Source organism: Ambystoma mexicanum, chromosome 1p (assembly GCF_040938575.1).
Source record: "Ambystoma mexicanum isolate Mex_15411 chromosome 1p, UKY_AmexF1_1, whole genome shotgun sequence".
NCBI lineage: Eukaryota > Metazoa > Chordata > Amphibia > Caudata > Ambystomatidae > Ambystoma > Ambystoma mexicanum.
In genome coordinates this window covers 9,479,133-9,551,221 of record NC_090921.1, presented here as the reverse complement: position 1 = coordinate 9,551,221, position 72,089 = coordinate 9,479,133, and the positions used below count along the sequence as shown (strand labels likewise).

General features: G+C 46.2%; 1 protein-coding gene across 1 annotated transcript; it reads right to left on the bottom strand.

The window, feature by feature from the left end:
- Positions 1–11,607: 11,607 nt before the first annotated feature.
- On the bottom strand, positions 11,608–69,195 carry LOC138571239 (UDP-GlcNAc:betaGal beta-1,3-N-acetylglucosaminyltransferase 9-like). Its single transcript, XM_069649214.1, has 2 exons — positions 68,592–69,195; positions 11,608–13,795 (listed from the first exon to the last, which is right to left on the bottom strand). Exons 1-2 carry the CDS (start codon positions 69,187–69,189, stop codon positions 13,353–13,355), a joined length of 1,041 nt encoding a protein of 346 aa, XP_069505315.1. The 5' UTR covers positions 69,190–69,195; the 3' UTR covers positions 11,608–13,352.
- Between the last annotated feature and the right edge of the window lie 2,894 nt (positions 69,196–72,089).

Sequence of the window (72,089 nt, the reverse complement as noted above, 5' to 3'; positions counted from 1 at the left end):
ATACTTCTTTAAAATCCTTGAGACAGGCTTGGACTTCTTAATTGTGGATGTGTACTTTATTGGTGTCAGGGTCCATTGTGCACTTCAACACAGACACCAGTTCATTACTACCCATAGCCATCGTACAGGGTGAAACCATGTAACTCAGAATATCTGGTTGATCAGATGCTGTCTCACATCACGTCCCTCCTGGCCATCGCCTCTCTCACGACCTGCATCCCCGTCACCTCCGTCTTCATCAAAATCATCATCCTCATCAGGTGGTTGCATTTGAACGTCAGGGGGCAGTGGCACATTCCGTCTGATACACATATTGTGCAGCATGACACATGCCATGGTGATCTTGGCCACCTTCTCATGGCCGTACAGGAGAGTGCCACCCGACCTGCTTATGCACCTAAACCTGTGTCTTCAAAAGGCCAAATGTCTGCTCAATAACGACACGGGTACGGGTATGTGCATGATTGTAGTCCTCTTTGTGCCGGTTCTGTGGGTTCCGTACAGGGGTAAGGAGCCACCTGTACAGGGGATAGCTGGCATCGCCTGTATGAGGGGAAGAATGAAGACCTGTCACTGTTCAACTCTGGACCGGCATGTACATGTCACACAATTATACTTTGCATTCAGATTGAAATCCACGCCTACCAGCATGCATGCAGATGATCTGTGTGACTGCAATGTGCAAAGGTGTGCTAGACCCTGCAATTGGACATGCACCATTCATGCCTTCGACAGCAGTTGACATGTCCTGGGTGAGTCCATGTCTTGGGTGTCCCTGAGCCCAGGCATATTTGGTACCACACTGCTAGTGTCCTGCCATGCTGTGTAGCTTCAATTCCATGGTGCAATAGTTGTGTGGTTCATTGCTATGGCTAGGGGGGATCCCTTTGCATGCATTCAAGGGCACATTTCTGTATTAATGTTGTGCTGCGCTAATACTGTATTACCAACTTGACGCCATGTTGCTGATTTGTGTATTTAGTGGTGTGGCATGATGTGCAATGTGGATGTGGATGGATGTGTGATATCCATAGACTTGGATTGTTCTCAATGTTGTGGAGCTTGTACCTGCATGTCGGTTCTTCTCAAGTACATTGCAGCCTTCCCTGATGGACATTGGTGTACATCTGTATGTCCATTTCTCCTATGGATGACAGCCTACACCCAGTTGGAGTATGTATCTGTCCCCCCCATTCACACTGCCATGTGCTTGCACTGCTACTCACCAAGTAGCCACGAACGTTGTCCGGCTTGTCGCTCCATGTAGCGTGGTACGGTTGAGTTCCGCAAGACCATGGAATCATGGGTTGATCCGGGAAATTGGTCACAACAATGTGTGATTATCTTGTTAGCGTCACATACCATTTGGACATTGATGGAGTGGAATTGCTTCCTGTTTCAGTAGACTACTTCATTATGATGTGGGCCAACCAATTCAACATGGGTACAGTAGAAGACCCCAAAGCAACTTGGATGCCTGCCAGTGAATAGAAGCCAACGTTTGTGTTTGCAATCTTCTGGCCAGTCCCTGGCATGGATATGTGTGCAGGTGCATGCTTCAGGAGGGCATCGAGTACCTGGTTCAGCGTGCATGAGAATACTGGTTGTGATTTGCCATGCATCTGCCCGACTGTATTCTGGTAGGTGCCTGTGGCCAGGAAGTGGGGCACAGTCACCACCTTCAGTAGCGGGGGGATGGCAGTACGGATGTCTATGTGGCTCACTATGTTGTTGTGATTCATGTCAACAATGGTGGGGATGGTATCCCAGTCCAGGCGGTACAGGGTGTGTATCTGCTCAGGGGTTACATTGAATGGACTGGCTCGAATCCTGGGGATTGGTGGCAGACTCTGTGGTGTGCGTAGGTGCCCTGGTGGTACTTGCTGCACCTGTCTTGCCCTCCTCCTCCTCCTCCTGCTGCGTCTCCTCTGTGCTGCCTGTTGTTGTTGGTGCTGCATTGCATTCATGTCCTCCAGCCCATGTAATGCTGCTAGTATTGGAACCATCTAGGTGTGGGAAGGGGTGTGTGAATGGGTGTGGTGTGATCCTTTTGTGCTGCCACAGTCTCCATTTCCTCCACCTGTGCTGAATGTGTCCACCTGTGGCCGGTGGGAACAATGCTCAGTTCTTTTAATGGGTGGTTCGCGATGCCGGTATTAGCGTCATGCCGGTAAGGGGTTTTGGGGGCTTTTCCATGCCGCTGTTAGCACATCCGCATGGCTTGTGATGGTGTGCTATTAGCGGCATGGCGCTATTTACGGGATGGGGGGTCGCGCGCCCGCGGACTAGCCGCTATGAGCGGCACCGTACTTAGCAGTGCCGCTAATAGCGGTAAGCAGGGTAGTAATTAGTACTGGGATTTACCGTTACCGATATTCCCTTACCGGTAACATTATTTCCCTACCGCACAATGTGTAATGAGGCCCAATGACATTCTTACAGGCCATGAACAGTAAGGATGTGAAATTAACGATCGTATTTGGCCTGACGACATTTCAGATATTGCAAGAGCTAAGACATAGATAAGGAAGGGAGGGGGAGAGTGGGAGGGAAATGGAAATGGAAACAGACAGGCAACTACCCTGTTAAGCCTGACAACATTTCTGCTAGTTTTTAAAATGAGCAATTGTTTTTTGTGCTCATAGATTATGAAACTGACTACTGGTTGGATTTCCCCGCCCTCTGCGGCATGCTTTTCGTAACAACAAGGGTTACTACTGGCCTGTCCCTCCCTTTGGACTACCCACTAAATAATTGGGTAGGTTTATTTTAGGACAATTTAATTGAGTGCAGTCAAATTGAATTAAACATGCAGCGTTACTGTGACTGAATGTAAACATTTATTTTCAAACAATTTTCTCATTTCTATCTTTTGTCTGCTTCCCCTTACTAGTAAGTTCGCCCTCAGAAAGGCTACTGACATTAGGCCCAGCAGGTGGTTTGTTTGCCAAAACCTATCTGGCTGGTTCTAGATCTGATTATACACATTTCTAGAACTAAAAACCTCAACTGATTATGATGTCTTTGTATACGTAGGCAGACCTGCTTAGAGCAAAACAAGAAGTTAAATAGACTATTTGGAAGTTTTTTGTGTAAACCCTATGTGCTTCTCTATTGTACATTGTTTGCTTATTTTAAATAATTTTGTTTTACGCTCTTTGAAAAATATTGAAAAGTGTGTCTCTGTTTTGTTTGAAACACACCTCATCCATGTTTTACACATTTTATGTTTTGTAACCAAAACCTCAAAATAAAAATTTCAGGTGTTGAATTACACTGATGTTTATATTCAGACTTCTAATGGGATAACTCTGAAGGGATATCCGCTTTGTGGATACCTACACCTAAAATAAAAAGGATTGGTTTCTATAAATGATACTACTGCAGCTTTTTGGAATTACCTGTATTTGATTTCTATGACCCCCCACCATAGCTGCACCACAATTGGGGCTCCCCTATTATTTGTTAATAGACATTTCTGGTAGAGCCAGAGAAAATAAAAGGTGAGGGAGAGGGGTGCAGAAAGGGAGGGGAGGAACAAAACAAGCGACTATCGTACTAGACCTGACATCATTTCAGATAGTGCTGGAGGGGGGGGGTCAAGTAAGGAGAAGGAGACATATGAGGTTGCTATCATACTAGGTACAGGGCCAATTCTGATAGAGTAAGTGAATCGAAGAAAGTAAGGGGATGAGGGGAGGAGATAGGAAAAGGGAGAAAGGGAGAGGAGGGGAGAACAGAAAGTAAGCAGTCAAAAAGAGTGGAGAAGCAAGAGGGGAGAACAAATACAAATGCAGAAGTCAGTAGTAACATATAATGCAAGCCTGGATACAAGATGAAGATGGGAACAGCATGATTCAGGGCCACCATGAGTACAAGATGCAAAGGAAGTCCAGCATGAGAGTTGAGAAAGGGTGACAAACCGTGAATCAATGAAGTCCATAAAAGTCAAATCCAGCATTGGCCACAAGACAGTGATGGTGAAACCAGAATGTATTAGGACAGACTCCTGCAGAAGTAGGATGGAGGGGATGGGTGGGGGAGCAGGGTAGCAGAATCAAGGTAAACAGGCAACACCTATGTGCAAGAAGGGGTGAGGCAGCACAAGGGAACAGCACGGGAGCAAGAGGGGTGGGGATGGCCTGTGGGGACAGAGGGAGCATGCTTATGTTGGTGCATGCTTATCTGCTGTCTGAGCAGGGGTTCGGGCCCTGGGTCCTCCTGGTCCAAACAGGAATTGCCCTTTTCTTCATCTGCCCTTCACTTCAGATGCCTGGGCAAGAGACAAAGGAAGAGGCAGGGATAAGAAGGTGGGTGGTGCTTAAGCCAGGTGGCCAGGATCCACTTGCACCTACTCCACATCTGCAAAGGAAAAGAGGCTGCAGGGCTCCTTATGTAGGGAAAAAGAGCGGGAACCAGGAAGGCATCAGGTGGGTGGGGCTTAGGTGACCAAGATCCACTTGCACCTGCTCCCCATCGGCAAAGGAAATGAGGCTGGAGCGCTACTTAAGTAGGGAAAAAGAGTGGCAACCAGGAAGGCACCAGGTGGGCTGGGCTTGCTAAGTGGGGAAAAAGTGCAGCAACCAGGAAGGCACCTTTTATTTTTAACTTTCTTTTTCAAGGCAGCTTCTTTGTGTGCTGTTTGTGTTTAGTGCATTGTCTGCTAATCAATGCATTCTCATTGGGTGAATAATACAACCACTAACCAAAGATTAACACATCTGAAGAGCCGATGGAATGCAAGCACCCTTTTGTCATCTTCTTAATCGTATTAACAAAAGGTTTACTGGAGGAGAAAGAGATAGGTCTCTGAAGCAGACCTAAAAAATTGGAGCTGTTGCATAATGCTTTTCTCCAGGACGTTAAAACAGAGGCTATGGGATTTCTCAGGGTTGTCTCATTCCAGTACACCACGCTTCTCCAAAATGTAATTAAATTAAGTAACACTTATTGATATCATATGTAATTGGTGATGCATGATTCCATTTAAAGACATGATTAATCACACATTAACCAAAGCACTGATGAGCTGCTACTTAACCATCAGTTAAACTTGGCAGTGAGCAGTTTAAATACATGCACAATGCAATCATGGGCAATGCCAACAGTTTGGCCTTTTGTGTAGGCATGGGAAAGATACTTGCCAGGCACTGCATATTCTATTAATGGGCAATCAGTGGTAGCAGGTGCAAAATGGTGCGAGTACCTGGGCATCTAATACAAGTGCCTGACAAATGCCTAATACACATAAACCAAAACTATTGGCTTTGCCAATGCTTGGTAAATATTGAAATGAGCACACTTTTGTGGCGGGTTGATGGAATCCTCCTGGTTACAAAGATCACCTCGAATTATGGACATCAGCAAGGGTAGCCGTCAGGAGTCCTGGTGGGACAACAACCGGTTTCTTGCCGCCCCAGGTCTCTCCATGTCATCCCATTGGACAGTCATGCCACTGTACACTGGGGTCAGATGGGCTTGGCTAGTTGATGCCTCCAGCGGTGGCGGAGGCAGTAATTGGTGTGGGAATGACAGCATTCAGCTACCAGGTTCATTTTCACCGTTTCGGGACACTCTGTCCTCACGCAGGGAGCTTGGAAAACATGTTGGGTTTGTTGACTTATGGGAAAGTTTAATATATTCCTTTAGGTAGCATTGTTTATTTATTTATTTGTACATTTGTAAACCGCGCAAAGCCCAAAGACAGCTTATCAATCCAAATCCAACTTGGATTTGTATCGATAAGACCAAAACGAATTGCCAGGTACACATACCTAGCTTTTGTAGTATAGTGTGAAGAGCAATACATGGCCATTTTGGAGTCCCTCTGCCAGTAGTTGAAGGATCCCTCCATAGGTTAGGACAGAGATAATGCTGGATGGTTCGACCGATAGACTATGTCGCTTTTTTCACGTTTTGCATTTTTAATACAGGTTGGGCACAACCATCTAGGAAGTAGCAGATTCGTGGATAGTTTAATCCGAAGAACTGACCTACCAAGAGCATCAAACCCTAGACGCCAGGCATGATTCGGGAGGAACAGTGAGCATCCTGCACCTGCCCCTGTTTCTTTGGGATCTACGACATTAAGGTATGTCGAGACGACTAAAACCTAGAAGCCCGACAAAAGGAGGTATCCTTAGGGAATCCTTTCATATGGGAAAAAGTTCCCCACTTAAGTACCCAAATCAATAACATATAGGTCTTCTATACTCCATGGGCTGAGGACATGGGTTTAAGGGATTGGATACCTGCAACACCTTGCCCTGCAGTACCTTGATGGACAGCTTCATTATTCTGATGTCCTTGTCTTAAGGGTAATTTGAAGAAACCTTCAGGTCTGGTGATGGGTATGCGGTGAGTGAGGTCTAGGGGCCCTGGGGAGGGGTGTTTAGACAACATAGCGATGTAAAACACATATGAGTCCTTCTCAGCTTCTCCCTCTAAATTTTTTTAATGTATTAGCTTTAATATTTTAACATTTATTGGCTCTGGAAGGCTCTGAGAGTGTTCAATCTGGCAAGCCCTTCGGTCCTCGATCGTGTAGCCGCTGTGACTATTTCAGGATCAGGAAGATCATTACCCAACAGACATGGGACATGGATGGAGTCTTTCACTGCTACACCGCGCAGGGTCATTTCCCCTCTTCTGCTGAACTCTACTATCACGAAGGGCACTTACTCTTACCATCAAATCCACTTACGCACAAATCAGGCCCAGCAATATACTGGTCAGGCTGTACCCACTGCCGGGTGACAGTGGTGACGCTAGCCGCGGTGTCTCAGACCGCAGGAGTTTTGTGTCCATTGATATACATGTGCTCTAGATAGAGTTGAGTATTATTGGGAACTAGGGTCTTTTCTGGAGATCTGGTACTGTTCCCTCTCAGTGTAACCAATCCACATTCGGCACTCCCTGGTGTAGTGGGAAATCCTCCTCTGAGAGGCCCATGCTAATGATGGCCTCTTCCACAAGTTCAACATTAACTATGGTTTGCTTGGGTAAGCCCTTAATTGCAAGCAGGATCCCCTTTCCTATGGCCCAGCTGCTTACACACGAAACAACCTTTGGGTGGTGAGAACGTAGGTGTCACAGTGTTAGGGGTGCCTGTGCTCTTCATTTCGGTGTGCACCGATGAACTAGAGTTTGGGGGTTTACCTTTGTTCTTTTGGGGACCTGACTTTGAAGATGATTGGTTTCCTTCTGAGCTCTCTAAAGCTCTTGAGATACTATTCTCGGGTTTTACAGAACTTCCCGAGGAGGGCTGCCTTCATGCTCTCATAAACAGGCCTTTCCTCAGGAGTTAACTGAAGAATCACATCAGTCCCTTGTGTCGGTAAGCGACTCATCAGGGCTGCACCCCACAGTTCCTCTTCCACCTCCTGCATCTAGAATGCCAACTTGAGTGCTTCAAACCGGTCAAAAATATCCTTCCCAACTTCATAATCCTGTATTAAATCTTTGGGGATGTGCTGTCGAGCTTATCCCAGGCACTCTGGTTTGAGCCACTACTTCTGTTCTCGCTAGAGGCAGACCTGTTGGCCTCCTTCTGGTCATCAAGCGCCAGCTTGAGCAGCTCTATGGAGACCTTGTCCTGCTGCTTCTGTTCCTCTAGCGCTAGTCTCTTCTCCTGGAGCAGGAGCTATCTAGCCGATATATGATTAACAGCTGGAGCAATTACTGGGCCAATTAGAGACTGTGCTGAGGCCTGGGACCTGTTGGATGTCGCACTTGCCCCTGTCCTCACTGAAACCCTCGAGTGTTGAGAAAGCACACTTGCCCCTGGTGGGATGACTGGCGAGAAACAATGCTCATGCGGTCATCCTCATAATTTACCCCCTATGGAAGGTCTTGTCCATTCGGGTACACAGGGCCAAAACCGTCCCCTGGGGTCTTCTCACCAACCACCCTCGCTTCTACCCAAGCTTGGAGGCTGGTCAGCAACTCAGGTCTATTAACCTTACCTCTGTGGGGACATCCCTTCTCTTGACATAAGACGTACATGACATCCTTGGTCATGCCTTTTACAGTCTCTGTGTCAAGCTCCATGACTATTACTATTACATAGCAGTGACTAAACGTTGCCTCGAACCGTAGTTTTATTTTTGGGTGACTAAGCTGTGCACAAGGCTCCAACTGATCCACCCGCTTGTCACCACTGTGACGAATCAAATTCCAGGGCACCAGTGGTCCAGGGATGAATATCGGTTTCTAAACCATCAATCAACCCCACACCTCTAGTACACCACTAGGGATCCGAACCGATTGGAATACAAGTGAATTATAATACCTCCTTGTCAAATTTTTGGTAACATGGATGGACCGGCAGGCTTATCTCCGCAAGGTCCTGGATCATTGGTTAGTTGCAACACAGCAAAAATACAATTATTACCCAATGATAAAAGGGACTGTGCAGTCAAGGTTGTATAAAAATATCTACTTTATTATTGGAAATATATATATAGAGGAAAGTTGGGAGCAAATTAATTAACAGAGAGGAAGGATGCGATGGACATTGGCTTGGGAGGTGTGAGCAAAGCTTGTAGGATAGATGAATGTTTGTGCGGGTGACTGCAAAGAGAGAAAATTAGTTTTGTGAAGCAGGAGAACTTGGCAGATCCCAGTGCAGAGGAGAGAGCAGCAAGGGAGTTTTTTTGTAGGCACATATTTGCCCTGAGGGTCTGGATCTCTTAGGTGAGCTAGAGCTGATGACGGGGGTGGAAAGGTGTGACTGTGCATACAGGAAAGTGTTGATAGAAGAAAGTCAAAAGTGCATATGAAAGGTCAGAAAAACGCATTCAATGGAAGAGTCATGAAAAGGGGAGAGAGACTGGAGAGAGGTCCCCACATTGCCAAGGCGAGGGGCAATAGAGTCCTGCATGAAGAAGGAGTAAAGGGTGAGGGGATCAAGACATTAAATAGAACAACGGAGCGATCAGAGTATGGGGCATCAATGGAGAGGCCAGAGGAGAAGAGCAACACATGGTCAACAGAGGTCCCATTGGTGGGCGTAGGCCGGGTGTGGTGGGAGTAGAGAGAGTGGTCCGATAGTTATGGTCAAGACAAGTGGCTGCTTAGAACTTGGGAGGTTAAAATGCCCAAACATGACATTGGGGATACGAGTGGGAAGTAACTCAATGAGAAGGGTCATGCCAAGGAAGATGACGTTGAAAGGGCTTGGAGGTTGACAGAGAGCCAAAACACTAATATAAGTAGGAGGGAACAGTTGAAAAATCTCCTATTCAAAAGAGGAGACAGTGATTTCAGAGGGGGATAAAGGGGCAGTGGTGAGAGCTTCACTAATAAGGAACCTCAATCCACAGCCTTCTCAAAAGGTTTGGGAGACTGGTAAGTGGGAGTAGGAATAGAGACACTAGTGTAGAAGAGACATGAGCGGATATCCAGGTTTCTGTGATAGTAAGAAGTAAAATTTGAGGGTGATGAAGGTCAAAGTGGTCAGTGATGAAAGAAGACTTGTTGCAGAGGGATTGCACATTCCAGAGGACAAGTGAAAAAGTGATAGGAGGTGGGGTGAGAAGCAGGTATTATGCAGTGGGCAAGGGGGATAGATGAGTCTGGAGGTCCTGGGAGAACAGAAGCTTAGTGCCTGAAGGGTGTGCAGGAGGAGGGGCTATGGTGATGGGGAAGAGTGAGGTAGATGTTTGATCAAACTCTGGTGGAAGGATGTGAGTGACTAGTGAGTGCAAGGAAGAACTGAGTGAATTTGACATGGATGATTGATGGTAAAGGGGGAATTGAACACAGTGGAGGAGGGGTGCAACCCGAGAAGGAGAGGGAGTGGGTAGGTGGTTGAGCAGCAGTTTAAGGGAGAAACCTTGGCTTGGAAGAAGTGAGTAAGTATTCGGAGGTGGGCTATAGCAGGGCTTTAAGTGACCAAAAGACAGTTAGCAGACCAAAAGCATGGATGTCCCTTATTTCTTCAAGATAAGAACAGCTTTGCATGAATGGAGAGCCACTGGGTTGAAGGATCTCTATGTGCAGAAGCAGATGAAGGGGCTGGTTCGGCAAAGACCTGGCTTCTCCAGGAGCTCTCGCCTTAGAATATTTTATCCCCTAACAAGTACAAACATGTATGTGTCCTTTTATGTTTTTGGATCTGTAGCTGCAGAAACCAGGGCTGGACACCCAGAGTAGACAAAATAATATGGGAGGCAACATGTCACATGTTCCTCTCAAGCCAACCAGAAGGCTCAAAATGTATCCCATGCTTCCTGGCAGGACGGAGGCAAAGTCCATGTTGTTTCCAGCCCACAGAACTTAGCTTATGCGATAGGCGCTTTAGATGTTGATCAGGGTCCTCTGCAATGTCAGAATGTGGCCAACAAATATTTTCATTGAATTCCAGTTACATGGCGTGGTCACATGACCATCTGGGAGCCACTTAGGATGCTCAATATGGCTGTCAAGCTTCCTGGCAGGATGGACGCAGAGTCCTTGGTGTTGCAAGACCAGGGAGCTTTGAACTAAGGTAGGCTCATCATCTGTTGATCAGGGTCCTCGGGAATGACAGGATGCTTCAAAAAATACATTTACAATTGTATTCCCGTAAAATGATGTGGTCACATGACCCTCTGGATGGGAACTAGAAAGCTTAAGATAGCTAACAGGCTACCTGGCAGAATGAAGTGAAAGTCATTGCTGCAGACCTAGGGAACCTCGTTTTTGTTGCAGGACCCTCCGATGCTGATATGGGTCCTCTGTAAGGGTCTTGTGTAATGATTGCAAGAATTGGAATTCGGGGTGGGCAGGGAGAGGAGGGTTTGGCATGCTACCCATTTGTTCTAATCTATGAGATGGAAGCATTTTCTTTGAGACTTAGAGCTTTGGGCCAATCAATGAGGCTTTCGCTCTTCACTGGTGCTGCATTAACTCATTCCATAATAAAGAGTCTAACTTACACTGCTTCCTGAGTCACTCTTTACACCTTTCTGATAGACATAAGATTTGAAATCCTTTCAACGTGCCTTCAGTCTATTGACAATTGCTTCCCGGGCACTCCCCAGCTGTGAAAAATGAACCCCCCACAACCCATCCCCTACCTGCCTGAAGATGCCACATCAAATGAATGAATGAATGAAGAAGGTGTTGAAAGGCCAGAATCAGAGCACAGACCAAAATCTGCACGTTCAAATCCTGGTAATGTAGCTCAGTTGGTTAAGGCATATGCTGTAACTTGCAATTTACATGCCTGAATACGGCTGGACCAGCTCAGCCTTTCATTCTTCTAATGTTCATGGAGCCAGTGCTTTAGGTTCACTCCTATCACCTAGTGATTCATTAAGTGCCAATTCATATTTGTGTTTGATAATTTTAACATTATGAATATTTTCACCCGGGGCAGGTGAAGCAGCCAATCAGGTTCCTTGGATCGCGAGCCGAACCTGCTGATCTCAGTGTGCATTCCATGGACCCTGATGGCTGCTTCCCCTACCCTTTTTTGTTTTTAAGATCCTACAGAAATCATACCTTTATTAGACTAACTCATAGGTTTGTCTTTATCTTTCAATACCACAAGCATTTACTGTCTGAGGAAGCGACCACTGTAAACACGTGGCAAATACAAATATGAGTTACCTTAATGACAAGATCATGTGTTCTTTATTTCTTTAAACAACGTTCTGCCGGTTATTGTAGGAAGCCCAAAAGATCCTGTTCTGAGCAGCATGGGAAGATACAAGAATACATAGTTTGAATTCCCGGTGAGAGGGGTGTGTGTGTGTGTGTGTGTGTGTGTGCGCGCGCGTGTGTGTGGCGGGTAGGGGGGGTATCATGACCTTGTAATTGATAAGAAGTCACCTTCAACGATGCCAGTGTTGCTGATGCTGTCATGTCACTGTAATTGATAGGCAGTCATTACTAATCGATGTGAGTGTTGCTGATGATGTCATGTCACTGTAATTGATGGGCAGTCACCACCAATCGATGCAAGTGTTGCTGATGCTGTCATGACACTGTAATTGATAGGTGGTCACCACCAATCGATGCAAGTGTTGCTGATGCTGTCATGACACTGTAATTTATGGCCGGTCACCACCAATTGTTGCCTGTGTTGCTGATGCTGTCATGGCACTGTAATTGATAGGCAGTCATCACCAATCGATGTGAGTGTTGCTGACTCTATCGTGACATTGTAATTGATAGGCAGTCATCACCAATCGATGCGAGTGTTGCTGATGCTGTCATGACACTGTAATTGATAGGTGGTCATCACCAATCGATGCACATGTTGCTGACTCTATCGTGACATTGTAATTGATGGGCGGTTACCACCAATCGATGCGAGTGTTAGTGACGCTGTCATGACACTGTAATTGATGGGCGGTTACCACCAATTGATGCCTGTGTTGCTGATGCTGTCATGTCACTGTAATTGATAGGCAGTCATCACCAATTGTTGCCTGTGTTGCTGATGCTGTCATGTCACTGTAATTGATGGGCAGTCATCACCAATCGATGCAAGTGTTGCTGGTGCTGTTATGACACTGTAATTGATAGGTGGTCACCACCAATCGATGCAAGTGTTGCTGATGCTGTCATGACACTGTAATTGATGGGCGGTCACCACCAATTGTTGCCTGTGTTGCTGATGCTGTCATGTCACTGTAATTGATAGGCAGTCATCACCAATCGATACGAGTGTTGCTGATGCTGTCATGGCACTTTAATTGATAGGCGGTCACCACCAATCGATGCACATGTTGCTGACTCTATCGTGACATTGTAATTGATGGGCGGCTATCACCAATCCATGCGAGTGTTGCTGATGCTGTCATGGCACTGTACCATGTTCATCTTGATCTGTTGCTAATGGACAGGGGGACATTTCTGTGTGCCCAAAACACACTGATTATGTTGCAGATGACATGTTTTTGAAACTGAAAATGCATCAAATCAGCTCGCTTATATAATGGATATGTATAAATACATATTTGAAGACACACGCAAACACACATATACATGTACAAGAGTGTCAATATAAATGCATATATATGTACATTTTCTTTTAATTAAACACACTAGGTGTTTATGTCTGTGCATAACATGTTCATGTTTGCACATCTAACTATACATATAAACACTCACCCTGCACTCTTTTATTTTCCATGTAGGGTGAACATCTTGGTGGAATCCATCATTTTTAACAGAATAATGCAAACCATTGGTAGCTGTTCAGAACATAGCATAAAACCGGAGGCCTATTGCAGTAATGGTCAAAGGCGGGGCGAGTATGGAAAGTGAGGTAGGACTAGGCAAAACGAGGATGTGGAAGTGTAGGGGGGGACGGAATGAAGACCACAGAGCAGGCCACTGATCTCATGGTCACCATGTTACTACCGGTCACACTTTGCATCCTGCAGTTCCCGCCAGATTTCAATGAGACGTTCTGATGTGAACTGATGGACCACCAGAGCCTGCCTGTACTGGCAGATGCTATATTTTAACACATTCATGTAAAAGCGGGTGTTATGCACCATGGTCACATTGGCGGCCACTCCCAGAAGCCCCAGGTACACATCGTCCAGCGGGAAGACGGGCAGCTCCATGGAGACCTGATATAGGTGGGGGATGGCATCCCTAGGGAGGATGAAGCCTCCCCCCGAGAGGAAGACTGGATAATGCGGCTGTGGGTAGAGGGTGTGTGTGATTGCATACTTTCCTCCCCTCATTACCCCAGGTCGGTGAAGCAGGTTTCCATGAAGAGTGCAGGAAATGTTGACGATTGTTCCAAGGTATTCCACGAGAGCTTTGGGATTCACCAACACGTCGTCATCGCCTGCAATGGACAATAAAAGGGCTGTTTAAGTGAAGACACTTGTGTTAAATATCCAGTACTAATGACTATGAAACATGTCCCAGTGCAGAGTCTCGAATTCTTTCCTAGTCCTATGTTTCATTCTGAGTTGCCCTCAGCACTTTCCAACCCTGGATACGCCCAATTCCAGGGGCAAAGGTCTGAGTGTTGCATGCCTCAAACTCCTGTTGACAAGTACTGTATATTGTTAATAATAATAAGCTACACTCCACTGTTATAGTATTATCACAATGTTCATTAAATCAGTGATACAATAATGTATTTATGCACTGCATTCATATTCCAGCCGCTAGCACCGGTCTCTCCCTCTAGTCTTTCCACAATCTGCAATGATCACGATTCACAATTGTTATGTATATTTATTCAAAAAAACAATGTCTTTTGCATCGTTCAGTACACATGAGCATTTGTTTTGCTATTGATTGCCTACTAGATCCATGATTTCATCTGTGGACAGTTTCCTGTTGTTGGCTAAATGAACACTGACAAAGCCAATCGTTTTGGCATTTGCAGTTTATTGCATTTTACATGTATAGGTAAGAATGCTGTAAATACTCGGCTACACCAAACCAGTAATTCAAAAAATGTCCGCAAACGAGTACTTTCAGACACATAACATGAGTAATAGATGTAGTAGAAAGACTTCTCTTCACTTCAGTGTACAGAAGTCGTTTTGACATGCCTATAACTAATGTTATATGGCAGCAAAAAAAACCCTTTAGACAGCTTTGGAACTTTTAAGGTAAGCAAGGTGATTTTAAGGGTGAGCTAGGGTGTTAGCGTAAGGGTGAGCTAGGGTGAAAGGGAAAAGGTGTGAGCTAAGGTGAGAGGCATTAGGTAGGGCTGTGCATGGTTGGCATTCATGAGGTAGGATGAGTGTGGGTAGACAGAGGTGAGCTAGGGCTGCTGGGCTGGTGGGGATAGGCAGGGGGAGGTATTCGTATATTTATATTTATTTGGATGTATTTGGCGCTTTTGCCAAAGCACGGCATAGCTTAGAAATAAACTGTACAAAATCACAGGAAGGATGCAAATGATTGAGTCAAGCCATGCCATGGGAGAAATTAGCCACAGAAAGAAGATGAAATGAAATGAAATGGTATTTTATTTATATCGCGCTTGTACACAAGTGTTTCATACACAAGATAGGAGTTGGGGTTTAACCCAAGCACAGAAAGGTGTTTAGAGGCTAGAAGTGAGAAAGAATGAAAAAAAGAAGGCGCTCAAGGAGGGGCAGGAGAAGAAAGCAAGAATTGGGCGTGAGAGCGCAATAGGTTAGAAGGAATATCGCGAGATACGAGGGAGGAGAGATAAAGACGAGCACGCACATGGATACTTATGAAGATAACAGTAAGAAAGTGGACAAGTAGACAAGATTCAAAAGGAAGGAGAGAAGAAGAAAGGAAAGAGGAAGTAATAGATGTGCCAGGAGGAAGAGAACAGAGAATCTGAACGGCAGAATTATAGACAGAAGGTGAAGGGGAGAGATAGGAGGACCGAAAAGCAGACCGGAACAGTAGTCAAGACGAGAACACATAAGAGAGTTTAGTGGCAGAGAAAGATAGAAAGGATCGGGCAAGCCAAATATTATAAAGATGAAAGTGACAGATGCGAGTGGTGTTCAAGATATGAGAAAGATAGAGAGAGCGCAAAGATTACACCCAGGTTTTTTGCATAAGATGTGAAGGGAAGTGAGGAGGGAGGAAAAGAGAGGGGAGGTGGAGAGAGAGGAGAAGGTGGGGTATTTGCAGGAAAGAAGAGTATCTTGGTTCGGGCAAGGTTATGATGAAGAAAGTGAGATGCCATCCAGGACTGGATGGCAGAGAGACAGCTAGAGACATTCCTGCGGCGAGAATCAGAACAGGAAGAAAATGAGAAGGCGATTTGTGTATCATCCGCAAAGAAATGACACGATAAATTGTATTAAGACATACATTCAGGTATAGGGATAGTATACAATGATAACAATAGAGACAAATAGCAGTTGTAAGTGATTTCAATCCAGCACTCCAACGAAGTCAATGAGCCTCATTACGACCATGGCGCTAAGTGGTTAACGGCGCCGTAAAAGGCTGCGGCGCCGTTAACCACTTAGCGCCTTACTACGAGGTCCCTTTGTGGGACCCGACCTGAACGGCTGGTCTAGACCAGCCGTTAAAGTAGGGACCCGCAAAGGGACTCTCGAGGTAAGTATGGTACCGCAATTTGCCGTACCGTGCTTACCACTTCCCCAGTCCCATTGAGCCCTATGGGGCAAAAATGGGAATGGGGAAGGGCCAATGTTCGATGGGGAATTACCGCCCCGCCAACCTTGGAATGGGGTGGTAATTCCCCATTAAACATTGACGGACTCGTTACGATACCGGCACCAACCATGGTGCTAATAGCGCCATGGTTTAGCGCCAATATCGTAATGAGGGCCAATGCCTAGGATGGGATGCCCAAAGGAAACCCTTATTTATATATTTTTATGTCAAAAGTTCTTTTAATTCTGGATGATGTACCATTATATAACGCCCCTCTCTTTGAATCCCCCCGGCCTCACTGAACCAAGAAGTAGGTTTGTTTTGCAAATTAAAAGATGTATTTGAAGAATTGAACAATATATCGATTATAGTTTTATGAATATGAATAATATCTGAATATCACACTTATGAATATGAACAATGATCAGCAATGGGTAATATTACAATATCAACAATCTCGTTAATCAGTTAGGAGTAGAAATAGGAAGAATAATGTAGCAGAGAATAACTTTGTATGGTTCAAGGGAATGCAATGATACGAAAGAATGCAACACAGAAATAAGACTTGATATGACTTCAATCAAAAGACAATATGATCCCTCTTTCCCTCTATTACTACTCACTCCCCCCTAATATGCAATATAGAGATATGGAATGAGGGCACACAGGTTTCAGAAATAACAATCAACAATGCAGTTCAATCCCAATTCCCCCAGCAAGCTTAGAGAGAACAGGAATGATTTTAAACAGGCCAATTGCTTTTAAATGTGTTTTGAATTGAATGGGAAAAATGCTAAAAATGATTTTAATTCGCTAAATTGAATTCAGAACAAGTGAGGGTTGCTTTGGATAAGTTCAGGGAAACACTAGCAATGATTGTTGAATGGTTAGCAGATGGAAAATGAAATTCAGAAGTTGAAAACAAGAAATAGCTGTTTTTTATATGGAGTGAATTTTAGCCAAATGCAAATTCACAGCAACTTTTACGCGTGCGAGAAACGCGATTATGGAAAAAAACTATAAGGAATTTCGTTCCTAGCACATACGGTTCAAAAGTTACAGAGGTTTTAGTAGAGGTTGATTTTTCTCACAAGGAGTCAAGATTTCTAATGAAATTGCACTTTGAATTACAAACAGGTTGGCTTACACTAACAATAATCACAGGATTAGATGGATGAGAAAGGATTCAGAATGGACAAAAGAGATTCTACAATGCAGTCTGGATATGTTGGAATGGGTTGGATGGATTACTTTAAACTAAGAGATGACTATGGACAGTTCTACACTAAATACTCACAAATCTGGTTTACAATGGACCCATCAAAGATCTGGTCAAAGGTTTGGACTGGACTTCGCTCGCCACCGGACAGGTCTCAGGCGCTTGGTTCTGCTCTCAGCACTCTGGTCTCTGCGCGGCCTCTTGGACTGGATCTGACGGGTTCTGGGTTACAGCTCTGCTGGACTGATCTGGATCTTGGGTTCTAGCACGGTTCTTGGCCAGTAGCAGCAAAACAGGTCAGCCAGGCTGTTGGATCAGTTAGGTTAGGCCCCGTGGAAGTTAGGGGTTAAATCAGGTTTGCAAGATTTTTAAAGGCCTGCTGAAAAGGGTTCAGCTCTTTGGGTTAGGCCTCTGCATCAGAGTTCTGGAGTCTGGATCTATGTTCTAGAGTCCGGATCTAGGTTCTGGAGTTTGGATCTTCCTTCAGAGTGCTTTGCCAGCAGATCAGTTGATGAGTGAAAGTGTGTCCTTCTGGGTCCTCAACTGTCCCTATTTATCCATTTTCCAAAGTGGGTGTGGAGGCTGATACACAATGCCCAACCCTCTAAGGATCGGGTAGGCCAGAGAATTCCCCCTCTCCTGATAGGAGAAAGGAACAGTGTGTCATGAGCTGTCATCACGTGTCAGAGTGACACTGTGTTTAGGGTCCAGAAAAAATCCTTCCCCTTTGCTTTTACTCAGAAAATCAATTTTTTCCCAAAAACATATCTTCAATATGTACAACTTGTTAATAATACATATGCACATCACATTTTGACTAAGGTACGTTCCTGTCAAAGTCTCATGTTCCTGCATGTTTTGGTTCATAAATGAAAACATTTCGCACTTTTGGTTGGTTACACATTTTCGGATCTGTACAATTTTTTTTATACATACATGCACATACCGTCTGGGCATATTCCTGGAATTTTTCATGTTCCTAACATAATCACAATTGCTAGAATATGAACTTTTTCGTGGTTCAGTCTCTGAATGTCTCACAGATTCCAGATTAGTTTTAAACTGTGAGCGAATGTTTCATTTTAATAATCTCTAAGTTTCATATTTTTGTCAGTTCAGTACAATATTTTATAAGTCTTTTCCTTAAACATATATTTAGTCCAATTTCAAATCTACATTTTCAGTCTGGCCCGCCTCCAATGCTTGGCTGAGTCAGAGAGTCACATGGCTTGTCTTCCTGCCAGGACAGTTGATGTCAGTCACACCCAAATTAGCATTTCCATTCAGTTCAAGGACTCCATTGTCTCTTTCCCAGAGCCACATGTCAGAGTGCCCCTCCCATTTCCTTTCACACTTGCCTGTCAGATTCTCAGCAGAGCACAGGTGAAAAGATTCCTTTGTTTAGGGAGCAGGTGTGGCATGTGTTTGAAGCCCAGTGTAGGAAACCTCTTGGAAGTTTAGCTGAATCAGGTTACCTTATAGTCCATTTTAACATTGTCCCTTATGTTACAAATTTAAAATAAGCAAACATATCTTCAATTCGAGTCTTTTTCAACATGAAAATCAATGTGTGGCACCCTATATTGCATTTGATGGAAATCCCTTCTTTGGCATATTTAGCTTTTTTAGACACAAGTTTCTCCTGTCAGATTTAGAGATCGCCAGCGTCTGACAGAGGCGAGTAACGGTATTTCACCTATTTTTGACAGATTTCTTTCCTGCAACCATCTTCAAAAGTGGACTTTGTTCAGATGACATATACTTCTGCTGACATTATATTTATGTGGATTCTTGAAGTAGAAGGAGGTTGGATCTTTTGGGTGGTTTGTGAGCCATGATTGTTGCAAATTTGACAACCAAGAGAAAATGGATTTTCACACAGCTCTGTGTTTCTTTTGCAATCAGCCTTGCTCTGTGGGCAGCCAAATGATGGGTTTTGGCAGTGGTCTCCTGTGTTACCACCGACATAGGCAAAAGAGGATGGCGGCCTATTTTTCAGATTTTTACTGAACACTTTTGGGTGATTTTTAGCGAGCAGCATGCCTTCCGGTGGCCATTTTGATGTTCCTGATGCAAGCAGCACACAGGAATGTTGCAGGGCCTGGACTAGTGGGTTGAAACATCCCACAAGCCCCCACTCTTGCGATTTGGCATTGATCTTCCATCAATGGGAATTCGCAAGACTGGGATGTCAGTTTCATCTCTTCTGATTCCACCAATGGCAAAGATCCTCATCTTTTCCTCCATCAGGGGTGGATCAATCGGTTCTCTTTGCCAGTCCTGATGTGAGTATTGAGCGATACTCCGGGCCCCTCGGATCTTTGCTCCCGGTCCCTGGGTAGTCCTCCTTGGGTTCTGTCTCCATGGTTTATCATTCCTAGGATGACAAAGCAAAAACATATTCATAGACATTTCCCCACCACTATTAATGTAGTGGGGCGGACACATACATTTTGATAAATCAGGACACATTTTTATTATTGTATTTTATAGGCTATATATGGAATATTTTAGAGTTGGAATTTTATGGATCTGGAGTGACCCCCTCTGGGGTTCCAGAAGACTCCTCCAGTTGCTGCAGATTGTGCCTAGGATGGCAGCACTTTAGTTGGTTAATATGGACCCTTTTATCTTCCCCCCCTGCCAAACTGCCTTTGGGGATGTGGATTTTGTAGGCGATTGGTGAGATTTTGTCTACAATTTCAAAAGGACCCCTCCAGGTAGGCAAACATTTTCGCTGTTTGGCCTGGTTCCTTTGGAAATTGTATAAGTAGACCCTGTCTCCTACATTGTATTCATTTCTGGTAGTCTTCAAGTCATATTGGGTCTTCATGCTGTCGGCTGATCTTTCTAGATTTCCCTGAGCATAGGCAAAAGCATGTTGAAGGTGTTTTCTTAGATTTTCAACATACTCATGAGTTGTGAAGGCATTGATCAATGTCTGCTCCTGGGTCCTGTAGAGCAGATGCTGGGGAAGCACCATCCTGCGTCCAGTCATCAGCTAAACAGTGACATTTTGGTTGCAGATTACGGGGTAGATCTGTTGGCCATTAGGACAAGAGGTAATCGAATATCCCAACTTGGCCCAGAATCTGCCACAAACTTTTTTAATATGCTAACAATGGTTTTGTTGTATCTCTCCAATACACCACTAGAGGCTAGCCGGTAAGCAATGTGTAGCTTCCTTTTAACCCCAAGTATCTCCCACATCTTTGTCATTATTCACTGGTGAAATGGCTACCTCTGTCTGACTCGATCCTTTGGGGTAGTCCAAAATGCGAAAAGATGTGGTTGATCATCAGGGCAGCTGCTGTTTCTGCCTTGCAGTTTGGGGCCGGTAGACATTCCACCTATTTAGTAAACAAGCATGTCACGGTCAACATGTACTTGTTTCCCCCAGAGAAGCGAATCACGGGCCTGATAAAGTCGGGTTTGTAGTGATAATTTCGAAAACACCAATGTCGAAAGTCATTATTTCGAAAAAATATGCCGAAAAAAAAAAGTCGCATTTTTTTTTCAATACGTTTTTTTGAAAATGGGGGGATTCCCTCCCAGCCCCCCTTTTTTAATGAACTCGTGGACATCTAAGGCTGATTTATCCAATGACCTAGTGTTGAGGAGGGCAACTCTAAAAGTGGACTTGTTAAGCAGTATAGGCTGCACACAACCATTAGTCCATTTTGGAGCGTAAGTATTGACAGGTGGGAGTAAAATGTGATCAAATGTGAGCTCAGAAAAATTAACCAAGTTTATAGCTGGTTCATTTGCCTCAATGGGAGTACACCCAATGTTAATTGTAAATATCTTCTATTGGACATGTAATGTAGGGGATGTAGGGGATGAACATTTCGAGAGTCCCACATCTCTCTTCGAGGGTGTGATTCTGGAGGAGATATTATCATTTTCCTTCACACCCGGCGGCAACAGAGAGTTTTCCCTCATAGATGGTGCGTGACTTACACAACCCAAACCAGCAGATGATAGTGCAGGTATATATGAGTTCATACCTGTGTAGAAAGCGTATTTTGAAGAAGCTCCAGCAGAACAGGTCGGCCAGCACCAGCAACGTCAGCACGGACTAGCACAGACTGAACGCGCCTGAAAATTCAAAAATGCGCACGCAGACTAAAATTTCACGGAGAATTGTAGTTCACAGCATGACAACATTCCTGGGACCGCGCTAGCAATAATACCAGCAGGCTGCACTGGGTGAAAATATTAAAAGCAGACAACAAATTGCATACACAGAAAGGCAGTAACTGCAATCAGCTAAAACAAGAAATCTATATAAATTAACATCCAGGTGTTATAATATTTTTAAAACCCTACAATGATTAACTCTTCATATAAGTGCAGATAAGGCACTGGGTGCAAAAAAGCTATTTTGGAATGTTTTGGAATGTTACCGAGCGCGAATAGCGTTTAAATACTAGCAGAGCACCGACTGGCTAGACCCTGGCACACAGACGTGTCTGAAAATCCAAAAATAGGCGCACAGACTGCAATTTCCCTGTACAGGCACCGGCGTGGTATGCTGCCTGTGCTGAGACAGCAGTCCCCGAACCTGGACAAACAGGTAATTCCATCTCTTCCTGAAGTCTTCCCCATCCCAGGGGACGCGCCGACTGCTGTACCCTTCTGGCTCAACCTCTGCCAGATTTGGGTGCGGTGCTGGGAGGAGGTTTTGTGCTCCCTTGCACCGTAGACCTCATCATGGTGGGCCCCAACCTCATTGACCAGCACAACCATTTCACCCTCTGAAATGGTGGCTTTCTGATCTAATCTCGGGCTGCCTTACCGCTTACCCTCTCATGGGATTCTTTTTGGTACTTGGCGAGTGTGGATGTCTGCCAGGAACTCTGATTTTGAATGGATTGAGATTTCCAAAATGGCCACAGCAGTGCTTCCCGTTCCGGAGGTGAAGTGTTCAGCAGGCACTAATAACGCTGATGGCGGTAGCACTAAATGCACTGGATCTTTGGGCGAAAGCCCAACTTCCAGTGCTGTTTCCACCGGACACAATTGGCCTTAACACCAGGGCCGAATGAGCATGTTCGCACACTTCTGATACAGCAATATTAGCACCACTAGTCTCGGCGTTAACGCTAATTCCACTCAGTGGAAATAGAGTCCGCTTACCACCCAACTCATGATGAGACCCAATGTACTTTAAAATGCACCATTACAAGACGTAGTACTACACATAAGCAGCATACTGCCCCCTTTTAGTCCCTAAAACACCCCAATACTTGAAGGAGTAAAAATACTCTAACAAAAAAATAGGAAAAAAAACCTACCTAAAATTCATTGTACTCCCAACTCCAAGAAAGTAAGGAATAAATCAATCCCACTTCCAAATCTAATCTGCAGCTCGGAGCAAAACCTTCACAAATCCTTGTTGGACAACCACCAAAACCCACAATAAAATGATCCTTACATTCTATCAAGGTTTGACCAATGTTAGTGGCACCATCAGCCATTTATGGATCTCATAATGTACTTTCCTTGACTGACACTTTTGTTTTGGTCCCAAGTGCTATTTTCTGTCCTGGTCCTACCCTTGCACAACCCAAACCTAAGCCAACAGAAACAGAGCTAGAAACCCTTGGCAAGAGTCGTTGTCACAGTGATGGCCTGTACGAAAATGCTAAAACCTTAATGAAGTGCTGTGCACTGATTTGTAGGGTCTATGATGCACGTTTCAAGTGTGTTGCATTGGTGCAGCAACATACACAACTACAAATACCTGCAATACATGGGACCCAAAATGTTCCACCGTATAGTTCTTAGCAATCTCATAAATAAATCTAAGAGGTCACGTTCCACGCTTAAAAACTACTGCAAAAACCTAATCTTGGAAGATCTGATTGACAGCGCACTTCTAATAAAGAAAACGTTCTTTATATTGGTTTTAAACAGAAGAAAACCACCACGAACTAAATTAATAATACATTGCAAAAAAGTACTTCTAAGCATGTGCAATGTCAATATAGATACCTTTTCAAACTTCTGTGAAGGTGAATGGTTTCACACAAGCAGCACAGAATCATATTTCAAGGAAGTGACTCATAAACAAGAACAAATAAACCCAATTGCCATAGACAATAATGGGCAAGGGTAGAGGGTATGAAGTGGAAGTAAAACACCATTAGGGCAAAAGAAACCCTTATAGAAAAAACGTCCCCAACAAACATTTTCAAGCAAATGTTCCGTTTGTCTAAAGGAGCTGTCCAAAGTACAAATGGACCTGCAGCTCAATATGAAACTTTCGTCAACATTCAGTCAAATGTTTAGGACAATTCCTCAATCACTATGTGAAACTAAAAGACACAAGGGGAATCAAAACTTTATAAACCATGGACTCCTGCCCAGTACGCATCCACACTGGACTGCAAGGACATTTGTTAGCCTGCATTTCAGAAACTGCTTGCAAAAGCACCTTCCATCACATCAAAAGGTTAGCAACACACTATTCCGCTATGCAAAACCATGTCCATATATTGTATTCTGCAAAAGGTCCTGCTCTAGAAATGAAAACATTAAATAATATTCTCCTACATTCAAAAGCAGAAGAACTCCTTCAAGAAATAGAACACAAGTAAATATTTTGGAACTGAAGTTGACTTAGAAAATTCAGTAACTTTAGAAAACATTAGCCAAAACCTCATAAACACCAAACTCCTTACAAACACATACAAAAAGAAATAGCAAAGTTTCAAAACGCATCTGCTGAAATACCAGACAAAGTATGTGTCTGTTGTTGCAGAACTTTTAATAGAAATAGCACACAAATAATAGAAATGGCCTACAAAATATCGGACAGTGAGAAATCCCAATGGTTCCAATTAGCTTTATAACTGACAGTAGAAAATAAATACAAAATAACTGACCCCTCAATAGTTTGCACATACTGCAATACAAAGCTCGTCAATAACCAAATGCCATCACGGGCAATCTTCCCACTTCCAAAAGCTCTCCAATGACTTAACTTGTATGAGAGCATCATAATCCAAACAGTACACCCATTTCAAGATATAATACACCTGCAACCCGAAACTGCCAAATTGCCTCCATTTGAGTTACTCAAAGGCATGTGTGGCAAAGTAGTATATTTTCCATTAGATCTTAAAGAAAATGTAGAAACTCTACGAGTACAACGGCCAATAGAACAATCGTTGATTGTTCTCGTTAATGGTGTACTGACAAAGTTAGAGAAGCACCACAATATTGTAAAGAAAACAATGAATACTACTGAGATATAAACATAGAAGAAAACTTACGAGAAAACACCCAAATAATTGACAATTCACCACAAAATAGCCAATTTGAACGTGTGAATCCTGTTACTGCAGCCAACATTTTAGAACAGTATACAAGCCACCCACCACATTACAGAGACATCATAGAAGATGGATTAGAAAAATATCAAATGCATCAAGCCAAAGAATCTCCAACGAACATATGGGAGAAAAGTGTAGAGGCACATTATTTTCCTCTAATCTTTCCTACAGGAAAAGGAGGAAAATATGAAAGACCCACGCAAATTAGTGCATCTGAATATCGCTCTCTTTGAATGTATTTTGAAGACCTAAGATTCAGACAAAATATAGAATACGTTTTCCACATCCATTTCGAAAGCAAACTAGAAGCTCTATGTTATGGAGTTGCACATGCATTAAAAAAAGGGTCTAATTTCTTAAACATGCCAGCTATCTAATTGCTTCAAAATATAAAAAACAAAGTTGATGTTTTCCAGTCAAGTATCACAAATCTCTTGGCAGACATGCGTGCTAGAAAATAATACTGGTTCCAACGTCATGCTGATGTACATTGTAAACTAAGGAACCAAGGCTCACCCACATGGTTTGTTACTTTAAATTGTGCAGAATATGCATGGGATGACTTGCATGACTTCTTTCATACTGCAAACCAAATTAAGGAGGAAAAGACATTTAAAAACCAGGAGAACTCTGTTCTTTTGACTATGGGCCTCATTACACGGTAGGCGCTAAGGGATTACCAGCACCGGTAAGGTCACCGAGGTCCCTCACCGGGTCCCGTCCTTAACGCCTGGTCTGACCAGGCATTAAGGACGGGACCCGCTGAGAGACTTCAGAGCTAATAACGGTACTGCAAATTGCGGTACCGTTATTTGCTCCTTCCCCATTCCCATTGAGCCCTATGGGGGCTCAAATGCGAATGGGGAATGGTATTTGGAATGGGGACTTACCGGGTCCTCCAGGGTCGGAATGACCCAGTAAGTCCCCATACCGCCAACCCGGACCCGTTATGCGGTAAGGGAGTAGCCACCTCCTACCGTGTAATGAGGCCCAATGTCAAAGTTTCAAGATACTTTCACCATCGCTTCATTGCCATTCTACACTTCATCTGCAATAAAACTACCCATCCGCTTGGAGAGGCAGTTCACTTCTTTTGGAGAAAATCCAGAGGAGCACCACACATCCACATGCTTTTGTGGATAAAAGATGCTCGCAAATGTGGCCATGAGAGTGATGCCTCTGTTTTACATTTTATTCAAAAATACATTGGCCCTCATTACGACCCTGGCGTTAAGGGATTACTGGTACCGGTAAGGTACCAGTCTGTACCAGCCGTTAAGGTAGGGACCCGCAAACGGACCTTGATGGTGATTACAGTACCGCAAATTGCGGTACCGTACTTAGCACCAAGGTCCCTTTGCGGGTCCCTACTTTAACGGCTGGTGTAAACACTTAGCGTCAGGGTCCTAATGAGGCCCAATGCCTCCAAGTACATCAATGATCATAATGTGATCATTGCACTCTTATGGAATGCAAATATAGACATACAATACATTGCAGACAATTCAACTGCAGGTGCAAGATATGTCACAGACTATCTCACCAAAGCTGTGAAGCTAGAGCTAAAAGACCTTTGGGATGACATATCAACTGACAAAACCCTGTCGCAAAAATTGTACAGCCTTGGTATCAAAATGGTGTCACATAGAGAATGCAGGTACGAAACTGCAGACCGTTTAACAGGTACACCCTTACATGGGAAATTTGAAAATATTGGGCTTTATCATGACCTTATGATATGATATGATATTTTATTTATATTGCACTCGTACACAAGTGTTTCAGAGCGCGACCAAGCAAAGGGAGGGGAACAAGGGAGAACAAAAAATAAAAACAAGATCTTACTAGGCCCAGTGACATTAAGAACGCGCAAGTGCATGGAGAAGGGAAAAGGGGGAAAGTGCGTGGAATGCGGTGAAGTGGAAAGTGCAGAACAAAGGAGAGACAAGGATAAGTTAAATAAATGAATAAATACAGGTAATGAAATGGAGGTAGTGCATCCATCAAGTGGCAAGTGCAAGATTAGTCAGATAGGGTATATCTGATAAGTGCAGGGGAAGAGTGGGGGACTGTATGGGTACAGATACAGAACCCAGTGCATTGGGGGGCCCGAAGGCAGTGCAGAAGGGAGGCAGGGTGAGCAGGTAGCTGGGCCCGAAGGACAGAGGGTGCCCAGGTGCACAGTGCCAAGAGAGAAAAACAGGCCAGCAAGGAAGAAGAGGGGCAAAGGCGCAAGCGAAGAGGAAGGTCTTGAGGTGCTTCCGGAACCGGAGATGGTTCTCCTCAAGTTTCAAGGTGACCGGTAGGCTGTTCCAAAGGGAGGCCCCAGCCGAAGACGGAGATCTGCCCCCAGCTCGTTTCTTTGAAAAACAAACTGACCCTGAGGGAGTTAGAGGTAGAGGAGGGAAGGGATCGAGAGGGGAGGTATTTGCGGAGGGATAGTTGAAGGTATTTTGGACCCATGGCCCAGAAAGCCTTGTGGACAATGCAGAGGGTTTTAAATGTAATTCTTGCATCCACTGGGAGATAATGAAGGGATTTCAGAGCTGGAGAGATACGATCCCAGGGCATGAGGCCAACGGTAATTCTCGCAGTCCTGTTGACCTTGAAGTTACCCCGGTGGTAATCATTAGGTGGAACCTTAAATGCATCACGAATAGCGTCACTGCCGCATTTAAGGGCTACCACCCAACTCCTGATGAGGCCTATTGTCTGGCTATAACTTGGTCCTGTTTCATCAAGAACAAGGTACTAAAATCCTACCAAGAGATAGAAACGATAGCCACAAATTATCCCAACAGCCAGGATATTTATAATAAAAACAAGTAATTGATACATAGGGCCTCATTACACGGACGGCGGTAAGGGATTACTGGTAGCGGTAAGGGTACCCATGCCGGTAAACCCTTACTGCCTTACTACGAGGTCCCTTTGTGGGACCCTACCTTAACGGCTGGTTTTACCAGCCGTTAAGGACAGGACCCGCAAAGGTACCTAGGAGGTAATTACAGTACCGCAATTTGCGGTACCGTAATTACTGCCTTCCCCATTCCCATTCAGCCCTATAGGGGCAAAAATGGGAATGGAGAAGGGCCATGGTGAATGGGGATTTACCGCCCCCACACACCTAGGAATAGGGCGGTAATTCCACCATTCACCATGGTGGACTAAGTAAAATAGCCGCGGCAACCATGGCGCTAATAGAGCCATAGTTACCGCCATCCGTGTAATGAGGCCCATAGTATACAAACAGAAGTACTGCTTTGGAAAACACGTGTCTGTATGACATAGCCCAAAACTACTACTACAAAAACAATGTTATGCCAGATGAGACAACTGACAAATATTCAGTCTCAACTTGTGAAGGAAGCCTAGTAAATCTTACCAAGCCCAGCCGAATTAATCATATAAAGTTATTGTTTAAATCTCCACAACATAGATAACTATATTACATCACCAAACTGAACCTTTTCAAACCTTGGAGAAATGCAGACATATCATTAGGTGACCATGACACCTTTGAAGCTGCATTCAAAGCAAATTGAAGCAGTATAAAAAAATGTCAATTTCAAACAATACAAAGAAATGTTGGAAAATGAATGCCAACAAAAGGAAGACATTGACACTCTGTTATAAAAAGACACTCCTGAAGGAAGTCAACCTTCTCTTACAGGAAGCCAAGAACCACTTGGTGAACTACTCATTCTAAATGAGGCAGAAATAGTTACAACTGAGGTACAAAACACCATGGACCTCATTACAAGGTTGGAGGTAAGGGATTTCCGGCACCGGTAACGGTGCCGGTAATCCCTTACCTCCATATTCCGAGGTCCCTTAGCGGGTCCCTTCCTTAATGCCTGGTCTGACCAGGTGTTAAGGACGGGACCCGCTAAGGGACTTCAGAGCTAATAACGGTACCGCAAATAGCGGTACCGTTATTAGCTACTTACCCATTCCCATTGAGCCCTATGGGGGCTCAAATGGGAATGGGGAATGGTTCTCAGAATGGGGACTTACCGGGTCCTCCAAGGTTGGAATGACCCGGTAAGTACCCATTCCGAGAACCCGGACCCGGTATGCGGTAAGGGGGTAGCCATGGTGCTAATAGCACCATGGGTACCTCCTACCTCGTAATGAGGCACCATGTATGAATCTAAACAATCTGAAGATTTGTCAGTGCTGAAATCACAGCTAAATAATGAACAACTCCCCATTTATCTAGAAGTCACTGAATAAATTGAACATGGACTTAAATGTGAACTAAAACTTAGCTGTAAGAATTAGAAACCTCTGCTCATGTATCTAAGTGGGGAAGCTGATTCTGTAAAAATCTGTTTAATTGAAATAATCAGGAAATGTCTACGAGACTTAACAAACAACAACCTTTCAGCTGTTGTAACAGCCCCCAAGTCTAGATGCCTACAACATAAGAGGTTTAACTTTACACCGACTACCTCTCCTCCCAGTTATATACCAAAACAAATTAGAATACTACATATTATCAGCAGAAACTGCTACTGAAGTATGTAGAATTCTGCAACAAATTCACTCCTCGTTGTTGATGAAGTAAGCATGGATTCAAACTTCAGGCTACCTTTAATTCCTATCAGAATGCAGGAAGTCCTAAAAACCAACTACAGATATCTTCTACAGTCACCACCAATAAAAGGTCAACCCATTTTCAAAACATTACGACATAAACTATGCTGTGATATACTCTGCAGCATTGGGAATGTAAATCTCTGGCAACATTTTCACTACAGAGAACTACCTCAAAACTTGTGTTGGTCTGCAGATCTAAACTATGTTAACATTTAAAAATGCATTAGAACTGGTCTGCTTACTAAAGATACAAAATCCATCTTAAAAACTAGAATGATCCATGAGCTGTATGGATAAAAGACATCTGTTCCTGATGTCATGGAACAATTAACTCAACAAAATTTAAAATGCATGTGCTTAATGCCAACACTTGCAAGCTGTAGCCAATTCAATGATACAATGTTAAAAAAAGAAATACAACTCATAGGGCCTCATTACACGTAGTGCGGTAAGGGTTTACCGGTACCGGTAAGGGCACCGGTACCGGTAAACCCTTACCGCCTTACTACGAGGTCCCTTTGCGGGTTGGTACTTTAACGCCTGCTTTTTAGCAGGCGTTAAAAACCAACCCGCAAAGAGACCAGGGTGCTAATTATGGTACCGCAATTTGCGGCACCGTAATTAGCGCCTTCCCATTCCCATAGAGCCCTATGGGGCAAAAATGGGAATGGGGAAGGGCAATGGGGGAAGGGGGAATTACCGCCCTGCGAACCTTGGAATAGGGTGGTAATTCCCCTTTCCTCCAAGGCGGTGCCGGTATTTTACCAGCATGGACCAAGGTTGGTCCACCGCCTACCGTGTAGTGAGGCCCATAGTCCATATCAGCTCCAGAGACAAACTAGAAGTGCATGGCACTCCCTATGTGTCAACAAACAACAGCACAACTAAATAGCTTAGAAAAATGTATCTCCAACACAGCTGGATTAGAAACACTATTAACTATGTGTCTAAACTGCAGAGCAATTCTAAAACGTAATCTTGACATTGAACAAGGTTTAGTCAATGGAGCAATTGTTACAGTTGTTAGTTTTCAAACATATCCACATGAAATCAACTTTCTGTTTGGCAACATCTACTTTAACAAACTTTCAGAAGTTTAAAGAATAGGCTGCACAGCATGTTTCCTTCTTTTCAAATACATGCATGTACGCAGAGAACAATTCCCTCTATCTCTTACATATGCGGTCACTATTCACAAGTCGCAACGTCTAACTCTAAACCACACACTGATCGACATTGCCAGCACAGTCTTTAAATAAGGTATGAGTTACGAAGTACGAAGTACTTTCACATCATTGTACACTTGATGGTCTATTCTTTGTTAACGCTGATGCAAACAAAGTCAACACTGACATTCTTTGAATCCTAGAATACAACAGACTACGTGCACTGTATGCCTCCCATCTATAAATGTAGCCTATACCTCAAAAAACAAAACCTTTAAAAAGAAAATGAATGAAAACAGAAGCTATATCAGATGTCCCTGCAATGCCACTAAACAAACAAAGAGCAACTGCTGCTCCACCAAAAAATACAAGCACAACATTCTCTAGTTCAAAAACAAGAGCACGTTCATGAAAACATGCAGAGGTACTCGTAAAATCCAATAGAGTTATAATACGCCAATGGGTGTCTTATTACTTTAAACATACCCTTCATTACAATACACTTCAAACATGCTATCACACCTATACTTACATAATATATCCATAGTACCACACACAAATTCTTTAACAAGTATATACTTTAAAACCATGTAAATGACATAAACTGTATGTAAATACAGTGGGGCATTTTAAATCTATCATGGGTTTATTTACCAATGACCTAATGATTACTACAAGAGTGTACCACACACAAATGTACCAAACAATGTACTATTTATGATGATCAAAAAAGTACATTTATATATACAACTGTATGTCATTAACAGGGTAATTCATAGAATTTCGCACAAAATTGGCGCACACGGCTGGCGCACAGTGTGCGCGTGCGAATGTCTGCGCCAGCCGCGTGCGCTAAATTCGATATCCGTGCACAGTGTATTCATGGATTTTAGCTTCCAAAACCAGCCGTGATGCAGAATGGCGCAGCAACCCTGCAGCAGCGCCAGTTACGCCCCCAAGTACGCCCTCGTGCAAGGAAAAGCCATCAAAATTCCGAATTTAGCGCAAAGGGCTGCGCTAACCCTGAACCAGTATACAGGGCTGCCAAACAGCAAACGCCGAGCGGGGAACGTGTATTACTGGGGTGCGCGGGAAGTGCCACACGCAATTTCAGCAGGGTACGTGTATTTCTGGGGTGCGGGGAAGTTTAACACGCGATTTCAGCAGGGTACGTGTATTACTGGGGTGCGCGGGAAGTGTCACATGCGATTTCAGCAGGGTGCGTGTATTACTGGGGTGCGTGGGAAGTTCCACACGGGATTTCAGCAGGGTACATGTATTTCTGGGGTGCGGGAAAGTTTAACACGCAATTTCAGCAGGGTATGTGTATTACTGGGGTGCGCGGAAAGTTCCACACGCGATTTCAGCAGGGTACGTGTATTTCTGGGGTGCGGGGAAGTTTAACCCACGATTTCAGCAGGGTACATGTATTTCTGGGGTGCGGGGAAGTTTAACACGCGATTTCAGCAGGGTACGTGTATTACTGGGTGCGCGGGAAGTTCCACACGCGATTTCAGCAGGGTACGTGTATTTCTGGGGTGCGGGGAAGTTTAACATGCGATTTCAGCAGGGTACGTGTATTACTGGGGTGCGCGGGAAGTTCCACACGCGAAAGGCCCTGTGCGAGTGGGGTACGTGTATTCCGGGGGTGCAGGAGAGTCCTACATGTGAATTGGCAGTGTGGGTCCTCCCAGGTATTCCCTCTACACCCTCCACAGCCCTTGCAGGCAGACCACACCACAGGGGACTACCCTGCACCCCTGGTCATGTCCCGCAGGCAGCCCATCCACCATGGGCATGCCCCCCCACCCAAGCCACATGTCACCTTGCACTAGTGATCACCAACGCATTACCCCCTTCCACCCCCACCCCCCAGCAGGACACCTGCCAGCAGGCCCCCACTCATGTCCCCCAGCACCGCACCCCCCAAACAGTGCAGGGCACCTGCCAGCAGGCCCCTACTCATTTCCCCTTGCACCCCCACCCCCCAAGCAGTGCAGGGCACCTGTCATCAGGCCCCCACTCATGTCCCCCAGCACCCCCACTCCCCAGCAGTGCAGGGCACCTGCCTGCAGGCCCCCACTCATGTCCCCCAGCGCTCCCACCCCCCAGCAGTCAGGGGTACCTGCCAGCAGGCCCCCACTCATGTCCCCCAGCACCCCACCCCCCAAACAGTGCAGGGCACCTGCCAGCAGGCCCCCACTCATGTCCCCTTGCACCCCCACCCCCAGCAGTGCAGGGCACCTGCCAGCAGGCCCCCACTCATGTCCCTTTGCACCCCCACCCCCCAGCAGTGCAGGGCACCTGCCAGCAGGCCCCCACTCATGTCCCCTTGCACACCCACCCCCCAGGCAGTGCAGGGCATCTGCCAGCAGGCCCCCACTCATGTCCCCCAGCACCCCCACCCCCCAGCAGTCCAGGGCACCTGCCAGCAGGCCCCCACTCATGCCCCCTTGCACACCCACCCCCCAAGCAGTGCAGGGCACCTGCCAGCAGGCCCCCACTCATGTCCCCCAGCACCCCCACCCCCCCAGCAGTGCAGGGCACCTGCCTGCAGGCCCCCACTCATGTCCCACTCATGTCCCCTTGCACCCCCACCCCCCAGCAGTGCAGGGCACCGGCCAGCAGGCCCCCACACATGTCCCCTGCACCCCCAACCCCCAGCAGTGTGGGGCACCTGCCAGCAGGCCCCCACTCATGTCCCCCTGCACCCCCACCCCCCAGCAGTGCGGGGCACCTGCCAGCAGGCCCCCACTCATGTCCCCCAGCCAACACGTTATCACAATCTAGATCCCTGGCCCTTATGGCCAGCCTCCACATGCCAAAGACCCACCCAAGTATTGCATCCACCCACATAGAAATGCCAATTACATGATACAACCCCAATGGCAAGTATGTAAATGAACACATGTCCGTCACACACACACAATGGGTGCAACTGAATGTCAAAACCCATATCATGACATGCATGAAACCAATGAGATGATACCACAGATGGAAGTATAAAAAAATATATATTAAAGATAACATGAACGTAAATCAAATTAAACGCACAACAATGGGAATAACAAAAAAATGGTCCATGTGCGATAAATTATGAAAATCAAGAAAACCTAAGCAAAAGAAATCCAAAAAGAAATGTTGTCCAAAGTCACAGTTCAAAAAATCAAATCCAAGGGAAAATAAAATACCATTGCTCCATGGTGAACACAAAAGAAATATTAAAAAAGATGAATCCAATGTAGAACTATGTACAATTGAAGAATCCAGGGTCCATGAGCCCAATTTAAGAAATGAAACCTACCAAAAACTACTACCTAATAAAAAAACTATGTACAAAAATGTGGTGCATTGTCCAAGCGGTCCAAAATAAAGAAAAAATGAAAGGAAACCTAATACTAACTAACTAACTATTTACAAGGGCAGCTGGCAAGTCCAACGGCACACTTGTTGATGTCCCGGGCCAGGGCATTATCGAACTCCTGCTCGATGTCCCAGAGACGGTCCTCTTCCATGGCCCCGAGGGTTTGCAGGGACGATGACATCTCGAACTCCAGGTCCCTGTGAATGGCCTCGAGGCACTCGGCCAGCCTCAGGGCCCTACGCATGGAGGTCTCCACCCTGACCATCGTGAGCCGATCCTCTTCCGCCCGCTGCCGCTCCGCATCTATCGCATGGCCCAACCGCTGCCACACGGAAGACACTTCCCATCCGGGGTCCTCCTGCCCTCCGGCCGATGCCTGCCCCTCCGATGATGAAGGCCCCGAGCAATCATGGCTCCCACCTTGTTGCTGCTGCTGCTGCTGTGCCGCTGCCTGTGCCCTGGCTCCTGCTGCCTGCACATCCTCCTCCAGCTGGGGTGCAGCTGTTGAGGTGGCCACCCCTGCTGGACGTCCAGCTCCCGACTGTGGCAGGGATGTGTCCTCCACCAGCCTGGCCGCAGGGTCAGAGGCAGCTCCACAGGGCACCCAGGTGACACATGGGTGGGAAGATGGCACAGAGGACGACTGGTGCATAGGGGGTTCAGTTGAGGAGGGGGTCAGAACAAGGTCCAGAAAACGGAGGAATCCGGCCCTGGTGAGCTGTCCCAGTGGGTCAACGCGGTCAACGAGCCATGCGAGAAGACGTGCAGTCTCCTCATGAAAAGACTGCAGGTCAGCTCGCATGGCACGTTGACGCAACGCCACCCCACCCAGGACAGGCTCAACCCAGTGCCGGATAGCCACATCCGCAGGGAGAGGAAGGCCAGTTGGTGTAAGCCAATCCCCTCCCTGAGAACGGGTCTGGACGTAGGTATCCCTGCTGGTGCAAGATGATGCAGTCACAGGATCGGGGATAGGATTACACACAGGCACCTCCGCGGCATCCTGTGCTGCCTCCTGTCCCTGCCCCTGCACTGCACCACTAGCACCAGTGGAATACCCACCTCCAGACCCCGTCTCTGTCCCTTGCACGGCCTCCTCCTCCACCAAACCCCCCACCAACCTGGATGACTCCGTGCCATCTTCCTCCATCGGGCCCTGTGGGGTCTCAGCTGCCCCTTCGGCTGCCGAGGAGTCCAACTCCACCCTCCGCCTCTTGGACCTCCCCTCGGCAGCTGCGACCTGAGACGTGGCACCGGACTCCTCACTCCCCGACGAGATGACAACCTGGGAGGGGAGCCGGCCCTTGCGTCTCCGGCTGGCGGTGCGATCCCTGCCGCTGTGCTCCACAGCACCTTCTCCGCCCTCTTCATCAGTTGACGCTGCAGACAGGGAGAGATAGGAGACAGGCATCAGGGCACTGTACAATGGACTCATACACACATGACAGTTGTACATGAGTGGCATTGTCAAACTTCAGACATGGCATCACAATCCCCAACACACATGTCATTGCAACTCACACACATTAGCTATTCCACAGCCATATTGCAACAGTCAGCACCATCCATACACATACAACAGCATGAGCAGCCAAAGGTGAGCCAGACATCACATGAAACACAGGGAGTGCACTAGACATGCACACACGCCACCACACTTACATGCATGTGTACACCTCCGCCAACTGTTGCAGTGATGAGATTGGCATCCATGTCACATCTGGCAATCAGTCTTCTACATATCAGTCTCACATGCATCCATGTTGCATCACTGTTGCACCCTTGTCAAATACACACACATGCACATTTACACGGTGCAGATACATGCAGCTGGAACCATCATCCATGTGTGACACCACAACCATGCCAATTTACATACACAGTAATCCAAACATGTGTGCTCACACATCTGCATTTGGCCTGCATGCTTACCCACACATACACCATCCATGTGTCTCACACATGAAAGGACTTGCATGTGTCAGCCTCACAGCCCTATACATACACATCCATACATGGCCCTACAAAACCACATGTACAACCTGCACACTACTGGCACACCACCATACGCACAGCTTCCAATCAGTATGCATGTACACTTACCGCTCGACTCCAAACGGGTCTGCCTCTCAAGGACCTGGATGTGGAGTGATGGGCATATGCATTCCAGGACCCTCATCTGATGTTCCGACAGGTGGCCCCGGCGCCCCTTAGCATCCGCTGCCTTCAAGAGGCACCGGGCCTTGTTGAGGGTCCTGGAACTGAAGTCCTCCCAGCGCTTCGTGACATGTTGGAAGTCACGGACTACCACCCCCGCCGCCTTGATGGCAGTCACGATGTCCGTCCAGATCGGAGTCCGTCCTTCCTTGTCGGCGCGCAAACTTCCGAAGAGGGCATCATACTGCCCCAGGACTTGCTCCACCAGGACACCAAGTTCGGTGGCAGTGAAGCTGGTGCCCCTCTGCCTCTCTGGCTGGGGGTTGCCAGTGGTGCCAGATGGTGTAGTGCCCGACAGGGCAACCCCAGAGGCAGATGTGGGTGGACAACTGGGTCCTGGGGCTGGGCTGTGGAGCGATGGAATAGCAGTCGGGAATCTTCGGGTCCAGCAGGGGTGGTCACAGCAACAGTACCCCTGGCTGACGTGCAGGCAGCAAATGGCAGGGCACATGGGCAGCAGGCAATCAGGCAGCAGCAGATGGCAGGTGGGAGCATGCTCGGGGCTCTGGGGGGCAGTAATTCGGCCTTCTGGGCAGGAGTGTGGTCTTCCGTGTGTGAATGCGTGGCCAGCTTGATACGGAGTGATTTGGCACGTGAAAATCTTGCATGTCAGCGTGTAATTCGAGGAAAGGCCCTTAGCACATAAGCGCGTCAGCGCACGTATGCAATTTCATTAGACCAAAGGCCCTTAGTGCGTAAGCGTGTCTGTGATGTGAAACGCGTGGGTGTTTCCCTCATAGCACGCGATGACAGAGCACACGTGGAAAAGCTGCACGCCCGAGTGTCAGCGCGTGTAATTGGAGGAAAGGACGCGTACACGCGTAAGTGACGTGTACGTGTGGGCCGGTTTAAAAGGTACGTGTCGAATGCCATTTTCTTGTATTTGCTTTTCGTGGAGAGCGAGTGGCTGAATTCTGTACTTCTTGTCGGTTCACACGCGATTACTTCACAGCGTTTCAAGTTCGTACTCCCTGTTACCTCTGACAGCTTTCATTTTTCTACTTTTTTTGGGCCTGTTTCCTCAAACAGTGTTCACTTCTCCTTATGTCCTGTCTCCTCAGACAGCGTACAATTCTTCTTTTGGCGGGGGTGTTGCCAACACGCACACGCGCGTATTTTTCACGTTCTTATTCCAGGCAGACGGTGAGTTCTGCACGTACTTAGCACCTGTGCTTGCCCCGTGTGTCGCACTCCCCTTCAGAGGTCATTGTAGGGTGCGTGTATTACGCGTACGCTTATTTTTGTGTTTCTGGGTGCCACAGCGTAGTGGGGGTTCATTTTTCCATGCACGTGGTCTACGAGGGGTTGCGTGCACGTTTATTTTTGTTTTTGGGCTGCCTGTGCGTTGCGTGACCCGTCATCTTCCCCCAGGGGTCACAGACAGCCTTGTTAGAGCACTAGGGTATGAATTCCATCTAGTACCCTACCCCTTTGACCCCCAATTGCCCAGGACAATAGTTTACTGCTCCTCCCATACGCACAACAACATCAGTGCCATGGTTGGGAGGTGACCAAGCGGTAAGGGAGGCAAAGGTGGCCGACCTTCAAAAGGTGGACGTGGTGGGCACGGTAGGGGACATAGCCAGGATTTGCAGGGTGCCCCTAGACCCCTATGTGTGGACGACCAATCAGGGACACCCATGCTCCCCCCCCATGGTTGAGGGAAACGTGGCTGAGACCATCCCAGCTCAGCCCCTGTTGGACCAGCCCATTGTGGCACCTGGCCTGGCACAGGATGACTCCCTGGCTGACTTCCAGGTCAGCAAGTCTAGGTCACGTGTGGTGGTGCAAGTTGTCACCAAGGCACGTAGATCTGGGGCAGCTATGTCATCTGCTGCCCCAAGTATGCAGGGTGGTGAGGCTGCAGGGGCAGCTGCAGCTTCATCCGCCCCAGCTCTGACTCTCCCAGCCAGGACAGTGTCGGTCCTGGTCCATCATACTGATGTTCCCCCTGCCAACATCACACTTCAGACAATGCCTGCACCAAGTCCTATGGTCAATGTGCATTCGCACACTCCAACAACCCAGTCCACCGGTGATTCTGCCCCTACTGACCAGAGCGGCGTTAGACACTCTGGCTCCGCTCCACCTTCTAAAAAGAGGAAGAAGGGTGCTCTGGCACTACAGGCTGAGACCCCAAGCATGGCTACACACTCCGACATGTCAAGGAAGCCTTGCTTTAATGACACAGAGCTTAATGCACTTGTGAGCTATGTGTCACAACATAGCCACGAAATGGCGGTGACTGCAGGGTCCAAGACCACACCTGGTCAACGTAAGGCACACTGGCAGACCATCGCCAACAACATAAGTGCCATTGGATTTGTGAGGCGCTCAGCTGATGATTGCTACAAGCGGTGGAACGACCTGAAACGCAGAGCAAAGGACAAGCTGGCATCAAATCATGCCGCTACTCTGATGACTGGCGGTGGGTCTCCACAAGAGGACAACAAACTCACTGAACATGAGTCTGTTGCTGGGACCTTCATCACAGAGGAACAGATCCGAGGTGTGGGAGAACTACCTGATTATGACACATTGTCCGGTGAGTGCCCATGCGTGTGTAGTGCATGTGTATGTATTTTGGGTGACGGGTTCTGATTGAGTGCCAGGTGAGGGTGTGTACTCCAGAGTGTTATGGGTCACCCATTTCCTTCCTCACATGGGATCACGTGCCTTGTATTTGGCTATGACTGCATCCCTTCTGCCCAATTGTGGACCTAATAGTATCCTATTAGGTCCACAATTGTGCAGTTGACCTTGTACTGCCATCTTGCAACTACATTGGTCAGCATTTGTAGGTGTGCCTTCAGGATAATATTTTCCACTCTCCCCTTTTTTGCTAGACATTTCTCAACCATATTATGACATATGTGATATGCTTCGGTCATCGTTTACTGGCCACACTGGGGCAATGTTTTACCTGGTTATGTACACAATGAGACCATTCAGGCTGATGGAGTATTGGCCAGTACAAATGTTTAGATGAGTGACTGTTTGCATGTGGAAAATGACAGATGTTTCCTGTGATGTCAATGTGACGAAAAATAGATCAGCCAACTATTACTGTATTCTTGTACCTTGCATGTGTTGCAGTGAGTGGCACATGTGTACTTAGTCACAGTATGCGGCATTTCTCATGTCATCATGTCCATCTCACATGGATGGGTGACAGTACTCAATCACTGACATATGGCTGTACTTGTCAAATGTACCATGGCTATGCTAAATGCCATCTGTGTGCTGCCATGTGTCATGTATGTGTATTGGACATGCCACTCACAGGCCAATGTGTGATGGCAGTGCTACCCAGCATGCAGCAAATGTGTTGCTCTCCCATATTGGTGTCATCAGTGTCTGCATTTTGCCTCCCCTTACTACTCAGTGACAGTGCAGACATGTGAGGGTTATAGTCATGTGGGACGTGTGTGAATAATGTAGTAATAATGTAGTAATAATGTAGTATAATGTGGTGCAGACCCAGGAGGAATCCCAGGCACGACAGGGCACCAGCGAGGGACGTGGTGTGGTGGTAGGTGAGAACCTAATCCTCCTGCAGACCATACTTTCCAGGGGTGTCATGTATGTGTATTGGACATGCCACTCACAGGCCAATGTGTGATGGCAGTGCTATCCAGCATGCAGCAAATGTGTTGCTCTCCCATATTGGTGTCATCAGTGTCTGCATTTTGCCTCCCCTTACTACTCAGTGACAGTGCAGACATGTGAGGGTTATAGTCATGTGGGACATGTGTGAATAATGTAGTAATAATGTAGTAATAATGTAGTATAATGTGGTGCAGACCCAGGAGGAATCCCAGGCACGACAGGGCACCAGCGAGGGACGTGGTGTGGTGGTAGGTGAGAACCCAATCCTCCTGCAGACCATACTTTCCAGGGGTGTCTCTGGGTGCACCTCCCCAGACCTCTATTCAGGTGCTGATTTGGATGATGAGACCTATGTGCCGTCACAGGTAAGTGTTTCTGGCAGGGATTCTGTTCTGTCCAACCCACCTGCACCAGGGGTAGATCCCTCTATGGGGATGTCAGTGTTGGTAGAGGCGCCTTTGGCGGTTACGGATGCAGGGTCACACTCCACAGCATCTGATCCTGTTCCTGGGCCAGCAGATCAGAGGGGGAATGCAGTCCTGCAGCCTCAGGTGGTGCCAGCACAGCAAGGTGCACATCGCCTTTCCCCAAACAGGTGTGGTGCCCGTCGACGCGGTGGCCGTACGCCACCAGGCAATAGCGTATGGGAGAACTCCATGTACGCTATGGCAACCCAACAGGCAGCATCAGTTGAAATGATGGCTCAGGCAATGGAGAGGGTGGCCACTTCCATTATCCCCCCTGAAAGGCAGATGGAGCAACTACAGCAGGCAACAGACTCCATTTGCCAATCACACAGGGAAGACATGTTGGCGTCCAACAGGGACCGATGGGCGGCACTGGAGACTCTGCGCCAATCCATCTCAATAGAGTCCCAGGCCCACAGGGAAGCCCTGAGTGAAGAACTTCATAACCTCAGGCAGACTCTTCTTGAGCTTCAGACTTCCGCTAATTTTAGGGCAGAACAGCGGCTGGAGCACCTCACAAGTATGCTCTCAGCTGAGATGCGGGCAACTCGGGAGGAGATCCGGGCATCACGTCAGGTGTTGCATGGGGATCTCCGCACTATAATCCTCCAGAACGAGACCTTGCTGCCATGGAGGACCATACCAGCGCTTTGCGTGGGCTGCCTCCCATAGCACCACCACCTCCTGATGCAGCAGCAGAGGGTCATGAGAGCGACGGCAGCAGTTCTCCCACATTTTCATAGCCGTGCAGGCCATGAGCCCATGGAGGTGTTTTTTTTTCCCAACATCCACACAGGTGGCTGTTGGTGCGCACCCTGTCCTCGGACCTCCTGGGTGGCCTCCCCCCCAACCCCCACATGGCCATTTTTGATTTTTGATTTTAGATTTTTGATTTTTGATTTTTGATTTTTGATTTTTGAATTTTGAATTTTGATTTTTTTTTTAAATGTTGACAGTGTGTTGCCTTTTGTGGCTCCCGTGGGCATCCACTGTATTCCAGCTGGGCACATGCAGGCTTGTCCTGAGTTTGGGTTAGATGCTTGGGTTCATGAGACACACACCCCTCCTGCTTCCCGTTTCCATGGGCTTGCAAAGGGTGTGACCAAGTGACAGTGATGTACACAGTGACGTTGGGCTCCCATGAGCTGTGTGGGCAGTCTGTAGTCAATACTGTGTAGACATTCCTTGTGTATATTGTTGTTGTATTGTACACTGCATGGTGTATTAATGTATGATTTTGCTTCCATGTCTCCCTCTGAATTTGCAGGTTCATTCCTCATGTCATCACAAGGCCGTCTACTTTGGAGATGGAGTTCATGTTGTATGCAGTACACAGACCAGTTCTGAAGGCTCCAAGACTACAGTTTGAAGGGGGTGATGTGGTGGCATATTCAGGTTGTATGACTACGATAACTTTAACTTAGTACTCTCATGTTTTAGAAATGTTCGAACTTGTCTAGATGCATTGTTTAGTTGGGAAGTATTTGGTCATGTGTGTTGTTAGTTCAACATTACTAGGAGCATATTGTGTGTGGCCAGTTTCCATTAGGGACACTATACTTTGTGACACTTGTGTCAGGTTTTTGGGATTGCTTTGTTTGCTCTCACATAGCATGACATGCCATGGTGTGTTGGGTGGCAGTGCTGGGGGGGTGGGTGACATGGCACTGTTCTCATGTTGTATTTTGCAAAGGGGTCATGTATTTAGCAGCATATGTGTCTTTTGATGACACAGCATTGGTGGTGTTTGTGTGGGTAGGGATGCACACATTGTGACACTTCCAGGTGACCAATCTCAGGATGGTATGGTTGTGACAGTTGACTGTCCCTCATGTCATCATCATTGATTGTCAGCTGGTATGTGGCAGGGCTGTGTGCACTCCACAGGGGTGTGATTCTAAGTGAAGTAATTAGCCACCAGCTGTGTTCGGGCTGTCTCACCCCGTGCCCTTTCCCCTCCCATGCGCAGCGGGCGTGCATGTGGTTGGGGATGTGGGGGCACCACCATGTCCACCGGCAGGCCCCGGCGTGTTGCAACGTTGTGCAGGACACATGCTGCCACTATGATCCTGCACACTACTGGGGGAGCGTATAACAGCTGCCCACTAGAACGGTCAAGGGAGCGAAAGCGTGACTTGAGCACTCCGAATGTGCGCTCCACTATGCCCCGGGTTGCAATATGGGCTGTGTTGTATCTTACCTCGGGTGGCGTGGTGGGGTTCCGAATTGGCATCATCATGTGGGTGCTCAGAGGGTAGGCACTGTCCCCTGGGGAGGTGGTGATGGGTATCATTAGTGGGGTTGTCACATTACTCAGTATCTGGCATGCATGCATGTGCTGTGGCATTTATACTCACCAAGCAGCCATGTATCGCCATGCCACCCAGCTTCTAGGTCCCGGTTTAGGGTTGACATTCTGTAAATTAAACTGTCGTGGGTGGACCCTGGATAGTTAGCATATACTGAGATTATGATTCCCTTGGCATCACATACTACCTGCACGTTGATGGAATGCCAGTGCTTGCGGTTTCTATAGATGTGCTCTGATGCCGTGGCGGGACGTAGGGCCACATGGGTGCAATCAATGACACCTAGGACTTTGGGAATTGTGCCACCCCGTAGAAATCCTGGACGACAGCCTGCCTTTCTGCAGGTGTTCTGGGCAGGTATATGTGCCTGCGCACTGATGGGCGTGCAGTCATGATGGCCAAGACCTGGTGTAGGCAGCGTGACTGTGTAGCTTGTGACACCCCCACCCACTATGGCACTTGTGCGCTGAAATGATCCGGTGGCCAAAAAGTGCAGTACATTGAGGACCTTCTCCAGGGGGCTGAGTGCCTGGGAGCAGAGGGTGGGTGATGTGAGGTCATCCTCCCACTCACTGACCAGGTCGAGTATAATGTGAGGTGGAAACCTGTACCTCCCATACACCTGGTCATCAGGCATGCCAAAAAGGCTGGTTCTGGGTGTGAAAATTCTGTGCCTGACTATCCTCCTCCTCCTTCTGCGGTATCCCACGACCACTGCTGCTAGGAACGGTATGTTCATCCTGGCGTCTGAGCTTGCTTGTTGTTTGCGCGCACTTTTATGCTGCGCAGGTCAATGTACACCTGCTTCCTGCTGGCGTATGTGTTCCTGGATTAGCATGTCTTTTTTGGGCGCGTGCATGTGGGCGTTCCGCGCATTTGCCTCCTGTACTTCCCCGCCCACCCCAGATTTACACGTACCCCGCTCGCACAGGCCCAATCACGTGTAAAACTTCCCGCAAGCCCAACTTCCCGCGAGCCCAACTTCCTGCGAGCCCCTGAAGTACACGTACCCCGTTCGCCCAGGCACAATCGTGTGTGAGACTTCCAGCGCACCCACGAAATACACGCTATTGTTGACACAGCGGTGTCCATGTTTGTCGCGTACCCCTTTGCACGTCATTTGTCCTAGAGGGCCACAGTATGGGAAATTCATCAGAGCTGTATATACATGCTTTTTGATAGCGTACATTTTTTTAATGCACAGGGACGCTACCGCCTGCCTTCGTGTGGCGGACATGTGTTGATGTACATAGTTGACTTTTGGTTTGTGTCATGGAATCGCCATTTCACTGCAGGGGGACATGAGTGGGGGCCTGCTGGCAGGCGCCCCTGACTGCTGGGGGGTGGGGGTGCAGGGGGACATGAGTGGGACATGAGTGGGGGCCTGCTGCCAGGTGCCCCTGACTGCTGGGGGGTGGGCGTGCAGGGGGACATGAGTGGGACATGAGTGGGACATGAGTGGGGGCCTGCTGGCAGGGGCCCCTGACTGCTGGGGGGTGGGGGTGCAAGGGAACATTAGTGGGGGCCTGCTGGCAGGTGCCCCTGACTGCTGGGGGGTGGGGTGCAGGGGGATATGAGTGGGACATGAGTGGGGGCCTGCTGCCAGGTGCCCCTGACTGCTGGGGGGTGGGGGTGCAGGGGGACATGAGTGGGACATGGGTGGGGGTCTGCTGGCAGGGGCCCCTGACTGCTGGGGGGTGGGGGTGCAAGGGGACATGTGTGGGGGCCTGCAGGCAGGGGCCCCTGACTGCTGGGGGGTGGGGGTGCAAGGGGACATGAGTGCGGGCCTGCTGGCAGGTGCCCCTGACTGCTGGGGGGTGGGGGTGGAGGGGGACATGAGTGGGACATGAGTGGGGGCCTGCTGGCAGGGGCCCCTGACTGCTGGGAGGTGGGGGTGCAAGGGGACATGAGTGGGGGCCTGCTGGCAGGGGCCCCTGACTGCTGGGGGGTGGGGGTGCAAGGGGACATGAGTGGGGGCCTGCTGGCAGGAGCCCCTGACTGCTGGGGGGTGGGGGTGCAAGGGGACATGAGGGGGGCCTGCTGGCAGGGCCCCTGACTGCTGGGGGGTGGGGGTGCAAGGGGACATGAGTGGGGGCCTGCTGGCAGGGGCCCCTGACTGCTGGGGGGTGGGGGTGCAGGGGGACATGAGTGGGGGCCTGCTGGCAGGTGCCACTGACTGCTGCGGGGTGGGGGTGCAGGGGGACATGAGTGGGACATGAGTGGGGGCCTGCTGGCAGGTGCCCCTGACTGCTGGGGGGTGGGGGTGCAGGGGGACATGAGTGGGGGCCTTCTGCCAGGTGCCCCTGACTGCTGGGGGGTGGGGGTGCAGGGGGACATGAGTGGGACATGAGTGGGGGCCTGCTGGCAGGTGCCCCTGACTGCTGGGGGGTGGGGGTGCAGGGGGACATGAGTGGGACATGAGTGGGGGCCTGCTGCCAGGTGCCCCTGACTGCTGGGGGTGGGGGAGCAGGGGGACATGAAAGGGACATGAGTGGGGGCCTGCTGGCAGGTGCCACTGACTGCTGCGGGGTGGGGGTGCAGGGGGACATGAGTGGGACATGAGTGGGGGCCTGCTGGCAGGTGCCCCTGACTGCTGGGGGGTGGGGGTGCAAGGGGACATGAGTGGGGGCCTTCTGGCAGGGGCCCCTGACTGCTGGGGGGTGGGGGTGCAAGGGGACATGAGTGGGAGCCTGCTGGCAGGTGCCCCTGACTGCTGGGGGGTGGGGTGCAGGGGGGCATGAGTGGGACATGAGTGGGGGGCTGCTGCCAGGTGCCCCTGACTGCTGGGGGGTGGGGGTGCAGGAGGACATGAGTGGGACATGAGTGGGGGCCTGCTGGCAGGGGCCCCTGACTGCTGGGGTGTAGGGGTGCAAGGGGACATGAGTGGGGGCCTGCAGGCAGGGGCCCCTGACTGCTGGGGGGTGGGGGTGCAAGGGGACATGAGTGCGGGCCTGCTGGCAGGTGCCCCTGACTGCTGGGGGGTGGAGGGTGCAGGGGGACATGAGTGGGACATGAGTGGGGGCCTGCTGCCAGGTTCCCCTGACTGCTGGGGGGTGGGGGTGCAAGGGGACATGAGTGGGGGCCTGCAGGCAGGGGCACCTGACTGCTGGGGGGTGGGGGTGCAAGGGGACATGAGTGCAGGCCAACTGGCAGGTGCCCCTGACTGCTGGGGGTGCAGGGGGACATGAGTGGGACATGCGTGGGGGCCTGCTGCCAGGGGCCCCTGACTGCTGGGGGGTAGGGGTGCAGGGGGACATGAGTGGGACATGAGTGGGGGCCTGCTGGCAGGGGCCCCTGACTGCTGGGGGGTGGGGGTGCAAAGGGACGTGAGTGGGGGCCTGCTGGCAGGGGCCCCTGACTGCTGGGGGGGGTGCAAGGGGACATGAGTGGGGGCCTGCTGGCAGGGGCCCCTGACTGCTGGGGGGTGGGGGTGCAGGGGGACATGAGTGGGACATGAGTGGGGGCCTGCTGCCAGGTGCCCCTGACTGCTGGGGGGTGGGGGTGCAGGGGGACATGAGTGGGACATGAGTGGGGGCCTTTTTTTCTTCACAGAGAAACAACCACAGATTACAGCCGTAATTCAAGTATTCAAATAACTTTCCACACCCAGCATCAATTACTCTCGGCATATTACAATAGACATAATTACTAAGGACAAAGTATTATAATTTTCACCAGCATCTACAATTCTACATTACGGCCTTCAAGAAAGCATCCATCCCCATTATCAAGATAATACTGTAGCAAAATCACTAAGAACAAAATATTTTAAACATACGCAGTGTCCACAATTGTGATAGGATTATAAATACCATATACACTTCAATAATATCCTTCCCCCATATTACAGATACTGTATACTCCCCTGGAGTAGCTATAAGTACTATACACATATTACTCTGACCATGGCCAGTGTCCAGATTCTTGGGTGCATGGCCGGACACTGGCCACGTCCACATTAATAGAATTCAACCTTATCATAAATACACACAATACACCTTCAAATAATATGACTCACCCAGAACCACTCACAATGATGCCTGCAGATATATGTTTGTGTCCATAGCCCAGAATATGGCTACCGACAGTGAAATTGAACAGTACCTGCACAACCTTTTTAACCTATATTACAGCTCTATCCTAACTTTTTTTTCACTCCCCCGCCCCTCCCAGATACTCTTTCAGCCACAAAATATCCCAAAATTTATTTTTCAGAGTTTTTCCTCACCACTCTGTCCGCGGACAAAGGCTGCGGTCTGCGGATCCAATATGGCAACCAATCAGCATGCGCGTTTAATGTCTGTGAACACCATGCCACCCCCTTGATTGGCCAAGAGATGACCACAGACACCAAACCAGGAAATTAGTCTGCAGACGGGATGCAGATATAACTAATGTTTTGTACCAAATTTTTGCCCATTTAAAAAAAAAAAAATGGACTGGTCGTATTTACACCAAAGTTGCAAAAGCACACTTTCTGGGTCAAGCCGCTACTCCTTCCTCAAGTTTGGTACAAATCCATCCAGCACTTTGGACTGTACGCGTGAGAAAACTATTTGTTCATTATGTCTTTGAAGATTTCAAAAATGTTTGGGACCCCCCCATTAACCGTCCTTCACGAAACCGTCACGAAACCGCACCAAACTTTGTAAAATCATTGCGAGGTGGCCATGTACTTTTCTTTGCAAAGTTTGGTGAGGATGCATTGAACGGTGCCAAAGTTATAAAACTGCTCTACCCATAGGTTGAGATATATATATATATATATATATATATATATATATATATATATATATATATATATATATATATACATATATATATATAATAAGATGCACATTATCTAGTGAAAAAAACATTTTACAAAAAAGATAAGATTACTGTAACAAAACCTAAAGTTTACTGAGTAAATAAAATGATGGTACAAACAATTAGCACATACCACTACAGTTACAACATACCACTACAACTGTAACTACCAAACAACAACCACTCACTTGATACTTCTACAAATGACTACATACCACAACAAATTTAACCAAAACACTACAACTATAAACACTCATACCATGGATTTGTAGTGGTGTATAGGAGATGTGCATGTATTGTGCGTACAGTGTATCACTTTCTGTTGTTTTTATTTGGTGTATGGGTGTGCTATGTTGTGAGGTACCAGATAGTGGTGTAATAATGTGTGGCATGACAGTACATGGCATGGGACAGTATACCATATCAGTGTTGCATATTGCACATGTACATATTAATTTTGTATTTTTTCATGCCATTTTCCAGTTTGTTTGAGATGTTATGAGATGCACTTATGTTCAGGGCATGTGTGAAATGTAAACAAAGGAGAAGATCATAAGAAATGGGAGGTTTTTGCAAGTCAATTTGTGGTAATATATATTGAGGGGAAGTGTTATGAAGACATTTAAAAACTAAAGTGGCCTCCACAGATAGCCAACATAATTAGGAAAAAATTAGTTAAGCATGGTCCCTTCAAGGTTTCCCAGTAACTATTTTCACTACAATGTTTTGTGCAGGCTCTAGATGTGTAAGCAAATATTTCAGGGCTCCCATGTGAATGGAATTGCCATAATCAGGTTTGGTGACAACAATGGCTCTAGCTCTCGCAATGATACTGAGATGGTCATCAGAGTGATATGGGCGGGTATGGCATGCAAGCTGAACATAGTTGTTGGAGCTACTAATCACTGAGTTCATCTGAAGATCCATAGAAAGTGAAAGATGAAATACCGACCCAGTTATGTTAGAATCCAAAGATATAAGTTGAGAATCTACCATAAAAGTGTACGAGGGCAGGGAAGGAACTGGCTTGAGGTTTTCTTTTCTTCAGTAATGAATCTCCCTTCAACAACTCATTGCTTCTACAGTTTAGGCTCTATGCAACATAGTCAAACAAAATCCCTCTAAAATTAATTGATGTTATCCTGATGTTGTTACACTCCTAAAAAGCTCTGGACCTGCACTCAGCAGACACTTGCTAGTCAACAGAAGACCTTATATGTCATAAAAGGTCCTTTTTCCATATTTCTCCAAGTTTATTTTCCAAGTAGCTATTCCTCTGAAATTCATACTCTGGTATTAAAGGCAGATAGTTTGGTGGGGCTATCTGTTTCTGTCATCTACTAGTTCCTGTAACTGTGCTCTTCTGGGGTGACTGTTGGTAAAAATGGTCATACTAGGCTCTAATCTAAAGCTACTGATAAAACATGCCGCCTTATTATAAGGAAGATCATTTGCAGGTGAGTAGCCAACTCATATTTATTTGTGTAGCTACAAAGCAAAGTGCATGGGTAACATGGCCCCCAGCCACACTCACTTCTGAGCTCCCTCCACTGCCTGCCCTTCTGATACCCTTCCACCATCTCAACTCTCAATAGTTCCAAATTGGAACATACTTGCCTCATGACTCCAAAAACATGAATCTATATACAAGAACAGGGTCAATGCAAGATATAACAAACCTCCCTACTCCCATAGAACAATTTTATTTATTTATGTATATATTTATAACGAGCCGAAGCTCGCAAGCATCAGGGCGCGACAAGCACACAAGGACAGAGAATCACGGGACTATACAAGAAGAAGAAGGAAGGACTCAAGAGAGTGTCGGAAGTTGGGAGTCAGTTTACCTGAAGAGGATGGTTTTCAGCTGTTTTTTGAATGAGTGGAGGTTGCTTTCTAACCTGAGATTGGATGTTAGCTCATTCCAGAGAGAGATAGCCTTAGTGGGAAAGGCCCCCCCCAGGCCAGTGGCTTTTGTTCTGGCATGGCCAGATTCAAGTAGGCCTTGTTTAGCCGATCTTAAGCTGTGGCTTGGTTTTAAGGTAAGCTGGAGCAGTGCCATATAGGCAGCAATGGACCATTGTCAGGGATTTGAAACTAACATGCTCCTTTAAGGCAAGCCAGTGGAGGTCAATTCTGTCTTTTGTTATGTGTTCTCGTTTAGATTTCCCTGGATTGGATCTAACTGCATTATTTTTGATTATTTGACATTGCTTGATGCAGCCATTGCTGTGTCCTAATAGCAGTGTGTTGACATAATCCAATCATGACAGAATAGTGGCTCTGGCAATGGAGGTACTGTTTTTGGTGTTCAGGAAGGGCCTAATACGGCATAGTAGCCTCTGGTAATACTGGCAGTTCTTTTTCATGTATGCGACCTGTGCCTCCGCTCCTAATGAGGATTGCAGATAAATGCTGAGTGTTTTGGCCTTGTTTGTGACAGTGATGTTGGAGTCTTTTATATTAAAAGATGAGCAACTTTTATTGAGCCAACCTATTATTACGACATTCCCACATTCAGAGACCCAAGCCTACTACACCAACTCACATTCTCCCTTCCAGCCAGCCTCCCTTTGTTCCACACACGACCATTCTCCAACTCCACAGCATTGTCAAATTATGTTGACCTCTTCTGTGGGCTGCAGTACCTCGGTTCACATTTCGGCACCTTTCCCAGCTTCCGTATAAACACTCTAATCCCATCACTCCACTAGGCATGCCTCACTTGATTAAGCTTATCATACCTCTTCTTCATATGTACCCACTGGCACCTACTTTCTTTCTCAACTCCCTGTTGTTCCACTCCACAAAATCTGATCCGCCCTACTATGGGTGATTAGTTGCAGTATGCAGCTTCCTCCTCCTCAGAACCTGAGGACTTCAGAACAAGAAGTCAATCTGTGGGATGTAGAGCCAACCTGTAAGCACACACCCTCTTCTTCACCAAATCCTCCCAGTTCTGTCCAGCACTGGTAGCCATTCTAATCCCCTGCATAATGGTGTGATTAAATCACTCCACTGCACTGTTTGTCTCAGGGTGGTACAACGAGGCTCAATGATGTGCCATCTAAGTGCACTCAAGGACTACTACATTATGCCTACATAACTACTGACCAACAAGACAAACTCTGCATACATCTGGATACAACTGTATATATAATGTATAATATCGTGTACAATGTATATTTTCCTCACTGTCCTGTATTATGTAACTATTATATGCGAGTAATTGCTATCTGTAAACATGTGTAACCTGTAAAGCTTAAAGTATTCTTGAACAACGCGCCCGGTTACCCTCGGGTCTGGCGCGCGCTACAAATAATAAACAAACAAACAAACAAACAAGGAATGACTCCATGAAACCTGAAGTCAACTGAACCCTATTGTCTGTCAAAGGTTTCCTGGGAAATGGATTGTCTAAAATCTCAATCACTACTCTGGAATCCACCAAGCACACAATCTTTGCTTCAACCCGATTTGAAAACAAATCCCTCAACACAATAATATACTTCCTCACTCCCCTTTTCCTCATAATGTCTAACATGTCCAAGACCTCAACATCAATTCAATGGGACTCAAAGGCTGTTCCTCAGCATCTTATCTGCATCTCGAGAAACTCCACACTTGTTTACCAGCCCCTCAACCTGGGCATCCATCCAGGCCACCAACAATCTCCCCTCAACCTCCCTTTTGTCATGCCCCCTATGAGCTACCTCCAAAATTCTCCTGCTCACGTCTAACAACATTACTAACCACCCAGCTTTGCACAAGTACGCTGCGCTACACTCAACTCATCCTTAACCTTATGATAACACACCAACCCATCAGTCAGTGACCACTCCATCCAGACAGCCTCAAAAGAATTCATGACCCGCCGAATATCCACATCCTGTCCCACCACCTCTGCCCAATCTCTTTCCATGATGAACTCTTTACATATAAAAAGCACTTGATACTGGACAATATCACTGCTGTGCTCCTCCAGTTCCTTTGAAACGCTATAGGCCAGCAACAACATTGTCTTTCCCTGGCATGCTTCACCACAAATCTGTGCCCTTGCATTGAAGTGACACACCTCATTATTCTTATCGACACCGCTTCAAGACCTTTTTTAAAACACTCCCACCAATGGCTTGTGCTCTGAAAAGATTGTAAACACCCTTCCCTACAGGAAAGCCTTGAATCTCCTCACCGACCACACCACACTAAGCACTTCCTTCTCAATGACTGAATATATTATCTCGGCGCCTCTCAGTATTCTCAAGGCAAACACTATGACTCTTTCAACTCTGTTCTGGGTTAGAATCAGAACAGACCCCAAACTTGAGTCACTGGCATCAGTCCTAAGAAATGTCTCAAACACAGTATCAAATCTTCCCAACGCTGGTGCCAGGGCAATGCCATGCTTGATGTCCTCGAATTCCCTCTGGCAAGCTTTGCTCCAATAAACCAACATTCCTTTTTACACAATTCCCTGATGGTCTTATATCTATCTGCAAAATGCCTAATAAACTTGGAGTAATATTCAACAAGTCCAAGGAATGACAAAACAAACTCCTTATCTTTAGGTGGCTCCAATAGCTGAAACCAATTCCTTCTTGTGACCTACCCCCGCTCACTCAGCTTATACCCCAAAAAATCTATTGAGGGCAACACAAATCAACATTTCTCCATCCTTAGGGTAAGACCTGCATCAGACAGTATCCTGAACACCACCTTCAACCGCTGATCATGTTCCGGCAGATCCTTACCAGTAACCAGCACATCATCCTGGAATTACACAAATCCCTTGACATCTTTCCACAAAGCATGTCTTACCCTCTGGAGAAATGAAGCTGCTGACATGAGTCCGAAAAGCATTCTCTTGAACCTAAACGTCCCTTCATGTGTAACAAAGGTGGTATAATCTTGAGGTCCACACATAGTTGAACTTGCCTATTGCTCTTCCGGACCACCACCACAGGCTAAACCCACTCTGAGGCTTCTGCCACCTCAATGACACCATCATTCAAGAATTTGTTTATCTCCTTTTTTACCTCCTCCCTAAAGGAAATAGGAATATTCCTCACCCATGCAACTACTGGTACTGCCTTATTCTTTATTTTAATCTGGTATCCTTTGAGACATCCCAATTCTTGCCTGAAAATGTCCCTCCCTGACCTTTCAGGCTCGTCCTGTCGACTTACCACATGACTAGGCACACCAGGATCAATTTGCATCCCTATCTCACTTTGCTCGTTCCATCCAAGGAAATTCTCACCCATTTCCGAACCAAACACATTTGCCATAATTTATTTTCCTTCATTCCAGACAAGCTCTAAACACACCCAGAATTGTCAAGTGAACTCCACCATAACCATTTGCCTTCACTTTTGGTGCGTTCAATCGCTGGCCTTGAAATGTCTCTTGCCACAAGTCTCTTTCAGTGATGGTATTATCTGACCCTGTGCCCACTAGCACTGGTATTTCAGCCCCATCAACTTTTACAACAGCATGAGGCTTTTCTCCCTTTCTGGGTCTAGAACAAACTTGGCTGACTGACCAACTAACACCCTCTCCACCCAAGTATTGTCCATCATCTCGCTCATCCTTCTCATCCTGAAACTTGCCAATTTTCCTCACTGTCCCATGGGAAAAGTGTTTGCAGTGCCAGGCAAAGTGTCCTTTCCTCCTGTGCGGTACATTTAAGGCCATCAGCAGAAATCCCCTTCAAACCAAAAACTACATTGAAATAATGCCACAAAAACAGCTGTGCGTTTCTTTTCCTGGCACATGTGTGGCGAGATTTGAACACTGCCACCCAAAGAATAGCTCTGCATTTGTTTTACTTCAAATTAAATCATCGGAAAATGACCTGCATTCAGAACGGCACCACATTTGCTGTTCTGTCCTCTGAAATACTAAAGTTGTGCACAGCATTCAAGACGGCTTAGCAATTGTTCTTTATTTAATTTAAACCACCACCAAATTGTGCGCTTCATTGAAACACACCCCTGCATGCTTTATTTCATCTGACTGCCAAAATGTTAGGCAATACCTCCCAAGAATGGCATTGTCTACTAAGAAAGAGGGGCAGAGGGTTCTGCTTTTCACTCAACACAGCTTTTGTTTCCTTTTGCTGTGAACCACTGTGCTCAAATTGCAGTAAATGAATGAAATAACGTGGCATTACTTTTTTCATGTCAATATCAAAGAAATCCTGCGCATCATCCTTTGTGTCCGTGAACCAACAGTATATGCAAAACCCCCAGAAGATTAATTGAAAGACAATCCTGTAGTTACAGAAACCACATTTCCAAACTTGAAATGAAAGGAAATGAACACACATGTGAATCTGCTCTTTTGAAAATAAGGAAAATGCTGTTTAAAAGCTAATGTCAAATGACATATTTTTCTCGCACAGAAATGTGATTGAATATGTGGGTGGGAGTTTGGTTAGATAATATACATTATATTTGTTCCCAAAAGACTTGGTTACTTAGAAAAGACCCTGAAACTAGTAAAACTGGGTTTTTGGCCCGGCCCTACCTCCCACTGCAAAGTCACATCCGTAAGTGAACTGGCCCGCCATGACATATGAAAAGGCCGAGAGTGTGAGGACTCACAGCCCTGCTATATGATGCCTGCAGCCCCCAAAGAAGGAACAATGGAAGCCAATAGGGCTTGTGCATGACTAAGAGGTACAATTTTCTCCGGGACACACTTTGAAGGGGGAACTGTGAAACTTCGAAGGGCATCATAAAAGTCCTATGTTGTAAGCCGTGCCTGGCAGAGACAGTTTGGTGTGGGAGTTTGCAGCACGGCCCACACACGAGACCAATCAACTCCATTGACATTAAAGGACTTCAGTATTTTAAGACATTTCTCCCAGCACCCTGAATAAGCAATAATTTTGTATCATGCCAGTTTTCGATTTGATTTTTGGACAAGTGTAAAAAGACCAAGTACATGTTTCTAGCATTTGGGGGTGTATTATAAATGGGATAAATATGAAACTAGGTGGGATGATGCGAATTGTTATTGGGAATATGTGTAGTCATTAGAAGAATTTTAAATATTATGCATTTCATTAAAATGGTGAAAATGTTCCAAAGGCCGATGCAACCTCGTATAGAGTCAGCGATCGGATTGGCTAATTCCGTGTGACCTAGGGAATCTGCATATCTACTTCGCATGGCAGTGGCTAGTATACGTTTGAAGTTTTGATCTATAACTCATTTTTGATAAAAAGTAGACCGGAGAGACAAAGATAGACCATAAATGCAAACACATAAATTATGTCAATCGGCCCATGGGGAGGGAAGAGGACTGGTAGGTGGTCCTATCCCAGGAGAGGAATAATTCCAGAGTATTTCCCCACAGGTTGTAAATTCAATGATGTAATTTTGGCTATATAAGGGGGAGACAGAGAGACTCTCAAGAATCTCACTCACTCAAGAATCAAAATCCATTGAAGATCCAGGAAATTAGATACCTCCATCCAGGCAGATCCATCCATTCATCCAGATCCAGGTACACCCAAGATACAGGGAGAAAGGAGAGGAGGCAGCTGATCCCATCCTAGAGAGTGCAGTGACCAGACCTTGCCTAGCTGTCCAGCATCCCATCCAGGAGAGCCCAGCGACCAGATCCCTTGGTCCAGCTGTCCCAGTGACCAGATCCCTTGGCCCAGCTGTACAGAGTGACCCGATCCCTTGTCCTAGCTGTCCAGAGACCTCGCTGGCATTGCAGAATCCCAAACTCAAGCTTACATGGTAAGTAGCACATAACCCCAGTTACCCAAACTGCATATCCCGCTCTTTTTGACCCTTGCACCCCATTCAAATCCCATTCAAATCCAAAATTGCCAGTATAATCTGTTCACCTTTCTATAGAAGAATCTGTGTTAGCCTGTGTCTGTAGCGTATTCCTTTCATAGTTCTTTCTGTTATCTGTTTAAGTCCTTAGTACCATTTTGAAGTAAATTAAGTAATTCCCCTATAAGGAAATTCATGGTGCGAGCTGGTTAAAATTCGAAATTAACCCTCTTGCGTTCAGTGTCTTTCTTTAAATAACTACAGTCATTAATATATAGCCTAAATAGAACTAGCTGTTGTCTAACAAAAAATTAATTTGCCCGTGTTTTGTGTGCTTTCTCACCAATTCCGATTTTCTACTGTACATTTGTCCCATAGAACAACCCAAACTCTAGTCCCATTAAGAGTAACCCGTCTCTGTCAGAATCCTATCTGTTATGTGCTCTGTTCCTTGTCCTGAAAACCGAGTTTCGATTTTGACATCCAAGCCCTTTCCGTGGCTGCCTGTCATCCCAAATGCCATGTAGAAACGAATTTCCATTCTGCCGCATGAGTTTTCTTTTGCATTTGTTTTCTTTTCCCAAAATCAACTTTCTTACCATGTGTTCATGTTGCCTTGGTGGCCTGCTAGTAGTCTGTAAGCTTCCTTATCATTCAAGTGTAGCAACAAGAATTTCTGTCCTAGCTATCCCACCGGGGTTGTAAATTGCAGTGCGAGTAACAAGTGAAATCCAATTATGCTGTTTTGCTCCTAAATAAAGTTATTCATTTTCATTTCTGGCATCCCATCCTGGGGGGGTGGGCTGAATTTTCTCTCTTCATTCTGACTTCTTGCCACTGCCTTTGATCCACAAAGAATTTAGATAGCAGAAATTTAGGGGTGAGTGTGCAGGGGGAGAGTTTAACTTGAACGCTATCTGGTCCTTTTAAAATCGATTTCTCTTTTGCTTGCTATTAAAGGTTTCTGTATATTATGTTAGGAGTGCTGAGGGGATTTGTGCATTTGTATTGCCACAACATCAACTGTATGACTTATGAACTCCCCACAGATAACAGCTTTCATCGCATACCGGTCCAGCTCACTAGTTATATCTTCACCCAAGTTTGACTCAAAATGATTCATAATAGCCTGCACCATCTTCTGGGACAGCACTATTTCTATCAATACTGGGTCATAGAGTCTCCAAGTTCGATGAGCCGGAGGTTGAAAGCCTGTTACAGTCGTAATAGCACAAGAGCATGATCTGAAAGAATTCTAGATCAAATGCTAACTTCTGGGATACAGGGAACCAGTGAAGACACCACCAATATGGCATCTTTCCCTGTTAAACTACTATAAACATGGGAAACGTGTGTGTAGTCCTTGCAAGTGCCATTTCTAAAAGGTCAGACGTTAATTTCAAGGAGGAGGATCTTACCATCAAGCCAGCTTACAAGGGGGGAGCCATTGTAGTTATGGACACCAAAAATTACACTAAGAAGTGCCTTGAACTACCGGATGATGAAACTACCTATATTAAACTGGATAGTGACCCGATCCACAGGATAAAAGCACTCATAGAGAGGACTGTTGAAAAGGCTTGTGATAATAATGACATGCAAAAATAAGTGCATTTTTGATCAACCAACATCCTATTACTCCAGTCTTTTATGGTCTTCCAAAGATACATAAGAACCAGACTAATCCACCACTGAGACCTATAGTGGCAGGGTCAGATAGCATTTTTGACTCATTAGCCATATATGTCGATCGGTCACTACAACCATTGGTTCAGGAGATCCCGACGTATGTTAGAGATAAAACAGGTTTTTTGAACTGTATCAAAGACATCACAGTTTTGAGCACAGAGTGCATCTTGTTCGGCAGGACATGTGCAGCCTGTACACGTCCATTCTACACAATGAAGGCATTGAAGCAGTAGAATGGCTTCTACTTAAATCATCAGCAACAAGAGGGAATTCACACTTCATCCTGAAACTCCTTAACATGATACTATATAACTACTACTTCAGATTTCAAGGCAAATACTATTTACAAGCTACAGGTACGTCTATGGGTTCATCGATGGCCCCAGTCTATGCAAATACGTTTATGTACAGATTTTAACACCAGCTTGTACTGGACCATCCAGAATGGTCATGCAGGATATTGATTTGGAAACGCTTCATAGATGACAATTTTAGCATCTGGTGTGGCATTTCAGAAGAACTCACTTCTTTCTTCAATTACCTCAATTCGGTACATCATAGCTTCAAGTTTACCATGGAGACTGGAACAATGTCCTTACACTTTCTGGATGTGAGTTTGGAAATCCCAGATTGTCAGATAGTAACTACTGTTTACCATAAAGCGACTGACGTTAATAATCTTTTACATTTTACAAGCTTCCATCCAAAATCCATGCTGAAAAGTCTACCCTTTAGTCAGATCCTAAGACTGAAAATAATGATCTCGAAGCAGGATTGGGCATGGAATGCTCCAGATTGATGGAAAAGTTTGAAACAAGGGGTTATCGGGAGTCAGTTCTTAATGAGGCTAAACAAAGATCTTAGCTAGTCAGTAAAGACATCTCCTCACCACCAGAGAAAAGAACAAGGACACCCCGCTACTGTAGATATCCAAGTACTCACGACAGAGCTTTCAAGTCAGTAAAACCATCAGAAAACATTGGGGGATACTACAGAATGATCCGTTCTCCACAAGTTATTTCCAAAGGCAACGATGATGGCTTTCAAACGTGGCCGGAATGTAGGAGACAAATTGGTAAGAGCAGAGAGACATCCTAAGGAAAAACAACTTCTTTTAAAGACAAGAAAAAAGGGAACATTTCCATGTTTGAGTTGTACTCACTGTAACAACGTGGTAAAAGCTGATACAATATCACATCCCCATACTGGCAAGAAAATACAACTGAGAGACTTTTCAACTTGTCTCACAACAGGAGTCATTTACTCAATTAAATGCCCTTGTGGTAAGTTATACGTGGGTCAAACCACAAGACCTGTAAAGGAAAGACTGATGGACCACAAATGAAACATTAGATGCAAGAGTATAAAATCACCACTCGCAAGACATTTCATGGAAAATAACCATACTTTAGCCCAGCTTAAATTTCAAGTCTTAGAAGTTGTGAAAAAACCAAACGGGGGAGGAGACTACCATTTAATTCTATCTCGTAGAGAGAAATACTTGATACACCATCTGGACACACTGCTCCCAAGGGGACTGAATGAAGAATTCTCACTTAAATGTTTTATCTAAGCATTGGTGACCTACTGGCATTATGTTTTAAGACAGACGTAACAACAACCCATTTATACATGTAAAATGTAAAAATGTTTTCTTTAAACATTGATACGAAATTTGGTGACTTACCGACCCTGTTAGATACCCCTCTGAGCATGAGAATGTCATCTCTAGTTTATTTAATCCATGTAGCTTTGATAACTTAATTAGCCTCACCTGATTGTTCTTGAAGTGCTATAAGTACACATGTTTTAAGAGATCCATGTATTGTTCGTATTTGAAGGATAAACTGAGACGGTTTAATTTCTCTCAGGTTGTGTAAACATGGACCCTGATAGAGCTACTTGGGTATTTTTTCACGGGTGATAATTGGCCGGATTCGTTGTGCAAAAATTCCATGGCCATATGAACCACATACCACTACGATTGTGGCTCTGTAAACTCCATAATAAACTGGTTATTCCCAAATGTATACCAAATGTATACCCAGTTTAACATCATACACCATTTGTTACTTTACCTACCCCCTAGATTGTTTCTTCCTTGATAGTCTATTGTTTTATATTTTCTCTATGTAGATAGGCTCGGTGCCATCCTCTGATTCACTTCAAGATGGATGCCTGGATATACACCTAGCAAACATAGCATGTTTATCCTCGTAGCCTCTCCTTCAGAAATGTAGTCCGTTGTTGATATCGAGCGACACCAACTGATTTACCTGTACACTGAGAGGGGCGCTTGCTGTACACACAGCGTTGTTTGCCATCTCCCTACCAACCAACATGGCTAGCAGCACACGCGGCAGGGGCTTCGAGAGCCTGGGATAGTGAGAGGGCCGCGCGCTGGATACACAGCCTTCTTAGCCATTTCCTTGAAAACCGACCCTGAGAGTAACACGCGCTACACAGACTTGTAGAGCCTTTCATATTGCAGGTAAGATTAAATGCGCTTTCCAAATATCCTGATAGCAACAGTGACATTGATTGTTATTAGAAGCAACAGGCAACATTTTGCCACTTTTTTTCAGCTCTAAACGCACACGACTGCATGGTTTTCGGCTTTCAGCCACAGAAAATCTTCATTTAAATCTTGTGTGCCGGTCTGGCACCAGAGGGCACTTGGTTGTGATTTACGACTCTCTCATGGTGAGTTTGGCGAACATTTAATAGATGTTAACTATGGGTTCGCATGGGAGCGGGTTCACAAATCTAATATTGATTTAAGACTATTGTCTTACATCAATCAAGCAAAGTCACCGATAGAGAAGAGTATATGCCATCATTCTTTCAGTGACTAGATACATGAGGAAACATTACATGAAGGTTGAACAACCACCATCAATTACAGCATAAGTGATCCATAGCACGGTGGTAATGGTGAGTTGATTTTAAATATTCTGTGACCTCTCAGCATTCATAAGACATTATATAGAATTACATGTAGGCTCACTTCTCTATTTCCTTCAGGATAACAAGCTCTAGGACTGTTTCACTATGTTTATAACAAAGATTACCTCTGATTTAAGGAGAATCACAGGACAGACTCAAGGTAGCCCTAAAACAATATGTAAAGATTCCGATTGGTATCCTGATTACCGATATCCCTTAGAGTTACATGTTAAGAGGTGAATAGACACTAAGGAGGGCAAAGGTACACTTATATGAGTTGAACTCATTCCATTCTATTCTTACTTTGAAGTGGAGTCTCACTCTACATGAGCCGGGCATTCAATTAAGATATCCATGAAACCAGTCCTTGGGAGTGTTAGATGTTTCAAATGTTGTTATTAATTTGTGCTTGACTTGTGTTGTTAATATTTTTAGCTGATAGACATGCTTACAGGATCTCTCTCTATATATATTATCTGACCACAGTTCACTTTGGCTGAAGAAGAAGAGAGAATAATCCCGAAACGCGTCAGCCTTTCATTTTGGACTTTGTATACATTCTTGTTGACAATATAGTTCATTGATTAAATCTCTGTGTTTCTTAATCAAAATAAAAAACAAAATCTCTATTTTTTGAATAGGCTATGTATGTACACATTTGATATCTTCAGAAGTGAATACTTTACTGTCTCTTGATGGGATTTGACAGTGTGCAGGGGACGGGAGGGTTCCAACTTTGGATCCTCTTTTCTCTGTTTATGTTTGCAACGGTGGTTCTGTGCCAGGACCACTTTTCCTCCCATGCACCTTAACAATTGAAAATACTTACACTTAATTATGTTGAAAGAGCTTTGTTAACCAAGTTAGAAGTTAGGCATCAATATCTCCATTTGCCTGTAGTTTAGCAAATGCTAACGTGCTCTTGTAGTCTAGATGTGTGGGTGGGTGTGTCTCACCTAAACTGAGCCAGAACAACTCTCTGGGTAAGAGATCTGCCAGGAAAGAGTCCTGTTTCTCATTGGGTACATATATTGAGAAAAAGTAAACATATCGCCCATAAACTGACCCTTAACTCTGAGGAATCTCCCACCAGGATCCTGAAGGATCTTGGATTTAGAATAGCAACTCCTCTCTTTTCCCGCCCTACCCTCCCTGTGGAATACAAACAACGAGTGAACTTTCTATGTATTAGCCTGTGTTCATCAACTCTAAGCAGGTGAGTCTCCTGGAGAAAAACGACTGATGTATTTTCATCACAGAGTTTTGATAAGAAAGACTTCCTCTTCATAGGCAGGTTCAGGCCCAGAGCGTTCCACGAAAGCATGCAGAGGGAGTCTGCCCCCTCACATTCATTTAGGTGTGTCATGAAGCCCCATAGTCGCTTATATCTTGTAAAGTTTAATCAGCCTTCCCATGTACAGTCTGCCCCATAGTTTTCCCCTCCAGACTCAATCCTGAAAACCCCCTAACCCCTTTCCCAAAATATAGTCCAAAAACCATAATTAGTTAATGTTAGGAAATGAACAATAAGGCAAAATCGTAGCCATGAGAAACGAGGCCCTATGAACCTAGTACATCATTCTAGCCAACTCAAGACCTCCCTATGAACAACCCAACTATATATCCAACATGTGTGATGTCAAGGTAGGCCATCAAAAACAAGCAAAGGATAATCAGCATCAAAACTACCAGGGAATCCAGATAGTTAATCATGTCTGATTCTTCTGATCTCAAGGTAAATTCCTGGGTCTATGGCTCCTTCCAACCCCAGTCCAGGGGCACACTCTCGCAACACTCCCAGGAGCAGCTGACTCCCATAGCCAAGCCTCAGGGGATCAATGTTTTCCTGGTGCGAAAAGCTTTTCAACCTCCTTCATTGTTTTGATTGTCCAGCATCCTTCAGAGTACTTGTACAGAAGAGCCATAGTGAAGCACCACCTGCACAGAATCTGCATCTCCCGCAGCCATTCCGTCCTCAGTCTTAATGCCTTCTGCTTAGCCAACGTTGTCGCTGCAAGGTCTTGGTAGAGAGCAATCTTAGTCCTTCTGAAACTTATCTCTGGAAGTTACACATCATGTAAATAATCTTGACAAATTTAGCCAAATGAGTAGGCCTATGTGTTCTATCCAATTCAACAGTTTCATCAGCTGATAGCTTAAGGAGCTGTCGAAAGAGATCTACCACATACCCAGCCAGATCTGCACCACCCACATGGACCGGGATTCCACGTGTATGCACGTTATTCCTACAGGAATGATTTTCCACTTCATCCTGCCGGATTACAAGGAGGTCTGTGTGGGATTCCAATATCTCAACTCCGCGCCCACTTGCTTAGATTGCTCACAGAGACTTGTTTTAGCCTCCTCTAGGAATTTTTCAGAAACGTCCACCTGCTTATCTAAGGGAGCAATCCTATGCAACATCTCCATCATACTATGCTGGATTTTCATCTTAATCTTGGGTTAGCCAGTGCTGGAGGTACAATATTGTGGCCCACCTGGATGGGTGAGCTGGATCTGCCTCTTCATGGACTATAGCCACTGCAATTTCACTTTTCTTCCCCTTACCCTGAGCCTGTAGCAGTGAAGCTATATCTGAAGTTTTGTATACTTCGTGGAATTAATTCTGACCTTTCTATCTAACCTTGCAGCAGTTAAGAACCTTTAACAAAGTTCAGGAAATTTACCTCCGGCCCCTGTACCCTAGTTCCACAGTGACCTCATGTACCTGTTTAATAAAGTGAGTTTCAGCACATAAAGTAATTTGATTTGCAAGATATAGGTGTGGATGTTCAATCATTGAGAGAAACATGTTGCAGTAAAGTGGATTCATAAATATGAGTGACAGGATTGTGTGAAATGTTGGCTCTTCGACTGTCAAAGGGCTCTGAAATACATTGAATTATTAGATACCCCTAAAATGTCCATTGTAATGTATGCAGCCTCGTGTACTCTTATAAGAGTAAACAAAACATCCATGCCAGCATGCTGTATTTGCTCCAGTCCTGGTTTTAACTGTGCGTTATGGGACGTGTAGTCCTGGATTTCCCCAATATAAACCCAGGGCTACAAACCCTGATTCTCTCCAGACTGGACTCCAGACTACACTATTGAAACAGTCTCTTTTTCAACCTTCCTACTTCGACTCTCTGACCTCTTGAACTGATCCAGAATAGAACCGCAAGACTTATCCTTGGCCTCAAGCCAAGTGACTGAATATCTCTGGCACTTAAATCTCTCCACTTGCTCCCTGTGGCTTTAAGGATCACGTTCCAGACCCTCTGCATAGGCCACAAGGCTTTCCGGGCCGGGTCCCTTATTATTTACAATGCTCTCTTCCCAAAAACTCTCCTTCTACAGCCCTCCGCTCGTCCTCCTCCAACTCTCTGCGGGTGAGCCGTTTCTCCAAACAGAGATTTGTGGGTAGATCCCTATACTCTGCAGGTGCCTCCCTCTGGAACAGCCTACCTACCACTCTCTGTTTTGAGCTGGACCGCCTCAAATGCCAGAAACTCCTCAAGTCCTTCCTCTTCTCTTCCTATTTCTCTCTCCCTCTACCCTGCTAACCTCGTTCTCTTCGCATGCTTCCCTCCCTCCTTCTCTTCCCCAACCTTCTCAGTTAGCTGACTGATCTCCTGGTGAACCTCCAGAGCCTCACAGGACCCACGCTCTCTCGCCTGTCCTGCACTTGCCTCTGGGCCCTGCACTTTGCCTGGCACAACTGCAATATGCTCCATGATAGGGGCATCCACTTTACACTTATACCTGGACCGGCTGGACTGGGCACACATTTCCTGCTCGCTGTCCCCCTCCCTCGCACTTGACTGTAATGTTTGCCAGACCAGTACAGGAGTTTATTGATCTGTATGTTCCTTTCCCTCTTCCCCCTCACCCTTTTTACTCCCCTCACCCTTTGTCAAGCACTTCATTTGTAGATATGGCTTGGGCCTAGTATGCTAGTCATTGTTGTTAGATCATTCGGAATCTTCAAGGCCTATGAATGACGACTGTATTCCCTTCTTCCCTTGCCGCTTTGAAGCACTTTTAAGCACTTCAATTGTGTACAAGCCCTTTACAAATAAACAATTACAATTACAAGTCTCAGAATGCAAAGTTAAAACCAGCACTGGACTAGCATCTCCCGAATGGAATGGGTCATGTTGGCATGTATGAAAGAAAAATAACAAATTCCAAATGTAGACTAAATTGAACGTGGTAAATAAAGCATTAGTCGGACTACAAAAAGGAAATATCAAGTCTTGGAAGTAGGTGTATATTAAACTTTCCTGCAACAAACCCAAATGATACGAATTTTGGGGGATGTCTCAAGGCGAAACATCAGACCAACCTTTGGAAACATTTGCCCTAAGTTTATAGATATGGCCTATAGTGGAACATGTGGCATGAGCTGCCGTTCCGTCTCAGGCAGCTCTCAAAAAGGCAAGAGTTAATTTCTGAAGGCAGGAGTATGAGATCTGGGAAGGTGTAGGCATATAAGGGAGCGGTAATGAGCGACTGGGATCTAGTCAGAGATTGAGGTTTAGGGCGAGTTTTGTACTGTCTGGCACTTTCAGTGACTTTGAGTGGGTGAAGAGCACAAGAGCCATCAGCAGAGATTTGGGGAGGAAGCTGACCACCAATCAGTGTTTGTGCCTTGGAGTCAGTGACATGACAAGACACATGCCATTGGGTGACACCTGGGAGGAGAAGCAGGAGGAGATGGGAATCCCTGTTGGCAGCTTGTAGAAGATTCATGTTAACTTGATTTTCCTTGGACTGAGCAGCAGAGATTTGAGTAGGCAGGTGAAACCCCTGTCAGTGTCCGTCCCTAGGAGCGAATGGGCGAGATGTGCCATTGGCAAACACTTTCACGGAGGAGTGGTAGGAGCTGTGAATCTCTGAGGATAGCTTGGGGGTGATGTAAGGAACTCATGCTGGCAACAGTAAAGACAGACACAAGTGACCACAGTTCAAGGGTGTTTATAAAATGTATATGCAGGTTAGAAAAACCGTGAATCAAACCTACATCTAAGATGGGAGCAGGCTGCGACCATCAAATAATAACAAGGCATTCCTAGTGGCATCTTGTCAAATACAAGGGGCCTATACTAAAATAAAAATATTGGCAATCCTTACAACTAAATACAAAAAGAGTGTGGGATAGTGTTCACAAGAAAGAAAGAAGTGTTCACAAATGATAAGTCAGGATATGGTAGCCGAGGGTCTCCCTTCCTCACGTTTTGAGCACGTGATAAGGTGGGTCTCTTGAGCAAAGCACACTCTCGAGCTTTCCCAGCATGAGACGACAATTCCATTATCAGCTATCAGCCCTTCGGTGGTTAAGTCTCTTTTCTATATTAAGTTTCTTGCCTCCGAGGAGCTGATGTATTCAAAATAACAAACCAAAAGTTCCTTTCCAATTGTGCATTAGGTGATGACATTTCACCCCTGGTTACCCCTCTTCTGGGCTCAGTTCCACAAAAAGATCCTAGCAATATCAGGACCTTTGGTGGTTAGATCTCTTGCTTCGGAGGGCCTGGTATGTTCAAAATTATAAACAGAAGTCCCTTTCTGATTGTACATGGGTGATGATTCTTCACCCCTGGGTCCCCCTCTTCCCGGCTCAGATCCCTCTCGAATATCTGCCTCCCTGCATCGGGTTCACTCTTGCTTGTAAAAAAAATGTCTCTGTTGTATTCAATTGTCAATGGGGTGCTGGCTTTTCACTCTGGATCCTCCTCTTCCGTGGTGAGACCCTTCTCGAATAGCAGCCTCCCTCTGCTGGGTTCACTACTGCTCTCATTCACACACTTTCTCCTTTTGTATTCACAATTCTTTGGGTGATGGCTTTTTACCCCTGGATCCCTCTCTTCCGGGCTCAGACCCTTCTTGAATGTTAGCCTCCCTCTGTTGGGTGCACTACATTTTGGTGTCCAAAACTATTTCACCTTTCGTATTCACAAGCCTTAACGTCTTGTTAAACAGTTCACTGTGGACACCCATCTGTTGGGTTCACTCTTGTTAACACACTGTTCATTGGGACTTCAGTCCCTTTTCATCGGCATCCCTCCGTCAGGTTCACGCTTGCCAATCACACAGTTCTTTCTCTTTTCTCACTATGCTGGATTCACCTCCCTTAGCTTTTCAATTACGTGCAAGTCAAAGACTTTCGACTGTACTGAGGGTTTTGCTTGACCCCTGTATGACCACTTTGACCTTTTCCTTCTGGCTCTCCTAGGGCCTTCTGGTATCGGTAAATCAACAAAAGCAGGATCAACCAGAGTCTCTTGAACGAACATCCACATGGTGCAGCCGGTTTTCTCTTAATGTTAACAGTTTTTTGTAACTTTCCTTAATTTGCCCTTTACGACTTTCGTTCAACACAGTTTGGGGTCTTATCGGCTCTCGCCTTGACTCACCAGCTGTGATGAACTGCTTGGCTTTTCTTGTCTCAGGAGTGAAGGCCGGTACCACAGTAGCAAGCGTTTCTCCCTATTCTGATTATCAGTGCAGGTGTGCTCTCGGTACTGTTGACATCTGGTGCAACACACACTGGCTATTGTTTGCGGTCTTACATCTCCTTTCAGGGTGGCTTCGCGGGTCTGTGTCGTAAAGGGGAAGGTCGCTTCTCTCCTTGTCACCCTTTCGGTTCTCGCCGCCTTTCTACTCCTCTTGAATTGCTCTACTGGGATAGCTGTGTGGTCATGTGGTTTGCCCTGCTCGTAATGTGCTCTTGTACGCTGCCTTTTGTCGGCATAGGGAAGGGAAAGTGATTCTGGTCAATTGCCTGACTTTGCTTGACCCTTGTGTTGGGACATGTCAGGTAAACGGCTCTGGTGTTAGTCTGTTGTTGTTTGTGGTGTGTGAAAGTGTTTGTGTTGGAAAAGGGGGGAGTTAGAGTGTCTGAGTACCCTACGTGGTAGGTTGGGGAAACAGTGTTAAAAAAAGGGGGATACTGCGCCTCACATGTCGGCATCCCTCTTCCACTCCCGAGGACCCCTTACCCAGGTTATCCTCCCACACTGGTCCACCCCCAACAACTGGATCCAATAGCGATGGTCGTGTCCTGGCAACATGGATGACAATTCCCTGGGGACTAGTAAGTTAGACCCCTTCAGGTTTCTCACAGTGAGCCGCCATGCTGATAAGAATTTGGGTGGAGGGAACAGCAGCGATTCAGGCCATGGCAGGTGCCACCCCAGTCATTATCTGTCCCTTGGAGCAAATGGATGAGGCATGCCATCGGCTGACAACTTCAGGGAGGAGCAGAAGGAGCCGGCAATCCCTGAGGACAGCTTGTGGATGAGCCACACTCATCAGATTTTGGTGGTGGGGAGCAGCAGAGATTAGGGAGTTGGCAGATGACACACCAGTCAGTGTGTATCTCTTGATATTAGTGAACACGGTACATGCCAGTGGATGACACCTGGGAGAAAGAAAAGAATGAGATGAGAATTACAAAGGGCAGCTTTTGGGAGAGTCATGCTCACCTCATTTTTTGGGAGAAGCAGAAATGTTTGGATGTGGCGGATGACAAACCAGTCCATGTCCACCTCTCAGACAGAGTGTATGACACATGTGATAGGTGAGAAGGGCCAGCAGAGATTGAGGGAGTAGGATGTCATGCAGGTCAGGTCCTGTCCTTGGTACAGTGGAGACACGGGCCATCGAGTGACACATAAGACGCGGTGCTGGAGGAGCTGAGAATGGCTGAGGTCAACTTGTGGGAGAATCACACACAGCAGATTTTGCTGTGAGGAAGAAGCAGTGATCTGGAGAGGTAGAGGGTGACACACCTCTCCTGAAATGAGTGGACAAGACACGTGCTGTTGGGTGGCACTTGAGAGGACGACTGGGGGGAGCAGGCAATCCCTCAGTGAGTCTTGTAAGAGAGCTACGCTTACCTGACTGTGATGGGCAGGATCAGCAGTGATCTGGAGTGGTGGCCGGTGACACATATTAAGCACATTTGGAACAGCATGTCAACTCCCAAACTAGTCAGACGTAGGGGGAGAGATCCTGATTGCACATTTTCACCTGGCCTCCCCAGTGCACACTTCTTATGTGCACTGGGGAGGACTAGAATTATACATGGTGAATTTAAGGGATCCTCCGGCCCATATTCCACACTCCTGTCACAAGCCAGTCTGCAGTACATGCACCAGTACAGGAAAATACACAGGTACTGAAAACCGGCTACGAACATCCAGCGACACTGACACAGGCAGTTACACTTTCAGTTGCTCTCAGCATCTGAGGCACAGCTGGACGAGGCGTGAAGATCCTATCCAATGAAAATCAGGGAAGAACCAGAGATGGAGAATTTAAAGAGCTGGGAGGAGGCTGGAAATCCCAGGTCTCTATGACCGCCTCCCACGTCCACTGGGTCGCACAGTAATGATGATCAGATGGATGATGATTAACACAAGAATGATGCTCCATCAGAGAGGGAACCAGCATTGCCATTGAAAAGCACTAGACTCTGGTGGAAAAGGATGAGAACACCCCAGATTCAGCTGCTATAGTGGTGATAGAAGCTACTTACAGTCTCTGTGAGAAACAGACCTCCCTTCCCAGATCAGAAAGCATCACCTCATTAAATGGTATATTCACGCCCACATACACTCTTCAACTGAGAGATGCTTTGGAAATTGACTATTTCCGATTTTAGACCAGGACAAAGACTCTAAATTTAATTAACCCTTGTCTGGAAGCTAATGTTGTACTTTTGGCATCACGGGGTACTGCTATGGTCTTAAACCCACCCTTGTAAAATGTTCCGATGCCACAATTGGAAATATCAACATTATCATGTATGCATGAGAGCACCAGAATGCACCAAAAATGAGCATTGTGGCACCCAGCATTGCTGCTTCTTACACTTGGAGAGCAGCTGGGTTATAAGAGGATTAAGAGGTGTGCTATAGTTTTTGGTGTCAGTCAATATGTAGGTGGAAGTTAGAATTGACATGAAATACCTTTAAAGATAAACTCTGCCTCCTTGCAGTTATGGTGCAGCCAGTCTAAGAAGCAGCGCTCCTTCAGTGACAAGTTGTGGTGGCTTTCGGTGAAGTTCCACAGCAGGATGTCCTGGAACTCCTTGACCTCTTCCTCTACCAGGTTCATGTGCCCCAGACTAGGGACTGTAGCCAACAAGAATAGGCGCTTGATCTGGTAGCCCGAAATCTCTCCTTCTGCTGCCCAGGTCTGACGCAGGGCCGCCCTCCTGTCGCCAGACGCTGGGTGGGACTTCATGGCCAAGAGAAGCAGTGGTGCCCCTCCAGGAGAGCGGCAGTGACCCAAGCTGTCCTCCAAGAGGGTACATATGTAGCTCTGTAAGAACGGGAACTCCACCTCATGCTGCGTGAGGTTCAGGTGGTAGTTGTCACTGTCATAGGTGAGTGTGACAGAGCGTCTTTTCGGCAGTGCCACGCTTGGCTTGCCCTCTGGCTGCCCGCTGATGTTTCCGCAGCTGGAGGTCCTACATATTTTGACAGTGATAGACCCCAGCCAGAGGTTCACAGTTATGATCAGAGACAGAGAGAGTCCCAGCAGGATTCTGACCTTTCTGTTCATGCTTCCGTGCTTTCCTGCAGGGAATAGAAGTGCACAGGAACATAGTTAGTACAGCTTAAATGAAAGCCAAAGGTCTTCAAAGGTCAGCTGTCCTTGGATTGCCAAAGGCAAAAAATAAATCTGCGCCCTGAGGCGAATGCCCTCTGAGTGTAGCATGTTGTTAATTCCAAATAAATAAATAGCAGGAAAAACACACAGCCTTTGATTTGCATGCAGTCATTTTCCCCAAAATGTTTAACAATTATCCTCCCAATTCGCAAAATTATGGTTATAACATTCATGGGTCATATTATAATATGGTTTATACCAAAATCATAGTCTCCACTAAAGGCAGGCACCTAATATCAATAATACCAGTGCTAATACATTGCTAGTACCTCATCTGCGGGCAATCTATTCCCCAGATGAATAGTCCTCATTCTGTAATGAAATAATCTCTCTAACAGTGATCAGTCGCTGCTGTCTATTGCAGCCTCAGTGGGTGCCCAATGCGTTTGGGCTCTCACCCATTTATTATGAAGCCTTTGCTTCTATTCACCCAGTGTTTGAAATCCACTAGGCCTGATCGTCTCTTAACTTCTCAACCGGGTGAGGCTATCCTTATCCCTCAAGTCTCCAATGCCCTGCATCCATATGTTATAGGCTTTGCTATTATATAATCCCTCTTTATCATGGTGCCTCAGTTAAAAACGACCACGTCAAACTGAGCCCCGTACCAATCAACCTTTCACAGATATCAGCCTTTTGGAAAATGTCCCTGTAGGCTGGTGTCAAATGTTGATGTGTTGATAGTGATTACAGATCTAAAACCCCTTTTCCTTATTTGAAGTCCGGACCTCAACCCAATTTCACATCAGTGTCGGCGGCACCTTCACACCTGGGAATTATTTTGCAGTCACGGACAAATCTCCGCTACCTGTGATGGGCGACAGGCTCAGGCACCTAAAGTCTGCTTTTCCTCTTTACCTTTATCTTCCATTTTGAATTTTTTCATTCATCTTTAGAAAACCTTTTTCTACCATCAATCTACATTTTCCTACATTTTACCCTAAATGTGTGTTTTATTTGTGTGCAATGCTTGTGCGCCCTGGGAGGAGTTGAATAGTGAGAAATGGGACCTTATTAAACCTCCTCCAATGGAATTGTGCACATTTGTCCTCCCCATTCCAGGTGGGAATGGCACGTGGCCCACACCTCTTCTCATTCCCACTGTGTCCTGAAGACCATGGATTGGAGTCATTCCTTTTCCAGAGAGAGAGATGGGAGATCAGCCTAGCAGCAAAAGATGCTTATCCAAGGAAGCAATCCTATGCGACATCTTCATCATACTATGCTGAATTTCCATCTTAATATCGAGTTAGTCAGTGCTGGAGGTTCGATTTTGTGGCTCAGCTGGATGAGTCAGCTGGATCTGCTTCTTCATGGACCATAGCCACCACAATTTCGGTTTTCTTCCCCTTATCCTGCGCCCGTAGCAGTGTGGCTATATCTGGAGTCTTGTGTACTTTGTGCCAGTTGGGTAACACAAAAGTTGCGGGCCACCCTGCAAGCCATGCTGCGCCCCCCCCAACGCAACAACAAATCATGGGTCTCGCCACACTCTGGGTCGTCCTAGATTACCACGCTTGCGTAATACGCACAAACGTGTTGCTGCAGGGGTACGTCACACACTACACTAGGAGAAAGATATAAATGTGTGTTTTTTTTAAATAAAATATATTTTTATTAGCATTTTACAAATAAACTTCCTAATCTCACCCCTGCCTGCCCCCCTTCCCCACTTTCCACAACTCCCCCCTCAATCCCCCAATCAGAGGCAACACAACATTTTTTCCCATATGCTCACTTTAACAGCAATTATTCCAGCCTACATAATATTCAATATCCTTAAAATATGTGGTCACTATTGGCGTACAAAGTCACTGTTAAGAGAGTCCAAAACCAATGCCCATTCTTGTCGAAATGTTTCCTGTTCTCCTTGAAGATTATATGCCATCCACTCCGATAAACCCCCACAGTTTGATTAGCCTGTCTCTTACCCCTGATGAGTCTGTTTCCAAGCGCTTGCAATGATCAACCATGCAGCTATAACCATTAGCATGAATGCTTTACTTTGAATTTTGGAGGGTAAATCATTTTCCAGGTAAAACAAACCACCTATCCATTCCGTAGGTGACCAAACCACACCCGAGGAAACCACTTTTATGATCTGATTAGTTGATTAGTAACCTATTCCCAACACCTCTTCAAATTTGGGCAATCCCACCATATATGCCACCAGTTGCACACCTGCACTGCCCCCCCTGGCAACTCTTGCCCTCTGGGACTGTTTCTGTATCGCTACAGCCCCCTACCAGCACTTGACACCTGATGCCTGCACTTACCCGTGCACTTTCCACCAGCTGGCCGCACTTTTTATTTATTGTCTTTAATTATATTACTGTTATCCTATGTACTGCACTGCCCCCTTTCTCCTCCCCAGCACTTTTCCCTTCCCCCCTACCTTGCGCAATCTCAATATCACCTGCCTAGTAAGTTCATTGCCTCTGTCCTCCATCTCGCTTGCCTCGTCGCACCTTGAAATACTTGTGTATGGACGCGTTATGAATGCCATATCATATCACATCATACCAGTCACCCTTCGCCTCACATCCTCGCAAACATCTATCCGAAGAGGTTGGGAACATTTTATGCTGTTTTTTAGGGGTAAAGTGCCATTGGTACATAATCCTATACCATTCTTCCCTTAACTCGATCGACCTCGTTAATTTAGGGATATTTTTCCATAGGTGTTCCAAATGCTTTCTCGATAAATCTATCCCCAGAGTCTTTTCCCAATTTTACATATACCCCCAAACCTGTCCTTTTTTCTTTTCTAACAATATTGATTATATTTTTGA

Bases quoted from the DNA above. Each gene is read 5' to 3' on its own strand.
- LOC138571239 (XM_069649214.1), bottom strand. From the start codon at position 69,189: ATGAACAGAAAGGTCAGAATCCTGCTGGGACTCTCTCTGTCTCTGATC. The intron at 13,796-68,591 runs GTATTTCATGTC...TGTCCATTGCAG, and splicing joins GGCAGAGTTTATCTTTAAAG to GCGATGACGACGTGTTGGTG.